Genomic DNA, 72,089 nt, shown 5'->3' with positions numbered 1-72,089 from the left:
CAAAAGACCTGAACAGACACTTCTCCAAGGTGAACATACAGAGGGCTGAGAGACATGAAAAGGGCCTCAGCACCACTAGCCATTAGAAAGATGCAAATTAAAACCAAAATGACATACCACAGTAACACCAGTAAGAATGGCCATCATAAAAAAAATCAATAAATAGTAAGTGCTGGCAAGGTTGTGGAGAAATGGTAACCCTAACACCCTGTTGGTGGGAATGCAGACTGATGCAGTCAATGTAAAAAATAGTATGGAATTTTCTCAGAAGAATAAAAATGGAACTGCATTTTGACCCAGAACTGCTGGGATTATATCCTAAGAATCCTGAAACACCAATCCAAAAGAACCTATGCACCCCAATGTTCATAGCAGCACAATTCACAATAGCCAAGTACTGGAAGAAACCTAGGTGCCCATCTGTAAATGAATGGATCAAAAAACTATGGTATATTTACACAATGGAATATTACATAGCAGAAAGAAAAAAGGAGCTTCTACTCTTTGTGACAACATGGATGGATCTGGAGAGCATTATGCTAATTGAAATAAGCCAGGCAGTGAAAGAAAAATACCATATGATATCACCTTTAAGTGGAACCAAACCAAAAAAAACAAAAAAAACAAATAAGCAAGCAAAATATAACTAGAGACATTGAAATTAAGAACAAGAGGTTTTCTTTTCAAATAACAGAAATGTCAATATTGTTACAAAATACAACCAAAGATTATTTTAACATTAATTAATCAGAATATTCAATAGTTGGCTTTGCAAATCATTTGTAACAGTCATCAAAAACAATATTGTTATGTTCAAGGCATACTTTTCAAAACACTTGCAAATATATTTTAATGAGCAACTTGTTTTGGGTGCATAGCACCTAACACATCTTTTTTTTCCAGTTTGTGGGGGAGATATATCTATGCCATCATTAGAATTTCATTCAGTTTGTCTTTGAAGTTGATGAAATTGCAGGTGTAAAGACTTAGGCACACCTGTGAAGATTTGTGAACACCTTTTAATTTGTTCTGACACTAACTGCATTACAAAATTTCTAATAAATATTCTGTGACTTATTTTCACCTTAATGTTCAGCATATATATAGTCTGAGGATTTATTCCTGCAATATTAAAAACTGGGTAAAAAAGAATGATAGTCCATCTTCTGGTGTTCCTGGTCACACTGTTTACACTTGTCATTTTTTCCATAATGTCAACCCCAGATTTCATTTGATTGTAATATACTACTATTCAGACTTAGTAAATCCAAATTTATGGTGTTATTGAAATGCATTATTGAAACTAGAATTACTTTTTTCCCATTTTTGGTATACAAGATACATGTGTTGTGATCTGCACCAAAAACAAATATGTTAGATTTTGGGAGTCTGTTTTTAGAAGTCACAATTTCAGGGAGTAGTTTTGGTTTATTTTTATGAATAGTACCTACATATGAAAGTTGCTTAATTTTCAAGTAAGAGATAAGATTTATATCAGTTAAATGAGAGGACAGAAAGATGGCAGAGGAGTGAAAGATGGCAATGGAATGAAGTAGAAGCTCCTTCTTTCTTTCTGCTATGTAATATTCCATTGTGTAAATATACCATAGTTTTTTGATCCATTCATTTACAGATGGGCACTTAGGTTTCTTCCAGTACTTGGCTATTGTGAATTGTGCTGCTATGAACATTGGGGTGCATAGGTTCTTTTGGATTGGTGTTTCAGGATTCTTAAGATATAATCCCAGCAGTGGAACTGCTGGGTCAAAATGCAGTTCCATTTTTATTCTTCTGAGAAAATTCCATACTATTTTTTACATTGACTGCATCAGTCTGCATTCCCACCAACAGGGTGTTAGGGTTACCATTTCTCCACAACCTTGCCAGCACTTACTGTTTATTGATTTTTTTTATGATGGCCATTCTTACTGGTGTTACTGTGGTATGCCATTTTGGTTTTAACATCTTCCCAATTTAACATCTTCCCATGGACTCACAACTAAATTGGGGAGAAATCACCCAGATCAAACACCCGAACAACATTGAGAGAGAGGACTTATAAACTTGGACAGACAGAAGAATAAACTCCAGCACAAAGTGACCAGTAAGGAGTGTGGTGAAGACTCAAGAAGGCTGGCTAGAGCCCACAGGCAGCACTGGAAGGATCATTAAGCAACTGGTGGGATCCCCTGGAGAACTGTAGGATCTAAATCCTAAGCTGGGATCCATGACCTAAAGCACCAGAGCCCCCAAAATACACAGATAACAACCAGCGACACAAAGCAACAGGACTGTTCTCTGTCGGAGACTGACTGCTGGAGACTCAAAAGAACATATAAAGGGCTAATGCACAAATTTTTATTTGTAGCCACCCACCCTAGGCTCCTGCAAAAGTGGGGCTGAGTGGGCCAGAGTACACTAAGGAGAGAATGGGGATGGAAGTTTTGGGGAGAGAGCTGAGAGAGTAGTCCCTGTGATCCCTGGGAGAGAATAGAGTGCTGAGTCATATCCATATGGCAGCAGGTACGTGCTCAGGCAGAACACTCCCCTGTCCTAGGACAGCAGCAGCCTGAAGGGAAATGATAGCCCTAATCCTGGGAGGGATTCTTTCCTATCTGATGGTGCTTTATTCTGACTGCTGAGTGTAGAGTGACTAGATTAAGAACTAGAATGGGCCACCAATGAATGACCCAACAACAATCAAAACCTAATTACGTCCAGAGAGCAAACATAAATAGAATAAAGTGTATCCCAAGAGCATCAAACTCAAGAGATCAAGGAGACAGCACCACTGAATCTCACAGGTCTCCTACCATAGAAATTTACACCACAAACTCAGAGAGTACAAAACAATCAATTTAAGAAGAAGAGACAAACAAAAAGACTCTCATAAATAATGAGAAGACAAAGATATAACCTCCAAAGGAAAAGAAAAGAGGAATCCTTAGAAAGAATACTAAATGAAATAAAGGCAAGTCAACTATTGATACTGAGTTCAAAATAATGTTTATGAGGAAGATCAATGAGGTCATTGACAATTACTAAAAACTACACAGAAGGTATAAGGATTTTACTGTGAAGTACAACAGCATTGAAAAAGGACATAGAAACAATTAACAAGAGCCAAAAGGAAATGAAGCATACAATTTCTGAATCAAAGAACACATTATAAGGAGTAAAAAGTAAGCTAGAGAATTGAATCAGCAAGCTGGGTGATAAGGTAGAAAAAAACTCCCAGGAAGATCAAGAAAGGGAAAAACAGTCAGAAAAAAATGAAGAGGAATCTAGGGAACTGCAGAACAGTGTAAAACATAATAATGCCCATATAATGGGTATGCCAGAAAGAGAAAAAGAAACAAGGGAAAGAAAACCTGTTTCAAACAGTAATGATGAAAAATTTCCCTAATTTGGTGGGAGAAGAAGTCACACAAGTCCAGGAAGCACGGAGGAGTCTAATGAAGAAGAGCCAATGAGGCCCTCTCCAAGCTACATCATAATTAAAATGGCAAGATCTCAAGACAAAAAGAGAATCTTAAAGACAGCAAGTGAAAAAATAGGAAGTAACATACAGGGGAGCTCCAATAAGAGTAGCAGCTGACTTCTTAACAGAAACACTACAAGACAGAAGAGAATGGAAATAAATATTCCAAGTAATAAAAAGCAAAGCCTGCAACCAAGAGTCCTCTATACAACAAGGGTTCTCTATTAAAATGGAAGGCAAAATAAGGAATGTCCCAGTCAAAGGAATGCTGAAAGAATACACCTCCACCAAACCAGCTCTGCAAGGTATTCTAAAGGGAGTGCTTTAAGAAAAGGAAGGACAAGAATGAGAAAGAGAAGAACACAGGTATGAAGGGTGTAAAATGACAATGAATAAGTACCTATCAATAATAACATTAAATGTATGTGGATTGAAATCTCCAGTCAAAAAATATAGGGTAGCTGAATGGATAAGAAAATACGACCAGCACCTGTGTTGCCCACAAGAGACCCATCTTTGAACAAAAGAGCTACACAGGCTGAAAGTAAAGTGTTGAAGAAAATATTTTCAAGCAAATGGACAGGGAAAAAATCTAGGATAGCAATATTTATGTAAGACAAAATAGACTTCAAAACAAAGGCCAAAAAAGAGGCACAGAAGGACACTTCATAATACCCAAGGGAAGAATCCATCAAAAATACATAAACACATATGCAGTCATCACAGAAAACTGCACACACTAAAGAAAGAAATTAAAGAAGACACAAACAAAAAAAAGTATATACCATGTTCATGGATTGGAAGAATTAACATCATCAAAATGCCTATACTACCCAAAACAATTTACAGATTCAACACAATTTCCATCAAAATACCAGTGACATATTTCACAGATATAGAACAAATGTTTCAAAAACTTATATGGAACCATAAATGACCCCAAGTAGCCATTCAAATTTGAGAAAGAAGAACAAATTAGAACAGATCATAATATCTGATATCAAACTATTTTACAAGACCATTGTAATCAAAACAGTCTGGTATTGGCATAAGAGCAGACACATAGATCAGTGGAACACAACACAGGGCACAGATATAAACCCAAGTCTCTATGGTCAATTCACATTTGACAAAGGGAGCAGAAGCATAAAATGGAGCAAAAATAGCATCTTTTCCCAATGGTGTTGGGTAATCTGAACAGTTACATCTGATTACAAAAAAAAAAAAAAAAAGAAAGAAACTTGGCCACCAACTTATACCATACACCAAAATAAACTCGAGATGAATAAAATACTTAAATATAAGTTGTGACACCACAACATTCTTATAGGAGAACATAGACAGTAAAATATGAGATTTCCCTGCAGTAATATATTCACTGATATGTTGTTCCTTAGGACAAGGTGCATAAAAAAAAAGAATAGGTAAAAGGAACATCAACAAAATAAAAAGCTTCTGAATGGCTAAAGAAAACATCAGCAACATGAATAGGGAATCAACTGTATGGAAAAATATACTTGCATATGTTACCTCTGACAAGGGTTTGATCTCCAAAATATGTAAAGAACTCACATGACTCTACTCTAGGAAGATAAGCAACCCAATTAAAAAATTGGCAAAGGATGTGAACAGATACTTCCCTAAGGAGCACACACAGAGGTTCCAGAAACATTAGAAATGATGTTCAGCATCACTAGCCATCAAAGTTATGCAAATTAAAAACACAAATTTACCACTTCACAACTGTCAGAGTTGCCATCATAAACAAATCGACAAGCAACAAGTGCTGGCTAAGTTGCGGAGAAAAGGGAACCCTAGTACCCTGTTGGTAATGCAGACTGGTTTAGCCACTGTAGAAAACAGTATTGAATTTCCTCAAAAAAAAAACGAAACTGCCTTTTGACTCAGCAAATCCACTACTGTGATTATACCCTAAGAATCCTGAATTACCCACTCATAAGAATTTATTCACCCCAATGTTCATAGCACTACATTTTACAATAGCCAAGTGCTAGAAGCAACCTAAGTGCCTGTCAGTAAATGAGTGGATCAAAAAACTTTTGTTCATTTACACGATGAAGTACTATGCAACAGAAAGAAAGTGGGAGCTCCTACCCTTCATGACAGCATGGATGGAACTGGAAAGTATTATCTTAGTGAAGTAAGCCATCCAGTGAAAGAAATACCATATGATCTCATATTTACATGTAACCTATTCAACAAAACAAACAAACAACCAAAATATAACCAGAGACATTGAAATAAAGAACAAAATGACAATAACCAGAGGGGAGGTGTGAGGGGATAATGGTGGGAAGAAGGATGATCAAAGAACATGTATAAAGGACACATGGACAAAGCCAAAGAGGGTTATTTTGAGGGTGGGAGGCAGGAATTGGTGGGATGGGGGATTGTTGGAGAAAAATGAAGACAACTGTACTTGAAGAACAATAATGAAAAAGGAAACAAAAGAAAAAATGATTATATCAGTCAACCAGTATCTGTTGTAATATTATGCTCTGAAGAATAAGTGGGTTCTGCAAATCCCTTGATTATGTCTACTTTTTATTAGTACCCAGGTAAGGAACTTTGGCCTGCTTAATGGTATATATGTTAAGATTTTCCATGTAAAATGCCTTTTAATCAACCACAGCAAACCTTTTATAGCATATTTACTGGGCTTAAACCCACACTTGCCTCTAGGTAACATTTTTCTATTCTTACATTCTATCCCATAGAATAACAGAATTTACAATTGTCTAAAAATATGTCTCTCACAGCCAGTAATCTGTCCACTTTAAGGTGTTCTATGTAAGTTTGTCATCAAACCTTATATAATTATGAGTAAGTCTAAGTCCTCATAAAACATTGTAAGTCTAAAAATTTCAATCCTATTACCATCTGTAGCCCATATATTCTGTAAATTACTGCAATTACTCTGATGTGAACTAAAAGGCTTAAAAATGGTTTCAATTCAGTTTTGTCTATTCTTTTATTATCCCTTTCTTCTGAAAAAGTAGCTCAAGCTAGAATTGATATATTTATTATATAATATATTTATTTGTTAAAATAAGACTAGATCTAAAATATTTATTTATTTATTTTTATTGTTGTTTAATAACAGTTGTCCCAAATTTCCCCCCATTACTTTACTTGGCCCTAAACACTCCCACCTCCCATATCCAATTCTTGTCCCACCCCTTGTCTTTGTCCTTGGGTCCTTCATACATGCTCCTTGAACTGACCGTTCCCTTTCTTACTCCCATTATCCCCATCCTCCTTTCCCTCTGGTTACTGTCATTTTGTGTTTTTATTTTTATGTTTTTGTTTCCCTTTCGCTTGGTATATATAAAGAATTAACAAAGCTCCACTTTAGGAAAGCAAACAATCCAATTAAAAAATGGGCAAAAGACCTGAACAGATGCTTCTTTAAGTAAGACATACAGAAGGCACAGAGATATGTAAAATGATGCTCAGAATCACTATCCACCAGAGAGATGCAAATCAGATCTAAAATATTTCTGATGAAACAACTCCAAGTTCTGTCTTGGCGTGTGTGTGTGTGTGTGTGTGTGTGTGTGTGTGTGTGTGTGTGTGTTTGGCTAAACTAGTGGAAGTTGACACAAAATATTTTGTAACTGTTTTCTAATTTGCTTCTTATTAAATTTTTCCTCTACTTTGATTCTTTATCCTTTAAAAAACCCTCCCCATTCATGTCTAATTCATTTTCACTAGAAATATCTTGCTCAGTATCTGAATCTTCTTTTTTATTACATGTATTTTTATTTTTATTTTTTATTTTTTAAATTTTAATTATTGTTAAAGTACAGTTTTCTGTCTTTTACTCGCATTCCAGACCACACGCTTCATGCTCCCCACCTCCCTCCCACCCCCACCTTAGTTTTTGTCCGTGTGTCCTTTATATTTCTTCCTGTGAATCCTTCCCCTTTTCCCATGAAATTCTCTCCCCACTGCCCTCTGGTCCTTGTTAGCCTGTTCCCTACTTCAGTGTCTTTGGTTATACTTTGCTTGCTTGTTTGTTTTGTTGTTTATGTTCCTGTTAAAGATGAGATCGGATGGTATTTGTCTTCTACCATCAGTCTGATTTCACTCAGCATAATGCTTTCCAGTTCCATCCATGCTGTTGCAAAGGGTAGTAGCTCCTTTCTTTCTGCTGCGTAGAGTTCCATTGTGTAAATGTACCATAGTTTTTTGTCCATTAATTTATGGATGGGCACCTAGGTTGCTTCCAACTCTTGGCTATTGTAAATTGTGCTGCTATGAACATTGGGGTGCATAGGTTCTTTTGGATTGGTGTTTCAGGGTTCTTAGGATATACTTCTAACAGTGGAATTGCTGGGTCAAAAGGCATATTCACTTTTAGTTTTCTGAGAAAATTCCATAATGTTTTCCGTAGTGGTTGTACTAGTCTACAATCCCACCAACAGTGAACTAGGGCCAGCCTTTCCCCACAACCTCTCCAACATTTGTTGTTTGTTGCTTTGTTTATGATGGTCATTCTGACCTGTGTAAAGTGGTATCTCATTGTGGTTTTAATTTGAATCTCTCTAATAGCTAGCAATATTGAGCATCTTTTCATGTGTCTCTGGATCCTCTGTATGTCCTCCTTGGAGAAGTGTCTGTTCAAGTCCTTTTGCCCATTTTTTAATTGGGTTGCTTGTCTTATAGTGAAGTAATGTGAGTTCTTTGCATATTTTGGAGATTAAACCTTTGTCTGAGGTATCATTGGCAAATATGTTTTCCCATACAGTTGGTTGTCTTTTTAATTTAATACTGTTTTCTTTAGCCATGCAGAAGCTTTTTATTTTGATGAGATCCCATTTGTTTATTCTTTCCTTTATATTCCTTGATCTAGGGGACATATCAGTAAAATGTTGCTGCGTGAAATATCTGAGATTTTCCTGCCAGTGTTCTCCTCTAGGACTTTAATGGTGTCCTGGCTTATATTTAAGTCTTTTATCCACCTTGAATTTACTTTGGTGTATGGTTTAAGTCTGTGCTCAAGTTTAATTTTTTTTTTTTTGCACATAAGTGTTCAGTTCTCCCAACACCACTTGTTGAAGAGGCTATCTTTACTCCATTTTATGTTACTGCCCTCTTCGTCGAATATTAATTGACTGTAGAGAGTTGGGTTGATTTCTGGGCTCTCTGTTCTGTTCCATTGGTCTATGTGCCTGTTTTTATGCCAGTACCAGGGTGTTTTGATGACAATGGCCTTGTAATACAGTTTGGTGTCAGGTATTGTGATCCCTCCTACTTTGTTCTTCTTTCTCAGAAGTGCAGCTGTTATTCAGGGTTGTTTATGGCTCCATATAAATTTTTAAAGTGTTTGTTCTATGTCTGTGAAATATGCCATTGGTACTTTAATAGGTACTGCATTGAATTTGTAAATTGCTTAGGGTAGTACGGACATTTTTATTATATTAATTCTTCTAGTCTATGAACACAGTATATGTTTCTATTTGTTAGTGTCTTCCTTGATTTATTTCTTCAGTGTTGTGTAGATTTCTGCATACAGGTCTTCTACCTCCTTGGTTAGGTTTATTCCCAGATATTTTATTTTTCTTTTTGCTGTATCTAATGGGATTTTTTTCTTCATTTCTGCTTCTGATGTTTCATTGTTGGTGCAAAAAAGTGCCTTTGAAGCCCTGGCTGGCTGGTGTAGCTCAGTGGATTGAGCGTGGGCCTGCGAACAGCCAATCGCGGTTCGATTCCCAGTCAGGGCACATGCCTGTATTGGAGGCCGGTTCCCTGCAGGTCAATTCCCAGCAGGGGATGCACGAAAGGCAACCATACATTGATGTTTCTCTCACTCTCTCCTTCCCTTCCCCTCTAAAGATAAATAAATAAAATCTTTTTAAAAAAAGTGCCTTTGATTTCGGGATATTGACTTTGTATCCTGCTGTTTTACCAAATTCATTAATTAGTTCCAGCAGTTTGGGGGTAGAGTCTATAGATTTTTCCATGTACACTATCATGTCATCTACAAACAATGACAGTTTTGTTTCCTCCTTTCTGATTTGGATGCCTTTTATTTTCTTTTCTTGTCTGATGCCTGTGGCCCAAACTTCCAATACTATATTGAATAGAAGTGGAAAAATAGACAACCTTGTCTTGTTCCTGATGTTAGTGGAAAGGCTTTTAATTTTTCCCATTGAGTATGATGTTGGCTGTAGGTCTCTCATATATGGCCTTTATTATACTAAGGAAAGCTCCCTTTATTCCCACTTTCCTGAGTGTTTTTATCATAAATGGGTGTTGTACCTTATCAAAAGATTTTTCCTCATCTATTGATATGATCATGTGGTTTTTGTCTTTGTTTTTGTTTGTGTGATGTATTACGTTTACTGATATCTGAATATCGAAACATCCTTACATCCCTGGGATAAATCCCACTTGGTAATGGTGTATGATCTTTTTAATGTATTTTTGGATGTGATTTGCCAATATTTTGTTGAGGATTTTAGCGTGTATGGTCATCAGTGATATTGGCTTGAAGTGTTCTTTCTTTGTTGTGTCTCTATCTGGTTTTGGAATTAGGATGATGCTTGCTTCATAAAAAGAGTTTCGGAGTCTTCCATCATTTTGGATTTTTTGGAATAGTCTGTGAAGAATAGGGATTAACTCTTCCTTAAATGCTTTGTAGAATTCTCCTGTGAAACCATCTGATACAGAGCTTTTGTGTGACAGGAATTTTTTGATTACTGCTTCAATTTCATCTGCTGTTATTGGTCTGTTCAGGATTTCTGCTTCTTCTTAATTGTATTGTGGAGGATTATATTTTTCTAGAAATTTGTTTATTTCGCCTAGGTTTTCAAATTTTTTGAGATACAGTTTTTCAAAGTAATTTCTTAGTATTCCTTCTATTTCTGCGGTGTTAATTTTAATCTCTCCTCTTTCATTTCTGATTGTGTTTATTTGGGTTCTCTCTCTTCTTTTCTTAATGAGCCTACTTAATGGCTTGTTGATTTTATTTATCTTTTCAAAAAACACCTCCTAGATTCAGTGACCTTTACAATTGTGCTTTTAGTCTCTATGTCATTTAATTTTGCTCTGATCTTGGTTATTTCCTTTGTTCTACTTGCTCTGGGCTGTCTTTGTTGTTATTCATTGAATTCTTGTATGCGTAGGGTTAGGTTGTTTGAAATATTTCTATCGTCTTTAGCTAGCCCTGTATTGCTATGAACTTCCCTCTCAGGACTGACTTCCTTGTGTCCTATAAGTTTTGGGGTTTTGTGAGTTTATTTTCATTTGTTTCCAGAAACTTTTTTATTTCTTTCCTAATTTTATTCTTGACCCATTCATTGTTTAACAGCTTGTGGTTCAGTATCCATGATTTTGGATGTTTTAATTTTTTTCCTTTGGGGTTGGTTTCCACTTTTAGTCACTTGTGGTTGAACAAAATGCTTGGTATGATTTCAATTTTCTTGAATTTGTTGAAGCTCTTTTTGAGTCTTATCACGTGGTCTACCTTTGCAAATGTTCCATGTGCATTTGAAAACAATGTGTATTTAGCTTGCTTGGGATGAAGAGCTTTTTATATATCAGTTAAGTCCATTTCATCTAGGGTGCTGTTCAATGTCACAATATCTTTTTGATATTTTGTTTGGAAGATCTGTCCATTTTTGACAGTGGGGTGTGAAAATCCCCTACTATAATTGTGTTGCTGTCAATATCTTTCTTGAAGTCCTCTAAGATTTTCTTGATATATTTGGGTGCTCCTATGTTGGGTGCATATATGTTTACGATGTTAATGCTTTCTTGGTGGATTCTTTTCTTGAGGATTATGAAGTGACCTTCTGGGTCTCTCTTTATGGCCCTTTTTTTGAAGTCTATTTTGTCCGATATGAGAATTGCTACCATGGCTTTTTGTTGTTGTTCATTTTCTTGAACAATTTGTTTCTAGCTGTTCACTTTTAGTCTGTGATGGTCTTTTGTCCTGAGGTGGGTCTCTTTTAGGCAGTATATGTGTGGGTCATGGTTTCTTATCCATTCAGCTCTTCTATGTCTTTTGATTAGAGCATTTAATCCATTTACATTTAAGGTTATTATTGATAGGTACTTATTCATTGCCATTTTTGTACCTGTATTCCACTCTGTCTCTCTGTTTTACTTCCTTTCCTTAAAGCAGTCCTTTTACACATCTCTTACAGAGCTGGTTTGGTGGAGGCATATTCTTTTAGACTTCTTTTGTCTTGGAAGCTTTTTATTTGGCCTTCTATCTTGATTGAGAGCCTTGCTGGGTAAAGTAGCCTTGGTAGCAGGCCTCTGGTTCTCATTACTTGAAATATGTCTTGCCATTCTCTTCTTGATTGGAGTGTTTCCATTGAGAAATCAGTAGCTAACCTTATTGGGGCTCCCTTGTATGTTACTTCTTTTTTCTCCCTTGCTGCCTTTAAGATTCTCTTTATCTTGGAATTTTGCCATTTTAATGCTGATGTATCTTGAAATGGGCCTCTTTGAGTTCCTCTTGATTGGGACTCTCTGTGTTTCCTGGATTTGTGTGACTTTTTGTCTCATCAATTTATGTAAGTTTTCCATCATTACATTTTCAAATAGGTTTTCTATCCCTTGTTCTCCTTCTCATTCAAGTATCCGTATTATTGAGATATTAATATATTTCATATAATTTTGAATTTCTCTTAATCCCTCTTCATTCTTCCTGGGCCTCTTGCTGTTTCTTTTTTTTTTTTTTTTTATCTTGTCCTCCAGCTAACTCATTTTATCTTGTGCTTCATCAGGCCTGCTTTTGATTCCTTCTACTGTGTACAATTCAGAAATTGTATTTTTCATTTTCTCTTGGCCCTTGTTGATAGTTTCTATTTCGTTTTTCATGTTGATATAGTTTGCATTGAGTTTATTGTAGCTGCCCTGTAGTTTCTGTTAGCTCATTGTGAGCTCTTTGAACTTCCTGATAACCAGTGCTTTGAATTCAATGTCTGGTAGTTAACTTGCCTATATTTCATCTAACATTCTTTCTGAGGTTTCCTCCTTTTTTTTTATTTGGGGATTGTTTCTTTGCCTTCCCAGTGTTTGTGAGACTCTTCTTGATAGCCTCAGCTTTTTAAAATTGATCTGTTCTGACTCCCTGGTTTTATAGTGTGAACTTCTGTGGTAGAATACCTGTGAAATTCAATGATGCAGTCTCCTTCAGGTATTCTGGTGACCTCTGATTTAACCTACTCCTGTGTGTGTGTGTTTGTGTGTGTGTGTGTGTGTGTGTGTGTGTGTGTGTGATCAGTCGGAGGGGGAGGCAAAATGGTTTATGTCAGCAGAAGAGTATTTTATGACATTTACAGTCACAGCTAGTAGAGAAGAGATAGAAGATCTTTAGGCTATATATAGTATTAATCATAATCTTCAACCCAACTTGACACTTTTAAGAAAGGATGGACAAAAGGTAAATCTCTCGTGGAGGAAGGAAGGCTTGTGAGTTTGATCTAGAAAGCAGTGAGGTTTTGGGCAGTCAGATTTTGAGGTAAGGTGAGAATAAAGAATAGTAAATAGGTGTAGCATGTGAGCAAATAGAGTTAATCACTACAGTAATAGAATTCAAGAGCCTGTAAAGTGGGCTAAGATCCGGGAGATGTGTTGTGAAGTATTTACAGTTGTATAGAACAGCTATTATTTACAATAATATTAGAGCAACAACCGTATGACACACTCTATGTGATTTAGATAACATGAATACATGGTATAGAACTTAGGGTATTGTGCTAAATGAAAGCAAGTGGTGTGAAGTATAGAAAAATAACAATACTCTTTGGAGAAGAGAAGAGGGGAACCTTTCAAATGATACAATATAACCAGCCAAAGCTAAGGAGCCTATACAGAAACAGGAGGAATACAAAGATACTATTAAAATATAAAAGAAGTGAGAATAATGAAAATAATAATAATACAAATATGCAGCAACTTGTGGCCTCTCTGTAATAGCAAAATGAAATTTGTGTCTCTTTCTCTACTGTTGGGATGCTTCCTCTTTGGGTCCAACTCTGGTCTGGCTGCAGTTCTAAGTTGTTTGTGTCCCTTGTGGGTAAAAGAAAACAAAGAAAGAAATTTTAAAAAAGGCAGAAGTGACTAAAAAGCAATAATTTTGGAAAGAAAGGAATAGGGAATAAAACAGGAAGAAAGGAGAGGAAAAATTATTGAAAGATAAGACAATAATAAAATAAAATAAATACAAGATTACTAAAGAAAATACTAAACACACACACACACACACACACACACACACACACACACACACACCCCTCTTGTTGGTTTCAAACTGGCCAAACTAGTTTTTCTGGCTGCAACAGAATGAAGATGAATTGGTGTGGTGTTTCTGGGAGTGCTCTCCCAAAAGCTAGCCCCACGCCTCTCCCCAGTGCCCTACTAAGGTGATCTAGGTTCTTTTCAGAGTGCTTTCCTTGGGGTTCCCTCTGTGGGCTGAGGTGTGGGCATGTAGGCACCAGCCAGGCTGCCTGGATCCCATAGGATCCTGCAGGGTCCTTCCCAGTTCTATGGCAGAATTCAAGGGCTTCTACCCATGCTCTGGATCGGCGCCAGGCTGCGAGCGAAGCAGGCCAAGCTGTTGATGCTGGAGAATCCTTCAGTTTACTTTCCAAAAAAATTTCTCCAGAAAGGCTGCCTCTCAGCCCAGCCTAATCCCCTAGCAAGACCGGTGACTATCAGAGTTCAAACCGGACAATGAGCCTCTCGCTTCTCCCAGGGTGGAGACCACAGAGTCGGTGGTTGAACATGGCCCTTTGTCCTTGTTACCCTCTCTGCAAACTCAAGCACACAGGTCTCTGCCCAGTGTTGCCCAGACTTGCTTAGATGGGGAGGGAAGGGGCTGAAGACCCAGCTCTCTCCCAAGGACCCTGCAGCAGGCCCTAGGCTCCCAAAGAGTCTGCTGCACACCCGACAGTTGGCGGGGCTCCTGAAGAGTCCCTGGCAGACACCCCCAGCGCTGGTCGCCTACAGAGGCTGCTGGGTGCTAGGGCTCTTTTGGCAGATGCACCAGGCGCTCATTGCCGGTCAAGGCCTCTGGCCGCCAGCCAATGCCATAGCTGCTTTTGTCTTTGTTCAGGTCCCTGAGACCCCACTGACCTGCAGCTGTCTCTTTACTGTCTGGTCCTTTAGTGTCTGTCACAATCTCTGGCCTCTTATTTTCATAAATGTTGGGGAACTATTGGCTATTTGCTCTGTTCCCCCATAGATCTGCCAGGATTTTCTTCCGTGTGTACGGGAACTGTAATTCGCTCCATCCTACTCCATCGCCATCTTCCTTCCTCTGAATGATTATTCATATTTTTATCTTATTTAGTTTGTTGGCACATAATTATTCATAGTAGTCTCTTATGATCCTTTTTTATGTCAGGGTATCTGCTGTAATATCTTCTCCTTCATTTATGATGAAACTACTCTCACACATCTAACCACATTTTCTGGGTCCTTTAAATTTATCTCCTTCTGTCTGTATGGAAAAGTTATTCTCACTTTTAATTAGGTACTTTTTTACATATTTTTGCAAGTTTAACCTCCACTTTTATACACTATATTTTTAAGTGTATTGTCCATTTTCAAATTAGATGGTTCATTTCTCATCATATTTAGATATTATTTATACATCTGAATGTAAATATTTTTAAGCCTTTTCAGTTATTCTGTACATGCATTGACTTTTACTAAATTTTGTCCTTGGATAAACAGACATTCTTAAATTTGACATAAGAATATAGTTTCTACTCCCAGCCAAGATGGAGGCATGGGTGGAAACATTGTACCTACTCCCACAACCAAATTTAAGAACAACAAAGATTTAGAAACAAAAACACAACAAAAACAGAAAATTGAACTGTATAGAAGTCTGACAACAATGAACCATTCATCCAAACTGGTAAGAGGGGCAGAGTCAGTGGCCAGCGAAGAATGGAAGAGGGGCTGAGGCAGGCAAAAGCAGTGGCTGCCAGATCAACCCAGGCATGCAGATGGTGGTTGGCAGATCCCAGGCATGGGGTGGCAATGGGCAGATCTATTGAGGGTACAAGGTGGCTGGCTAACTGTGGTCACACATTTATACGCAGATAAACCAGGTGAAAAAATGGACAGTGAGACAGATCATGTAACTCAGGACCCCAGCACCAGGAAATAAAGCCTAAAGCACCAATTAAAAAATTAGGGGGTTTGAGATGCTGGGAGAGGCTCCCAGGCTCATGGGAGAGTTCGTTGGAGAGACCAACAGGTTCCTAGAATGTACACAAGCCCAACCACCCAGAAACCAGCATCAAAAGGGCACAATTTGCTTGTGGGAAGCAGTAGAGGGGACCGCAATCTGAGAGAGAGCAGAACAAACACCATTTCTCTTTCTCTGACCCTGGCCCCAGTCACAATCCAATGACTGAATTGACCTGTCCTGGTGAACAGCTAAGCTTCCGCCCCTTATATGTAACAGGTGCAAACACCAAAACATTATGGCTTAAGCAGAACAACTCAAAGCCCAAGAGCCAATACTTCTAGGTGGCAAAGAGATAGCCAACCTATCAGATGCACAGTTCAAAACATTGGTGATCAGGATGCTCACAGAACTGGTTGATTTTAGTCACAAATTAGAGGAACATATGAAGGCTACACTAAGTGAAATGAAGCAAAATGCACAGGGAACCAATAGTGATGGAAAGAAAACTGGGATTCAATTGAAGAAAATGGACCAGAAGGAAGAAACATCCAACCAGAAAAGAATGAAGAAATAAGATATCAAAAAAATGAGGAGACACTTAGGAACATCCAGGACATCTTTAAAAGTTCCAACATTAGAATTATAGGGGTACCAGGAGGGGAAGAGGAACAGTCACGAGTGGAAAACTTATTTGAACAAATAATAAAGGAGAAATTCCCCAATCTGCCAAAGGAAATAGACTGCCAGGAAATCCAGGAAGCTCACAGAGTCCCAAAGAAGTTGGACCCAAGAAGAAACACACCAAGGCACATCATAATTACATTAGCCAAGATTAAAATGAAGGAGAGAATCCTAGAAGCAGCAAGAGATAAGGGGACTGTCACCTACAAAGGAGTTCCCATCAGACTGTCAGTGGATTTCTCAAAAGAGACCTTACAGGCAAGAAGGGGCTGGAAAGAAATATTGCATGTCATGGACCTACATCCGAAGACCTACAACTAAGATTGATCTATCCAGCAAAGCTTTTATTTAGAATGGAAGGGCAGATAAAGTGCTTTTCAGATAAGGTCAAGTTCAAGGAGTTCATCATCACCAACCCTATATTATATAAAATGTTAAAGGGACTTACCTAAGAAAAAGCAGATAAAAAAGATGAACAGTGAAAGGACAGCAAATTCACAGTTATTAACAACCACACCTAAAACAAAAGCAAACTAAGTGAACAGCTAGATCAGGAGCAGAAACCATAAAAATGGAGATCACATGGAGTTTTAGCAACAGGGGAGTGGGAAGAGGGGGTGAAGAAAGTACAGAGAATAAGTAGCATAGATGGTAAATAGAAATTAGACAGGGGGAGGACAAGAATAGTATGGGAAATACAGAATCTAAAGAACTTGTGACACATGGACATGAACTAAAGGGGGGAATGGGGGAGTGGGTGTTCAGGTTGGAGGGGGATTAAGGGAGAAATGGGACAACTGTAATGGCATAATCAATAAAACATATTTAAAAAAAGAAAAAGTGAAAGGAGAGACAGTGTTTGGGAAATTCTCTTGCAGCAGCTACTCCATCCTCCTCCACACCAAACTAGGCAGTGCTCCAGCTCCCAAGGTAGCCTGGAAGACCCTGCATGCACTCCTGTAACCCTAAGTAGTGTGTGCATCTGAAACAGAGAGACCAATTGCTGCCTGGCCAAGTGCCCATGCCCACAGTCTGGGAAGAGTGCACTCTGCAGAAGGCCCAGAACCCTCACCTGTAACCCTAGGGAGAGTGCTCTCTGAGGAAGGCCTGGATCCCACACCCAAAACCCCAAGGAGAGAGGCCAGGCTAGCTCTGGGGAGAGTGTGTCAAAGGCTGACTGAGTGTAAATCAGGAAGGAAGAAAAGTGAATCCAATAGCCCCTCAGCCTGCTGCAGCCAGCAAGACCAGCAAAACTGACTTGGTCAGTTTGAAGTTTTTAAAAAAGCCTTTTCTTAGAAGTAATTCTTTACTTTATAGTTTTAGTTATTTTTTATCTCTCAATTCCTTTTTCCTCTCTTTCATTATTTCTTGTTTTATTTCTTCTTCCTTTCTTTCCAATTTTATTTCTTTTTCCTTCCTTCTTCTTCTCCTTTTTAAAAAAAATACCCACAAGTGATAAAAAAAAATCCTGGAACTGTGAAAAGAATGGCAATGGACCAAGAGAGGGGTCACCCCAAGAGTTGACACAGTGAGACAATTTTCACTTTGCTATTACAGAGAACCTAATAGTTATTGCATTTTTGTATTTTTCAGTATCCATACATATTTTATTTTAATAGTATTTTTGTATTCCTTTTCTTTCTGTTTATTCTTCTCTGCTTGGCTGGTTAATTTGTATCATTTGACAGGTTTCCTGTTCTCTCTTTCATAGTATATTGCTAATTTACTTTCCTTCACTTCATTTGCATTCCATTAGCACACTACTCAAGGTCGTATACTCCCTATTCTTGTTATCCAGTTCACGTAGATTTTGTCATATGATTGTTGCTCTAATATTCTTGTAAGTAATAGCTGTTCCATACAATTGTAAATACCCACACAACACCACTCCCAGATCTTGGCCCACTTCACAGTTTCCTGAACTCTATTACTGTAGTGGTTAACTCTATTCTCTCACATGCTATACCTATTTACTATTCTTTACTCTCACCTTACCTCAGAAACTGACCTCCCACCACCTCACTGCTTTTGAGATCCAACTCACAATTGTTCCCTCAAAACAAGAGTCTTATCTTCTTTTCATCCTTTCTACAGAGTGGCTAGTTAGGTGGAATATACAAGTAAACACTATAAATAGCCAAAGGATCTCCTATATCTTCTTTAATGTCTGCTACCATATAAATATCATAGAATACTCCCTTGTTGTCTTAAACCATTTTGCCTTCCCCTCCAAATGATCACAAAACAGAGTAGGTGGAAGCAGTGAACCCCAGGATACCCACTAAAAGAGAAAAGACAACAACAAAGAAACCACCAACAGAGAACAACAGAAAAAGGTGAAGGAGGGAGTGCAAGCAACACTAACCTCAATCCAGGGCTAATTTGGAAATACAATGAAATAGTGGAGAAATTACCCACAACATACAACTGAACAAGAGGAAGAGAGAATCCTCAAAACCTTGTACACATGGGAGAACCAGCTTCAAAAAAACTTGCTCACACCAGCACAACAAAATACAAGAGGTGGTGGACAGAGTGACTCTCAGTTAACCAGCTGGTGGGAAGGAACCACCAAAGAACGACCCAACAACAATCAAACCCAAAGACATACACAGAACCAACTGAAAAGACAGCTGAATAACAGTGAGCTAGGCATATCAAGGAGACAGCACCACTGAATCTGACAGGTATTCTATCACAGCAGTTCACACCATAAACCCAGGGAGTCAGAACAGATCAATTTAAGAAGCTGAGGCTAATAAAAAGAGTCTCACAAACAATGGGAAGACAAAGAAACAATCCCCAAATGAAAGAAAAAGAAGAATACTCAGAAAGAATGCTAAGTGATATAGAGGAAAGTGAACTATCAGGTACTGAGTTCAAAGCAATGGTTATCAGGCAGCTCAAAGAGCTCGCAGTGAATTACAAGAAACTACAGGGAAAGTAAGATGAACTCACTGCAAACTATATCAATATGAAAAAGGAAATAGAAACTATCAGCAAGGGCCAAGAGGAAATGAAGAATACAATTTCTGAGCTGAAGAACGCAGTACAAGGAATCAAAAGCAGGATCAATGAAGCAGAAGATCAGATCAGTGAGTTGGATGACAAAGTAGAAAAACACCCAGAAAGAGCAAGAAAATGAAAAGAGGCTCAGAAAAAAATGAATAGATATTAAAAGAAATGCAGAACAATATAAAACACAATAATATCCATATAATAGGCGTACTGGAAGGAAAAAAATAAGAGCAAGGGATAGAGAACTTGTTTGAAAAAGTAATAATGGAAAACTTCCCCAATTTGATGTGAAAAAAAGTGACAAAAATCCAGAAAACAGAGAGAGGCCCAATCAAGAGGAATTGAAAGAGGTCACTTCAAGACACATCATAATTAAAATGGCAAAATCCCAAGACAAATAGATCATCTTAAAGGCAACAAGGCAGAAACAGGAAGTAAAGTACAAAGGAGACTCTGTATGATTAGCAGCTGACTTCTCAATGGAAACACTAAAAGCCAGAGGAGATTGGCAAGAAATATTCCAAGTATAAGAATCAGAGGCCTGCAATAAAGACTACTTTAACCAGCGAGACTCTCAATCAAGATAGAAGGCCGAATAAGGAGCTTCTCTGAAGAAAAATAAATAAATCTAAAAGAATACACCTCCACCAGACCAGCTCTGCAAGACATGCTAAAGAGATTATTTTAAAAAGAGGAAGGAAAAGAGAGAGAGAGAGAGGAACACAGGTATGAAAATGGCAATGAATAAATGCCTATCAATAATTATGTTAAACATAAATGAATTAAATGCTCCAATCAAAAGACATAGAATAGCTGAATGAATAAGAAAGCATGACCCACACATATGCTGCCTACAAGAGACCCACTTCAGGACTAAAGACCTACACAGACTGAAGGTGAAGGGCTAGAAAAAAATTTTCAAAGCAAACAAACAGGAAAAAAAAAGCTGAGGTAGCAATACTCATATCAGACATCATAAACTTCATAAAAAGGGCCATAAAGAGAGACCCAGATGTCACTTCATAATAGTCAAAGGAAGAATCCACCAAGGAGATATATACATTTAAAACATATATGCACCAGGACTTCCGCCAAGATGGAGGCATAGGTGGATGTGCCGTGCCTTCTCACACAACCAAGTTTAGAGACAACTAAATATCAGCAACAGAAAACACAGCCAGAACACGGAAAATGGAACTTTTCGGAAGTCCATTAACAACAAATTCTTCAGCCTGACCGGTAAGGGGTGAAACCAGAGGCTGGTGAGGGGTTGCACAGGAGGACTTGGTCAGCCGGACTCAGGCTCACGGAATCCAGATGCGCGGAATCTAGGCGCAGGGTTGGACTTAGTGAGCGACCGAGCAAGCCACCAGGCGAGAGACCGCGAAGGAGACAGCGGGGAAGCGGTGCTGCGTGTTGACTGTGGTCACCCATTTGTGCGCAAGCGGACAGGCGAGGGAGTGGGCGGTTGGACCAGGCCCAGCGGGTCCCCGCGGCAAGCGGCAGTGGAGGGCACTGCCATTTCCCCACTCTGACCACGCCCCCACATACAGCATCACAACCCAGTGACCTGGGAGTCCAAGGCACCACTTCTCACACTTAAAGGGCCAGAACAGACCAAAAATGTCGCAAGATCTCAAAGCCCCAGAGCCCATAGATCTAAGCGATGAAGAAATAGCAAAACTCTCAGATGCACAGTTTAAAACACTGGTCATCAGGATCCTCACAGAACTGGTTGATTATAGCCACAAATTAGACAAATATATGAAGGCGAAACTAATTGAAATGAATGGAATTGCACAGGAAACCAATAGCGATGAAAAGGAAACTGGGACTCAAATCAATGGAGTGGACCAGAAGAAAGCAAATAATGGCCAAACAGAAAAGAATCAAGAAGCAAGAATTCAAAGAAATGAGGAGAGTCTTAGGAACCTCCAGGACATCTTTAAACACTCCAACATCCGAATTATAGGGGTACCAGAAGGGGGACAGGCACAGCCACCAGTGGAAAACTTATTTGAACAAATAATAAAGGAGAATTTCCCCAATCTGGCAAAGGAAATAGACTGCCAGGAAATCCAGGAAGCTCAGAGAGTCCCAAAGAAGTTGGACCCAAGAAGGAACACCCCAAGGCACATCATCATTACATTAGCCAAAATTAAAATGAAGGAGAGAATCCTAGAAGCAGCAAGAGATAAGGGGACAGTCACCTACAAAGGAGTCCCCATCAGACTGTCAGCGGATTTCTCAAACTACACCTTACAGGCAAGAAGGGGCTGGAAAGAAGTATTCCAGGTCATGAAATCCAAAGACCTACAACCAAGATTGCTCTATCCAGCAAAACTTTCATTTAGAATGGAAGGACAGATAAGGTGCTTCTCAGATAAGATCAAATTCAAGGAGTTCATCATCACCAAGCCCTTATTATATGAAATGCTAAAGGGACTTATCTAAGAAAAAGAAGTTAAAGAAACATGAACAGTGAAAGGACAACAAACTCACAGTTATTAACAACCACACCTAAAACGAAAGCAAACTAAAAGGACAGCTAGATCAGGAGTGGAAACATAGAAATGAAGTTCTCAAGGAGGGTTAGCAACAGGGGAGTGAGAGCAGGAGATGGGGGGAGAAGGTACAGAAAGTAAGTAGCATAGACAGTAGATAGAAAATAGATGGGGGGGGCAAGAATAGCATGGGAAATATAGAATGTAAAGAACTTGAGACACATGGTCATAAGCTAAAGGGCGGGGTAATGGTGGGGATGGGGGGATAGGATGGAGGGGAATGAAGGGGGGAATAGAACAACTGTAACAGCATAATCAATAAAAAAATTAAAAAAACATATATGCACCAAACATAGGAGCACCCAAATGCACCCAAATGTATAAAGAAAATCTTACAGGACTTCAAGAAAGGTATTTACAGCAACACAATTATAGTAGGGAATTTGAACACCCCACTGTCAAAAATAGACAGATCTTCCAAACAAAGTACCAACAAAGATATTGTGATATTGAACAATGATCTAGATGAATTGGACTTAACTGATATGTATTGAGCCTTTCATACTAAAGAAGCTAAATACACATTCTTTTCAAATGCACATGGAACATTTTCAAAGATAGACCACATGTTAGGACTCAAAATAAGCCTCAAAAATTTTAAGAAAATGGAAATCATATCAAGTATTTTCTCCAAACACAAGGGACTGAAAGTAAAAACCAACTTCAAGAAAGAAAAAACACTTAAAATCATGGAGATTGTATAGAACGCTATTAAACAATGAATGGGTCAAGGGCGAGATTAGAGAAATAAAAAAAATTCTGGAAACAAATGAAAATCAACTTACAACAATCCAAAATTTATGGGACACAGTGAGGGCATTCCTAAGAAGGAAGTTCACAGTCATACAGGCCTAGCTAAAAAAGACAGAAACATTTCACTCAGCAAATGCTTTCCAGTTCCATCCATGCTGTTGCAAAGGGTAGTAGCTCCTTCTTTCTTTCTGCTGCATAGAATTTTATTGTGTATATGTACCATAATTTTTTGATCCATTCATTTCCTGGCGGGCACCTAGGTTGCTCCCAACTCTTGGCTATTGTAAATTGTTCTTCTATGAACACTGGGGTGCATAGATTCTTTTAAATGGGTGTCTCAGGGTTCTTAGAATATACTTCTAACAGTAGAATTGCTGGGTCAAAGGCATATTCATTTTTAGTTTTCTTAGAAAATTTCATACTGTTTTCCATAATGGTTGTACCACTCTGCAATCCAACCAACAGTGAACTAGGGTCCCCTTTTCAGAACAACCTCTCCAACATTTGTTGTTTGTTGCTTTGCTTATGATGGGCATTCTGACCAGTGTAAAGTGGAATCTCATTGTGATTTTAATTTTAACAAAAGAAAAAAAATCAAGCAAAATAAAACTAAAGACACTGAAATACAGAACAGGCAGACAGGGACCAGAGGGGAGAGGGGAGGGAATTTCAGGGGAAAAGGGGAAGGATTCACAGGAACAAGTATAAAGGACACATGAACAAAAACTAACAGGGGTGGAAATGGGAGGGAGGTGAGGAGCACTGGGGGTACAGGCGGGGATGGGAGTAAAAGACAGAAAAGTTTACTTGAACAAGAATTAAATTTAAAAAAACTCAAAAAAAGAAACATTTTAAATAAACAACCTAACCCTATGCCTACAAGAATTTGAGGAACAAGAAAGACAGCCGAGAGCAAGTAGAAGAAAGGAAATAACCCAGATCAGAGCAGAATTAAATGACATAGAGACAAAAAAATCACAATTCTATTGATCAATGAATCCAAGAGCTAGTCTTTTGAAAAGATAAAGAAAATCAACAAGCCTTTAAACAGTGTCAAGATAAAAAGGGAGAGGACCCAAATAAACACAATCAGAAATTAAAAAGGAGAGATTACAACTGACACCACAGAAATATGAAGGATTGTAAGAATTTGCTATAAAGAAGAGTATGGCAAGAATATTGAAAACCTAGGTAAAAAAATTTGAAACATTTCTAGAAAAATATGAAATTCCACTCAATGAAGAAAAATCAGAAAGCCTGAACAGACAAATAACAGCAGACAAAATTGAAGCTGAAATAAAAAACCTCCTGAAACACAAAACCCTGGACCAGATGGTTGCACAGGAAATTATACAAAGCATTTAAGGAAGAACTAACCCTTATCCTTCACAGACTATTCCAAAAAATCCAAAAGGAGGGAAGACTCCCAATCTCCTTTTATGATGCCAGCATCATCCTAATACCAAAATGAGATAAAAACAAAACAAAGAAAGAAAACTTCAGGGCAATATTGCTGATGAACGCAGAAGCTAAAATCCTCAACAAAATATTGGTAAATCTCATCCAGCAATATATTAAAAAGATCAATACAATGACCAAGTGGGATTTATCCCAGGGATGCAAGGATGATACAATATATGCAAATCAATAAAAGTTATACACCAAAAAAAGAATAGCAAGAACAAAAACACATGATCATATCAATAGATGCGAAAAAGCATTTGATAAGGTACAGCACACATTTATAATAAAAACACTCAGCAAAGTGAGAATGGAGACAGCATTCCTCAACATAATCAAGACTATATATGAGAGACCTACAGCCAACATCACACCCAATGTGCAAAAACTAAAACTTCCCTGCTAAGATCAGGAACAAGGGAAAGTTGTCCACTTTTATCATTACTATTCAACATAGTATTGGAAGTCCTCGCCACAGCAATCAGTCAAGAAAAGGAAGTAAAAGGCATTCAAATTGGAAAAGAGGCAACAAAAATTGTCATTGTTTGAAGATGACATGATAGTGTACATAGAAAATCCTATGGGCTCTGTCAAAAACTGCTCCACCTAATAAATGAATTAGGCAAAATAGAGGGATACAAAGTCAATATACAGAAATAAGATGAATTGTTGTATATTAACAATGAAATATCAGAAGGAGAAATCAGGATAAAAGTCCCATTTGATATAAAAACAAGAAAAATAAAATACCTAGGAAGAAACCTAACCAAGGAGGTAAAAAACCTGTATGAAGAAAACTACACAACACTGAACAAAGAAATCAAGGAAGACACAAACAAATGGAAACATATAGTGTGTTCATGGATTAGAAGAATTAACATTATCAAAATGTTCATACTACTCAAAGCAATGTACAGATTCAATGGTAAAGTACCAACCGGCATACCACTGGCATATTTCACAGACATAGAACAAACACTTCAAAAATTTATATGGAACCATATATGACCCCTAAAATAGCTCCTGCAATTTTGAGAAAGAAAAGTAGGAGGGATCACAATACCAGTTACCAAACTGTATGACAAGGCCATTGTAGTCCAAATACCCTGGTACTGGAATGAAAACTGATAGATAGACCAATGCAATAGAACAGAGAGCTCAAAAATAAACCCAAGTTTCTATGGTCAATTAATTTTTGACAAACCGGCAGCAACATAAAATGGAGTAAAAATAGCCTCTTCAACAAATGGTGTTGGGAGATCTAGACAGCTACATCATTAAAGTCCTAAAGGAGAACATAGGCAGAGAAATCTGTTATTTCACACAGCAGTATTTTCACTGATATATTTTCTAGAACAAGAAACATAAAGAAAAGAATAAACAAATGGGATCTCATTAAAAAAAAAAGCTTCTTCACGGCTAAAGAAAACAGTATGAAAATAAAAGGAGAACCAACCATATGGGGAAACATATTTGCCAATGATACCTCAGACAAAGGTTTGTTCTCCAAAGTATATAAAGAACTCACACAACTCCATTCTAAGAAGACAAGTAACTCAATTTAAAAATGGGCAAAGGACTTGAACGGACACTTCTCCAAGAATGACATACACAGGGTCCAGAGACACATGAAAAGATACTCACTATCGCTAGCTATCAGAGAGATGCAAATTAAAACCACGATGAGATATCACCTCACACCATTGACAAAGGTCATCATAAGCAAGGAGATAAAGAACACGTGTTGGAGAGGTTGTGGAGAAAAGGGAACCTCGGTGCACTTTCAGTGGGAAGGCAGGCTAGTGCAGCCACACTGGAAAACAGTATGTAATTTCTTCAGAAAACTAAAAATTGATCTGCCTTTTGATCTAGCAATTCCACTGCTGGGATTATATCCCTGAAGAACCCTGAAACACCAATCCAAAAGAATCTATGCACCCCAATGTTCATAGCAGCACAATTTACAATAGCCAAATGCTGGAAGAAACCTAAGTGCCTATCCGTAAATGAATGGATCAAAAACTATGGTCCATTTAGCCATTGGAATACTATGCAGCAGAAATAAAGTCAGAGTACCTACCCTTTCTGACAGCATGGATGGATCTGGAGAGCATTATTGGAAGACAAATAGGCCATGCTGTGAAAAACAAATACCATATGGTCTTGCCTAGAAGTGGAACCTATTCAATAAAACAAACAAACCAACCAAATAAAACCAGAGACAGAGAAGTTAAGAACAAACTATTGGTAACCTGAGGGGAGGTGGGTGGGGATAAAGGGAGAAAAGTGGGAGGGCTTTTTAGGAACATGTATAAAGGTCACATGGACAACACCAAAGGAGTGTAGGACCTTGGGTAGGATGTGAGGTTGGCGAAGTAAAGTTGAGTGGTGGGAGAAAAATGGATACAATTGCATTTGAATAACAATAAAAATGTAAAAAATAAATAAGTAAATAAATTAAATTACAAAAAGTAAATTCTAGTGCACAGAGGAATTAAAATATGTGATGTAGCAGAGGGCTATAGAATGGACAGGAGTTGTGTGTGTGTGTGTGTGTGTGTGTGTGTGAACATGAGTCCATGTGTGAAGCATAGGGAATTAATAAAGGGAAAAAGCCAGTTTGTAATGTCACTTCAAAGTTGGAACAATATTCTTTCCCAAATAGTGAGTGTCGGAAGATGTTTAGCCAAGACAAATGCAAAGACACACCGTCAATTTTTTGGCAAATAATTTATGTATGTACAAAACACTTCTCAACTTCTGCCAAGATGGAGGCGTAGGTGGAAACACCTTGCTTGCATGTACAACCAAATCTAAAACCAACAAAGTTTTAACAACAATAAATGCAACCAAACCACATAGAAAATCGACAATACGGAGTCCCAAAACAATGAAATGCTCAGCTAAACCGCTAAGAGGGGCGAAGCCAGCAGCGAGCGGGTTGGCCAAAAAGATCCTTGACTGGGTGGTGAGCAAGCAGCCAAAGGTGTGGATCCCAGGTGTGGGCTAGCTACGGACGGACACAGGGAAGAGGCGCAGCTCCTGTCTGCCTTGGTTGAGCATATACGTACAGATAAACCAGTGAGGAGGTAAGCATTGAGACCTCACGGCAGGGTGGCAACTCTCACGGATAATCAGGCCCGGGCGAGCAGTGGGAGGGACTGGGCAAGCAGTGAGGACCTCCATTGCTCCATCTCTGACCCCGCCCCCACAAAATAGCATCACAAACCTGCGACCTGGGTGGCCCTACCCTGTTAAATAACTGAGGTTCTGCTATGTACAACCATACTTAACGGGTGCAAACAGACCAAAAATGGCTCAAGAACAACTCAGAGCCCCAGAGCTGATAAATCTAAGTGATGAAGAAATAGCCAAACTTTCAGATGCACAGCTCAAAACACTGGTGATCAGGAGGCTCACAGAATTGGTTCATTTTAGTCACAAATTAGAGGAACATATGAAAGCTAAACTAAATTAAATGAATGGTAATGCACAGAAAACCAACAGTAATTGAAAGGAGATTGGGACTCAAATCAAGAAAGTAGACCAGAAGGAAGAAAAAAAATGACCAAACAGAAAAGAATGAAGAAACAAGAATTCAAAAAAAAAAAAAAAAAAAAAACGAGGAGCGGCTTAGGAACCTCCAGGACATCTTTAAACGTTCCAAAATTAGAATTATAGGGGTACCAGGAGGGGAAGAGGAACAGTCACGAGTGGAAAACTTATTTCAACAAATAATAAAGGAGAACTTCCCCAATCTGCCAAAGGAAATAGACTGCCAGGAAATACAGGAAGCTCACAGAGTCCCAAAGAAGTTGGACCCAACAAGGAACACACCAAGGCACATCATCATTATATTAGCCAAGATTAAAATGAAGGAGAGAATCCTAGAAGCAGCAAGAGATAAGGGGACTGTCACCTACAAAGGAGTTCCCATCAGACTGTCAGCTGAATTCTCAAAAGAGACCTTACAGGCAAGAAGGGGATGGAAAGAGGTATTCCAAGTCATGAAAACCAAAGACCTACAACCAAGATTGTTCTATCCAGCAAAGTTTTCATTTAGAATGGAAGGACAGATAAAGTGCTTCTCAGATAAGACCAAATTCAAGGAGTTCATCATCACCAAGCCCTTATTATATGAAATGTTAAAGGGACTTAAGAAAAAGAAGATAAAAAAGATGAACATTGAAAGGACAGCAAACTCACAGTTATCAACAACCACACCTAAAACAAAAGCAAATTAAGAGGACAGCTAGATCAGGAGTGAACCATAGAAATGAAGATCACGTGGAAGATTAGCAACAGGGGAGTGGGAGAAGGAGAAGGGGGGAGAAGGTACAGAAAAGAAGTAGCATAGACAGTACATAGAAAATAGATAGGGGGAGGTTAAGAATAGTAGGGGAAATATAGAATCTAAAGAACTTGAGACACATGTTCATGAACTAAAGGGGGGAATGGTGGGGGATGGGTGTGCAGGGTGGAGGGAAACAGAGGGGGGAAATAGAATAAATGTAATTGCATAATCAATAAAAATGTTTAAAAAAATAAAGAGGTACCAGATAAGAAAAGGGGTCAAGCTCCATTAGCCAGAGTCCGCACCAAATCTAGGGTAGGAATCCCGAGGTACTCAGCCAAACAGAAGCAATGACATCACAGATTTCATCAGACCCAGAGTCCAAGTTTATAATTGAACAATGGAAAGAAGGAGAGAAGGCTAGAAACATGCACCATCTATTTGTTTTTAAAATTCTTTAATATTTGTCTTTAAACTGCAGGACCAGAAAATGAGAAAACACTTTAATTCAGATTTTTAGGTGAGAAGAACACTTTTTATGTTGTTGATTTTAGAGACAGAGGAAGGGAGAGAGAAAAAAATTAACTTGTTATTCTGCCCATTCATGCTTCATTGGTTGACTCTTGTATGTACCTTGACTGGGGATCAAACCTGCAACCTTAGCATATAGGGATGACACTTCATCCAACTGAGCTTCCCACTCAGGGCTTAGAAGAATTCTATTTTAATTATCTGCTAAAAATCAATACTTAAGCATTGTTCAGGGAAGTCTTTTGTTAGAATGCAGTTGTTCTCAGTCAGAAGTAAGTTTGCCCCCCACCAGGGTCATTTACCAAAATCTGGAGACATTTTTTCAATTGTTGCAACTGGGGAGTGCTATTGACATCTAGTGGGTAGGGACCAGCAATGCTGCTAAATATCCTACAATGCAAAGGATCACACCTCACAATAAAAACATTTTCTTACAACAGTTTTTGGTGTCAGGTGCTTGATTTATCAGGATGGTCACTTCAGAAATTATTAATATATAAATGTCTAATCACTATGTTGTACATCTGAAACTAATACAATATTGTACGTCGACTCTAATTTTAAAATAAAAATCATTTTAAAAAGTAAAAAAAAAACCCACTTCTCAAATGCTGAACTGTGCCAAGTCCATAATAATTTTATTGTTCCTTTTCTTTCATTATTTTGAGCTAAGCACAAAAATTTTAACACTCTTTTAGTTTTCTTTTACTTTAATAAAACACCTTTTTCTCTCCTTCCCCTTATGTGCCTCAGAATTGGGTTTGTCATTCTCTCTACCTGAAATAACCTAAGACTCTTTTCTTATTTGAGGAGGAAGCCTTTAATGATGATTAAACAATTACAAACCCAAGAACCTGCTTTGTTTCAAATTAGCTTTGTGACTTTCATCTTAGTTTCCAAATCTGTATGATGATGACAAATAATGTTCACCCTAAAGTATTATGAAATTAAATGAGATAAGTAGTGTTAAACACCTATACCCATCTTAGTGCCTGGCAAAGAGTAGTAATCTCCATTATTCATTTGTTAAACTCCATATCCCAAATATTTCTGTGATCTCCCCAACCTATACACTTGCCCCTCTCTGAACATACAGAACATATTCCAACTCCATCACAAATTTAATTATAAAGTAGATTTTGAGAATTTGTTTGACCTTCCCTGTATATAGTTCTTAATTTCCAATAGAGCTTATTTTATTTGTATTCATAAAGCCCTGCATACTTTCTCTTTGCAGGGTCACTCACACCTACCTTATCTCTATACACAAATAAATATGTAAGTACAAAGATCAAAAGTAGCATAATGGATAGATTATAGGAAAATAATACATGTTTATTTTACTTAAATATATGTATAATGGTCACTTTATGTAAAACACTGTTAAACAAATAATACATATAAATGTGCCTATTCGGTTTTTTTAGTATTTTTAAAATATATATTTTATTGATTATGCCATTACAGTTGTTCTATTTCCCCCTTCATTCCCCTCCACCCTGCACACCCCTCCCTCACTATTCCCCCCATTTAGTTTATGATCATGTGTCTCAAGTTCTTTAGATTCTATATTTCCCCTATTATTCTTGCCCTCCCCCTATCTATTTTCTACCTACCATCTGTGCTACTCATTTTCTGTACCTTCTCCACCCTTCTCCTCCTCCCACTCCCCTGTTGCTAACCCTCCATGTAATCTTCATTTCTATGGTTCCTCTCCTGATCTAGCTGTCCTCTTAGTTTGCTTTCATTTTAGGTGTGATTGTTAATAACTGTGAGTTTGCTGTACTTTCACTGTTTATCTTTTTTATCTTCTTTTTCTTAGATAAGTCCCTTTAACATTTCATATAATAAGGGCTTGCTTGGTGATGATGAATTCCTTGAATTTGATCTTATCTGAGAAGCACTTTATCTGTCCGTCCATTCTAAATGAAAGCTTTGCTGGATAGATCAATCTTGGATGTAGGTCTTTTGATTTCCTGACTTGGAATACTTCTTTCCATCCCCTTCTTGCCTGTAAGGTCTCTTTTGAGAAATCCACTGACAGTCTGATGGGAACTCCTTTGTAGGTGTCTGTCTCCTTATCTCTTGCTGCTTCTAGGATTCTCTCCTTCATTTTAATCTTGGGTAATGTAATTATGATGTGCCTTTGTGTGTTCCTCCTTGGGTCCAACTTTTTTGGGACTCTGTGAGCTTCCTGTATTTCCTGGCAGTCTATTTCTTTTGGCAGATTGGGGAAGTTCTCCTTTATTATTTGTTCAAATAAGTTTTCCATTCATGGCTGTTCCTCTTCCCCTTCTGGTACCCCTATAATTCTAATTTTGGAACGTTTAAAGATGTCCTGGAGGTTCCTAAGCCGCTCCTCGTTTTTTTGAATTCTTGTTTCTTCATTCTTTTCTGTTTGGACATTTTTTTCTTCCTTCTGGTCTATTCTCTTGATTTGAGTCCCAATCTCCTTTCAATTACTGTTGGTTTTCTGTGCATTACCATTCATTTAATTTAGTTTAGCTTTCATATGTTCTTCTAATTTGTGACTAAAATGAACCAATTCTGTGAGCCTCCTGATCACCAGCGTTTTGAGCTGTGCATCTGAAAGTTTGTCTATTTCTTGGTCACTTGGAGTTATTGGCTCTGGGACTCTGAGTTGTTCTCGAGCCATGTTTTGGTCTGTTCTCAACTGTTACATATGAGGGGAGGGCCATAGGTGTTCACCAGGGCGGGGCCACCCAGGTATCTGGTTTGTGATGCTGAATGTAGGGGCAATGTTTATTAATAGCCTTCCATTACCTATGAGCTTAGATAGATATTGACTGTTTCATCATATGGGATAGTGGCAGCCAATGTTTAACACTAAAATTAAATTTGCTTTCTAATAATGATATGTCTAAACTTTGTGAACACATGCTGAGCACTAAGAAAATAGGTATATTCTGTGTAATTCTCATAATATTCAAAAGTAAATATCATAATCTTGTGCAGATTAGTGAAATCATGAATTAAAGGAGAAAAAGTTCAACTCTACTTTCACGACTCTGTACTTCCATTTTTCCCTTGAGAACGGTGAGGCCTGAGCCAGCTGAGTCTGATTGCAAAGCAGAGGCTCATGTCTCTGCATTGCTGGACAGAACCCTGAAGAGGAACACATGATGGAGGATTCTGGGCTATAACAGTTGCTTTACAGTATTTGTTGAGAGCACAAGGAGACAGAGTCCTATGTGCTCTCTATTATGAGATCCCATTAAACATCCTGGGATTTCTTGGTATTGGGAACCAAGAACATTCATTTGGTTCAAGTGGTTCACCTGTAATATCTTTTGTTTACTTAGTTTCAGATTATTATTAGAAGAAGGCAGAGACACTGTTGAAGTAAGGCAAATGCTTCTGAGTGTAAATTAATATATGGGCAGGTAGAGGAGTAAAATATTAATAGTCTAAATCTAAGATCATGGAAACTTCAGAAGCTGAAAAAAGAAACACAGTTTGGAATTATTATTGAATAAGAGTCCCTGCCAAACCTATTCTGTCCTAACCCATGAGTATATTTGTTGAACTTATACATAAGACAAGGCAAAGTGCAACCTCTGGGTTTAAGTGTATGTGTATGTTTGTGGGAGACTAGGGTCATGGGAGGGAGTTGAAACAACCAAACAAGAAAAAAAAAATCATATAACCTTAACTAATCTGAACTCAGAAAAACTGAGAGATTTAAATTCTAATCCTCCTGCTTTCTTTTTCTTTTTTTTTTACTTTGAGCTTTTTTTTCTAAATTGATACTATTTGTCACTTGGGAATGACTAATGACAGATACTCGCAGAGTTATGAGTATTTAATGGCATGAAATATGAAAAATGCTTTGCACAGAGTAGGGCATACCACACATTTATTAAAATGTATGAAAATCTGTCCTTGTTCCTTCATCCCAGTATTCTTTGTATCTGCCACATAGGTATCAGCCTGATAACAAATGACTTAGAACTGCTCACCTGACATCTAAGCTGGACCATTTATGGGTGTCAGTAGATGGAGGCATTCTAAATTAAATTTGGTGGTGATGACATGATGAAGATTGTGCAATAATGTCTCAGAGCTGGACAGAAAAATCTTGGCTTCCACGGAATTTTTAACCCATGTGCTTCTGGTTCATTTGAAGAGAGGGAGTTGGGTGGGTGGAAGGGAGGCTTTCTAAGTTCACTTGTTAAAATGGACTATTAATGATAGCACAGACTGTTCTCATGCCTTAGGTACACAACAGAAATAGAAATAAAATAAAGTGCATTCTTGAGCTCTTGTCACAAAATCAGTGAAAGTACTAGAGCTATTTCAATTTGAAAAAATAATGTAGGAGACTTTCAAGATGGCAATGGAGTAAGATGGAGCACATACCAGTTCCTAGTACAAAAGGGAGAGAAACCTGTCTGATAGGAGGAGGAGAAGCCAGCAAGCCAGCAGTTGCCAAGCATATATGAAAATAAGGGACCAGAAACCTCTACGGTCATGGAGAAACCAGATGGTAGGGAGACAGTAGCAGTACGGTGGTCTCGGGGATGGAGCAAAGAGGAACAGCAGGGATCTCCACCCAGTGCATGGCTGGTGGACCAGCGCCCGGCAAGTGCACAGTGGCTCCTGGGCCAACGTTCAGCACCCTGATGGCTCCCTCCCTGGAATTTTTTGGCCAGGGCTGGCCAAGTGGCCCAGGCAAAGAGGAGCAGAACGGATTTCAGCCTGTGCACAGTTCGAGGGACTAAGTTCCCCATGCGCAGTGTATCTGGGCAAGTGCCTGATGGCACCTGGGCCAAAGTTCAGTGCCTGGACGGCTCCCTCCTTAGGATTTTTCAGCGGGGACCTGCCAAGTGGTCCAACAGGAGAGGAGCAAAGGGGATTTCAGCCTGTGCACAGTTCGGGGGTCTAGTACCTGGTACACAGTGTGTCTGGGCGAGTGTCTGACGGAGCCTGGGACAGCGTTCAGCGCCCAGACGTGTTCCCCCGAGTGGCTCCCTCCCTAGGGTTTGTCTGGGTCCCAGAGAGGCCAGGGGACCCAGACAAACACAGGAGCAGAAGGGAAATCAGCCCGCACAAAGTTCGGGGGATCGGTACACACCACGCAGAGTGCCAAGATGCGCGTACAGATTTTCTAGGTCAGTGCCCAGTCCTCAGATTGACTCCCAGCTTCCAGTCCATCCCCCTCGGACTATCTGGAAGCCCCAGCACTGAGGGGTCCTGGGAAGAGAGCTGAGACCCTCAACCCCCTCCCTTTCTGGCCAAGCAAGATGGGGTGCCAGGAGATACTGGTTTGATAGAGTTTGAGGAGAGGGTGCTGAGGACAAAGGGCCCCAACGGAGGACTCTGTGGTTGCCAGCCCAGGAGAACTGATAGGTACAGCATGGGGCTCTGAATCCAATAAACACAAATGCCTGGTCTGCTCCACACCCAGCTTGGCAGGGAACTCGAGATTGGGCAGAGGGCCTAGAGCTTCACCACAGAATTGGGGCAGGTCTGTGCTCAATCCCGAGGGAACCAGGCAACTAGGCCTGCGCAGGCACATGCAAGGACCGCAAACCAGCCCAGGGCGGTAACCCTTGGGAGGGGAGCACTGTGAGAAAGTCCTAGTTACCCATTGTAGGGAGCTGGGGGGAGGCGCCAAGTGACTGGCTCCTCAGTGAGGACTGGCAGAACAATCACAAAAATCGACCCTCAGAAAACTGCAGCAAGAAAAACTGGTTCCGCTAGTTTGAAACCAACAAGTGACATTTCCTTTTTTGTTGTTGTTTTTGGTTTTTTCTATTTATTTTACTTTGTTTTACTTGTATTCTCTTTTTTACTTTTCTTTCTTTTCCCATCCCTTTTCTTTATCTTTTAGCTTTTTTAAAGTAATCTGTTATTCCTTTTAAATTTTATTACTTTCATCTTTCGATACTTTTGTCCTCTTTTCTCAGATTTTCTGTTTTATTCCTTCTTCTTTTCTTTCTAAACTAATTGCTCTTTCTTCCATTCCCCTACCCTTTTTTCTTCCTTTTATTTATTTCCTTGTCCTTTCTTTCTTTTACTCACAAGAGTCAAAATCAACTTGAAATTATGAAAAGACCAGAGCTGGACCCATAGAAGAGGCCTCCCAATAGAAGAGTCAGAGAGACAAAGTGCACTTTGCTGTAAAAGAGAAGCCAAAGGCTGCTGCATACTTGAGTAGGTGGAAGCAGAGAACAACAGGATAACCAAAAGAGGCTGCACCATTGAAATTCACAGGCATTCCACCACAAAAGTTCATACCATAAACCCAGGGTGTGAAAACAGATTAATCTAAGAAGCGGAGGCTAACAGGAAGAGTATCACAAACAATGGGAAGACAAAGAAACAATTCCCAAATGAAAGGAAAAGAGGAACCATCAGGAAGAATGTTAGATGAAATAGAGGCAAGTCAACTATCAGATATTGAATTCAAAGCACTGGTTATCAGGAAGTTCAAAGAGCTCACAATGAGCTACCAGAAACTATAGGGGAGCTATAATGATCTCACTGCGAACTATATCAACATGAAAAAGGAAATGGAAACTATTACCAAGGGCCAAGAGAAAATGAAGAATGAAATTTCCGAATTGAAAAACACAGTAGAAAGTATTAAAAATAGAGTTGATGAGACAGAAGATCAGATTAGTGAGTTGGAGGACAAAGTAGAAAGCATCTCACAGAAAGAAAAGTAAAGAAAAAAGAGGCTCAGAAAGAAAGGAGAGGGATTAAGAGAAATGCAAGACAATATGAAACGTAATAATATCTGAATAATAGGAATACCAGAAGAAGAAGAAGAAGAAAAAGGGATAGAAAATGTATTCAAAAGAGTAATGAGAGAAAATTTCCCAAATTTGATGAAAGAAAAAGTCACACAAATCCAGGAATCACAGAGAGTCCCAATCAAGAGGAACCCAAGAAGGCCAACTATAAAACACATCATCATCAAAATAGCAAATTTCAAGACAAAGAGAGAATCTTAAAGGCAGCAAGGGAGAAAAAACAAATGACATAAAAGGGAGCCCCAATAAGGTTAGCTACTGACTTCTCAAGGGAAACATTCCAAGCAAAAAGAGGATGGCAAGAAATATTCCAAGTAATGAGAACCAGAGGCCTACAACCAAGGCTAGTTTACTCAGCAAGGCTCTCAATCAAGATAGAAGGCCAAATAAAGAGCTTCCAAGACAAAAGAAGTCTAAAAGTCTATGCTTCCAAAAAAACAAAACGAGCCCAACGAGAAATACTAAAAGGATTGCTTTAAGGGAAGGAAGGAAAAGAGGGAGACAAACAGAAACACAGGTACAAAACTGGCAATGAATAGGTACCTATCAATAATAACCTTAAATGTAAATGGATTAAATGCTCCAATCAAAAGACACAGAATAGCTGAATGGATAAGAAAGCATGATCCACACATATGCTGCCTACAAGAGACCCATCTCAGGACAAAAAACCATCACAGAATAAAAGTCAAAGGCTGGAAACATTTTTTTTTTCAAGCAAACAGACAAGAAAAAAAAAGCTGGAGTAGCAATTCTCATATCAGACAAAATATACCTCAAAAAAGGGGCCACAAAGAGAGACCCAGGAGGTCACTTCATTATACTCAAGGGAGGAATCCACCAAGAAGACATTAACATAATAAATATATATGCACCCAACATAGGAGCGCCCAAATATATCAAGAAAATCTTAGGGGACTTCAAGAAAGATATTGACAGCAACACAATTATAGTAGGGGATTTTAACACCCCAGTAACAATAATGGACAGATATTCCAAACAAAATATCAACAAAGCTATTGTGGCATTAAACAACACCCTAGATGAAATGGACTTAACTGATATATATAAAGCCCTTCATCTCAAAGAAGCTAAATACACATTGTTTTCAAATGCACATGGAACATTCTCAAAGATAGAATACATGATGGGACACAAAACGAGCCTCAACAAATTCAACAGTATTAAAATCATACCGAGTATCTTCTCTGACCACAAGTGATTAAAATTGGAAACCAACCCCTAAAGAAAAAACCCAAAGCACCCAAAATCATGGAGACTGAGTGGTATGCTATTAAACAATGAATGGGCAAGAATGAAATTAGGGAAGAAATCAAAATGTTTCTGGAAACAAATAAAAATGATCTCACAACAACCCAAAACTTATGGGACACACCCAAGGCAGTCCTGAGAGGGAAGTGTATAGCAATACAGGCCTACCTAAAGAAGATAGAAACATTTAGAACAAACAACCTAACCCTATGCCTGCCAGAACTCGAAGAACAACAACAAAGACAGCCCAGAGCAACCAGAAGGAAGGAAATAACCCAGATCAGAGCAGAATTAAATGGCATAGAGACTAAATGGACAATTCTAAGGATCAATGAATCCATGAGTTGGTTCTTTGAGAAGATAAACAAAACAGACAAGCCTTTAAGTAGGCTCATCAAGAAAAGAAGAGAGAGGACGGAAATAAACACAATCAGAAATGAAAGAGGAGATATTACAACTGATACCACAGAAATAGAAGGAATTATAATAAATTACTATGAAGAACTATATGCCAAAAAAATTGAGAAACTAGGGAAAGTGCTTACATTTCTAGAAAAATACAATCTTCCAAAATTCAACAAAAAAGAAGCAGAAAATCTAAACACACCAATAATAGCAAAAGAAATTGAAGCAGTAATCAAAAACCTCCCATCACACAAAAGCCCTGGACCAGATGGTTTCACAGGAGAATTCTACAAAGCATTTAAGGAAGAGCTAACCCATATTCTCCACAGACTATTCCAAAAAGTCCAGAAGGATGGAAAGCTCCCAAATTCTTTTTATGAAGCCAGCATCATCCTAATTACAAAACCAGATAGAAACACAACAAAGAAAGAAAACTTCAGGCCAATATCACTGATGAACATAGCCGCTAAAATCCTAAACAAAATATTGGCAAATCACATCCAACAATATATCAAAAAGATCATACACCAAGACCAAGTGTGATTCATCCCAGGTGTGCAAGGATGGTTCAACATTTGCAAATCAATAAATGTAATACATCACATAAACAAAAGCAAAGACAAAAACCACATGATCATATCAATAGATGTGGAAAAAGCTTTCGATGAGGTACACCACCCATTTATGATAAAAACACTCAGCAAAGTGGGAATACAGGGAGCATTCCTCAATATAATAAAGTCCATATATGAGAGACCTTCAGCCAACATCATACTCAATGGGCAAAATCTAAAAGCTTTTTCACTAAGATCAGGAACAAGACAAGGATATGCACTCTCACCAGTTCTATTCAATATAGTATTGGAAGTTTTATCCACAGCAATCAGGCAAGAAAAGGAAATAAAAGGCATACAAATAGGAAAGGAGGAAACAAAATTGTAACTGTTTGCAGATAACATGATAGTGTACATGGAAAATCCTATAGACTCTACCCAAAAACTGCTTGAACTAATTAATGAATTTGGCAAAACAGCGGGTTACAAAGTCAGTATCCAAAAATCAAAGGCATTTTTGTATACAAACAATGAATCAGCAGAAGCAGAAATCAAGGAAAAATCCCATTTGATGTAACAAAAACAAAAACAAAATATCTGGGAATAAACCTAACCAAGGAGGTGAAAGACCTGTATGCAGAAAACTACACAGCACTAAAGAAACAAATCAAGGAAGACACAAACAAATCGAAGCATCTACCTTGTTCATGGATTGGAAGAATTAACATCATCAAAATGTCCATAATACCCAAAGCAATATACACATTCAATGCAATACCTATTAAAATACCAATGGCATATTTCACAGACATAGAACAAACACTTGAAAAATTTATATGGAACCATAACCAACCTAGAATAGCAGCTGCTATTTTGAGAAAGAAGAACAAAGTAGGAGGGATCACAATACCTGATATCAAACTGTATTACAAGTCCACTGTAATCAAAACAGCCTGGTAGTGGCATAAAAACAGGTAAATGGACCAATGGAACAAAACGGAAAACCCAGAAATCAACCCAACTGTCTACAGTCAATTAATATTCGACAAAGGGAGCAATAACATAAAATGGAGTAATTATAGCCTTTTCAACAAGTGGTGTTGGGAGAACTGAACACCTACGTGCAAAAAAAAATAAAACTTGAGCACAGACTTACACCATACACCAAAATAAATTCAAGGTGGTTAAAGACTTAAATATAAGCCATGACACCATTAAAGTTCTAGAAGAGAACATTGGCAAGAAAATCTCAGATATTTCATGCAGCAACTTTTTACTGATATGTCCCCTAGATCAAGGAACATAAAGGAAAGAATAAACAAATGGAATCTCATCAAAATAAAAAGCTTCTGCATGGCTAAGGAAAACAGTATTAAAATAAAAAGACAACCAACTGTATGAGAAAACATATTTGCCAATGATACCTCAGACAAAGTTTTAATCTACAAAATATACAAAGTACTTATAAGACTCCACTCTAAGAAAACATTCAACCCAATTAAAAAATGGAAAAAGGACTTGAACAGGCACTTCTCCAAGGAGGACATACAGAAGATCCAGAGACACATGAAGAAATGCTCAATATTGCTAGCTATCAGAGAGATGCAAATTAAAACCACAACGAGATACCACTTTACACCAGTCAGGATGGCTATCTTAAACAAAGCAACAAACAACAAATGTTGGAGAGGGTGTGGGTTAAATGGGTCCTTAGTTCACTGTTGGTGGGATTGCAGACTGGTACAACCATTATGGAAAACAGTATGGAATTTTCTCAGAAAAATAAAAATCGACCTGCCTTTTGACCCAGCAATTCCACTGCTAGGATTATATCCTAAGAACCCTGAAACATCAATTTCAAAGAACCTATGCACCACAATGTTCATAGCAACACAATTTACAATAGCCAAGAGTTGGAAGCAACCTAGGTACCCATCAGTAAATTAATGGATCAAAAAATTGTGGTACATATACACAATGGAATTCTATGAAGCAGAGAGAAAGAAGGAGCTCCTACCTTTTGCAACAACATGGATGGAACTGGAAAGCATTATGCTGAGTGAAATAGGCCAGGTTTTGAAAGACAAATACCATATGATCTCACCTTTAACAGGAAGCTAAACAACAAAACAAACAAGCAAGCAGAATAAAAACAAAGACACTGAAATAGAGAACAAGGGGATAGTGAAAATAGGGTATAGGGAATGGAATTTAAGGGGAAAAAATGGGGAGAGATTTGGAGGAAGAAATAGGAAGGACACAGGGATGAGAACTAAGGGGGTTGAAGATGGAGTGAGGTGGGGAGCACAGGGTGGGGGGGTGCCGCGATGGGAGAAATAGACAAAAAACTGTACTTGAAAAATAACTAAATAAAATCAAACAAACAAACAAACAAACAAACAAATGAAGAAAACTTAGGAATACAACTTGGAGGAAGAACACTAAGAGAAACCAGTGATGAGCTGCTCTTAAAAATATTGTATACAATTAAATTGTGTCAGTTCAGTTGTAGCAATGTTTAATCTTAGGGTGATCCCTGAGATCACTATTGTGTTTTACCATTCATCCTTAAAAATCTTGAAATCTATAAATCCCAGTAAGTCATTAAAAAAATAAAGGAATAGGACTCTTCAAGAAATCAATATATAATGGTAGCTATAACATAGACTATCAGAAGTCATATGGCACAAAATAAATCAATAAAAATGTAATCAGGTATATAAAAAAAGAACATTTGACAAAGGATAGATGTGTTAAAATATAAATGGTTTAGTTCAGACTATTTAACAGAAAACTTTTGGATATTATCTATGAAAAAGTGTATTTGAAGTTTGCTGTCTTTGACCTAAATTTTTGTTATTTTTACATTTTTAAAAGGTGCATGCAGAATAGAATACCTGCTCTCAAATGTTGGATATGACCTAAACATATTTAATATTAAATCCATTTGACTTCTAAAAAATAATAATAATAAAATACCCCCTCCCCAAACCCTGGTTGGTGTAGCTCAGTGGATTTAGCAAGGGCCTGCGAACCAAAAGATCGCGGTTCGATTTCCAGTCAGGGCACATGCCTGGGTTGCAGGCCAGTTCCCTGCAGGCCAGTTTCCAGCAAGGGATTCATGAAAGGCAACCATGCATTGATGTTTCTCCTCCTCTTTTTTTCCCTTCGCCTCTAAAGATAAATAAAAATCTTCAAAAAAAACTTTAAAAATTACCCCCCCAAAAATAATCTATGCTGACTTTATTGATCTAAAATGGGGCATATGACCATTCTTGGGGAGTTTCAACTGCCTAGAAGATGGAATTGTTGATACATTGGATCAATCAGGGATAAAACTGCTGACTGGAAAAAAATCTGCTTCCCCAACATCTACTTGAGAGAAGAGACATTGGCAAGTAGAGTTGCTAGATTTAAAAGTACGTACTACTCCCTACAAGTCCACATTTTTTCTTTTCTACTATTGATGAATAATACAAAGTATTAATTTTATGACATAAACTTTCATAGAGAAATCTATTGATTTAAATCATAGAAGCATATGACTGAGTGGGCACATATGTGGGGAATGGTGAACAATCACACTTTCTCCTCTGGTGACAATGAAAAAAAGATTTTTAGTCATAACATTTTGCATGTAGGTTTGGCTCTGCTATTAAATCTTACCCATGGCATGTAACACACTTTAGATATGCTGCTGTAGTCTGGGATTTTTATAGAAGAACTGTGTTGTCTCTACTACCTTTTGTATTAATCTTCCATATGGATATGGAAACTCTGAAGCACTTAAAAATTTCAAAGCCATAAAATGGAGGCAAACTGGTTCTTTCAATAACTGTGTGGTGATAAGCCACCCCAACTAAAATGCCAGCAATGGGCTATTACATAAGAAAGAAATAAACATAAAAATTGGTGGTTCCATTGTTAAGTAACTGATCAATTAATTAGAGTAACTTGTCTAATTAATACAAAATTAAGTGAAGATCAATAATTTCTATACCAAATATTTCTACATATCACTGTTTATCCTATTATTAACATTTGCTGGAAGAATGAACAAGTACATAGAACTAATTTATTTTTACAATATTTTAAACTAATTCCTTGGAGGATAAAAATATAACTTTTATTTTACCATGCATTCCATTATAAATAAAAATTATTATTTAAAATAATTATCTAGGGAGATGGCAGTGAGATAGGTGGGAGTAGAGTCCACTTCCCCTTGCTCACAGGTGAAACACTTAGCCAATCTTCTGAGGAACAGAATGAACAGCCAGCAGTATCCCAACATATGTGAAGATTGGAGACCAAAACTTGTAGAGGACATTGAAAAATTAGAAAATAAGGAGATTGCTTCAGGACAATAAGGTCCCTGAGACCAGCATGGGGACCAGGGTGACTGCAGCCCCAAGTTCTGTGCCAGCCAGGTCTGCCACAGGATTCTTGGGATAGAGCCAGGTCAATGGCTTCCTCCCTTGCCAAACAATGTTTGAGCATCACCAGGAGGGATCTGGATGCTTGAAGTTGCAGAGGGGGAGGAAGGATGAGGTGGCAAACACACAGGAGCAGTGTGTACCCACTGAGACTGTGGACACCAGCTGGGGAGAGTTGGGCAGTGATGAACCCTAACCTGGTCAGTCTCCAGTCTGGTTGGAGACTTGGGATGTGTGAGAGGCCTGGTGCTTGTTTGGAGTGGCAGGATTGAATAGGAGGAATTTTCTAAAAAGAAAGAGAGTAGGTACTCAGAAGCTGTTTGGGAAATTCTTTGCAGTAGCCGGCCCAGCCTCCTGCTGGGCCAGGAGCTCATTCCCAAAGACCTGGGATAGAGCATACCTGACCACATGGTCCGGTGGCTGCCAGTCCTGTCCCAGTGCTCAGGCCCAGCCTGCAGCCCCAGGAAGGAGTGTGCCTGGCCCCACTACCCAGAGGAACCTCCCACTACCCAGAGGACTCCCTGAGTCCAGGGCTCTGCAGGGCCTACTGGCTCTCTAAGAGGAAGGCCGAGACACCCCTGCAGAGAAGAACTGCAGGGCTCAGGGAGTCAGCAATCACCAGAAAGACAACTCACTGAGGGAGCTGAACTACCCTGAAGAGGTTCTGAGAGTCCCTAGCATCTAGGACAGCAAACAGCAAGAAGGTGGTATGTGAGTTGCCCCTAATTGGTTCACCTCAAGGACAGCACAACTGGTGGACTGACAGTGTAGGCTGGGCACAGAAGGGCACTGGGTGCCCCACAGCAAACTGAGGAACTGGGCTGGAAGCTGGGCAACTGTGAGCAGTGCAGCTCAAAAAGGGAGAAAAGCAAAATGAATCCCTCCTCATCCTGCTACAACTAGGAAGACCCGCAGAACTGCCTTGGCTGGTTTAAAGCCAACAGAAGGCTTTTATTTATTTATTTTTAATAATTCCTTCTTTCTTTCTTTCATTCTCTATTTTTTTATTCCTTGTTCTTTCTTTTTTTTTTTATTCCCACAAGTGAGGCAACAAAACCTGGAGCTATGAAAAGACCAGAGTTAGATCCAAAGAGGGGTCATCCAAAAAACTGAGAGAGTGAAACAAATTTTACTCTGCTGTTCCAGAGAAATTGAAAGTTATTGTACATTTGTATCATTATTATTTTTCATTATTCTTACATCTTTTATTTTTTAGTACTTTTCTACCTCTCTTCTTTCTGTTTAGTCTTCCTCACTTGGTTTGTTAAATCGCATTGTTTGACTCGTTTCCCTTGTTCTCTGCTTCATAGTGTATTTTTATTTTTCCATCTTGCACTTCACTTGTATTCCAATAGCACACTACTCGAGTTCCTATATTTCCTATTCTTGTTATGTAGATCACATAGATTCTGTCGTATGATTGTTGCTCCATTACTATTGTAAATAATTGATGTTCCACACAATACTGCACAGCACTTCTCCCAAATCTTAGCTCACTTTACTGTTTCCTGAATTTTATTACAGTGGTGGTTAACTAAATTCTCTCCCACACTACACCTATTTTTTGTCCTTTACTCTCACTTTACTTCATAATCTGACCTCCCACAAGCTCATTGCTTTCTAGATCCAACTCACAGTCTTTCCCTGCATCTAACAAGAGTCATATTTTTTTCCACCATTTCAAGAAAGTTAATAGTTGGGTGAGATTTTACAGTTAACACTATACATATCCAAAGGATCTCCTATCTTTTCTCAATGGGTTGGTACTTTAAATACTATAGATACACTCACTCCCCCTGTCTTAAACCATTTTGCTTTCCCCCTCCAACTGATCACAAAAATGAGTAGGTGAAAGCTGTGAACACTAGTGTACCTGCTATAAGAGGAAACCCACCAACAAAGGAACCACTAACACTGAAATAGATAACAGGCTGACAGTGACCAGAGGAGACAGGGGCAGGGAAGTGTAGGGGAAAAGGGTAAAGGGTTTGCAGGAACAATTATAAAGGACACATGAACAATAACAAAGGGGGATAGAAACAAGGGAGACAGGTGGGGAGGGCTAAGGTGGTGGGGAGAGGGGAGGGGAAAAGACAGAAAACTGTACCTGAACAGCAATTAAAAATGCTTTAAAAATAAAATAATTATCCAGGTGTTCTAGATAATAAGCAGCTCAAAATCTTTTTATCTCACCTAAACGAAATTCCAGACAGATGACAATGACCTAAAATGAATAGGATATAGACATGTGCAAAGAATAGTGAATAGTTTTGATACAGGATGTGTTGAGCCTAGGCTATGAAAGGAGAATCGTAACCAGTGAAGCTGAAAAGTTGACAGGGATCAGATCAGGAATGACATTGAAAGTCAGCTGAAGGGGTTTAGACACACCCTGAGAGAGCAAGGTCACCAAATTTTTGTAAACAAAGCAATCAAGATTTTGTTTCATAAGGGTCAATTTAATCTTCAAGTACGAGTTAGCTAAATTAGTCCTTTTCTCTCTGAATTCAGATGAAAACAAAAAGAATGAGAAATAGAAATGTTATCTATCAATAAGGTGAAGGTATTAGTCAAAGAACATATGTGAAGGACCCATGGACATGGAAAACAGTTGGGGGATTGATTATAGAAGTGGGACATAAGTTGGGTGGAGGGAGCTGGAGGAGAATAGGGTGGGACAGATGTAACTGCATAAAAATAAAATATTAAAAAAAGAAAATATGATCTGTATGAACTCTGAAAAACTATCAGTTTTAAACTGTAATCTGTAGAGTTTTGTCAACTTTAGTGAAAATTGGTCAAGTAAAGAAGCTGACAACCAATTTCAGCCACAGAGGCAACAAAGAACTTCAAAGATTATTTGCTTATTAGGGATCTATTGTTAAGATCAACAGAATATTGGTGAATGAAAAAAATTCCAGAGCATTCCACAGCTCTCACAGCTCACTCTCTCTCTCTCTCTCAATACTGCAAAGTAGCAGGAAAGATGCAGCTGGATTAAAAAGCAATAGCTAAGTACTATTTTTTTCTAAGCAAAAAGTTGCCAGATGAAGGGTAAAAAATATGCCTTAAGTTAAATATCTCATTTTGCTAGTGAGAAATAAATTTAAAGTGGTTTCATAAAGGACTTGTGATATATAAAGCATTATTTCAGCCCAACTACTTTCCCACTGGTCCAGAGAAGAGAGGAAATCTCAGGATTTAGGCTCAATGACAAAAATTCAGGGAGAATAGAAGAAAATCCACAGTCCTGGGTCAGGTCATTCCTTTAGTCTCCCTCATCCACTGACTGTTATTAAATGAATAAGGCACAAAAGGCTCCGAAGAGGTATAATAAACAGATGTGTATCAGCATCCATTAATATAAAGATGCTGAAGAAAAGGGAAATTGAACAAAAATACCACAGGAAATAACCAAGATAAATTACATAGAAAGTCAAGGTATAATACACGCAACATTGCTTTATATAACCCTGGCCATAATTAAAACAATATTTTGAGAGAGGTCATAATAAAGGCAGAAAGTCTAATATGGAACAGTATAAATAATCTGGAACCATCTTCGATTTGGATGATGACAGGAAAAATCTATTAAACAATTCAGGCCATGTTTGAAGGCCTTTGTTTTCCAGGTATTTGCCATACACTCAGACTCAGTTTTCAGAAAGGTACAATAAATATAAGAAAGCTCAGCCCTTTGCCTGGGCAGCTTGAGCAAGCTTTGATATTTAGGCAGTTAAAAAAACGTGAACCTGAGAGACATTAGGGCCTTTATAAGTACAGAAATTTATTTAATATGATTGTCAAGCCAATAAGGTCTGGAATTTGGACAGGAAGAATTACAAGATCTCCCTGGATCACCCTTTTCTGGATGCTCCTACTACATAATGAGGGCTGTATTGTTTTAAATAAAAACATCCCACTCCAAAAATACTCCACAGATTTCTCAGGACCAACTCCTCTTTCAGTACTTATTTAATATTCCATAATATTTGGTGCATAATTTTCTGAAAAATATTTGACAGATCTTATTTGATAGTATTAAATGCTGATTACTTTGTCTCCCTCCAACTACACAGCTTCTTGGGCAACCCAGATATATACTTCTTATATCCAATACTTGTGGGTCAGGTCATTTCAGAATTCAGTATTTTTAGTAGGTTAGCATTGCATCATTTATATTCTGACAAGCCAATAAGGTCTGGAATACATCTTATATTAGAACTTGTTAATATTTCTTTGGTAAAACAAACATACACTCTATGTGGGATAAATAAGAACTATAAGTAGCTTGCATTATTTTGGGTGATGTTTTATCATAAAATGAGTTTGCAAAAAGTTTTTTTTATTTTTAAAAATAATATTTTCATTTTGTATTCCAAATAGGGAAGCTATTGTAGATCTGTGTTTCTATAAACTTAATGTGACCATGGCAGTCCCTTGTTTCTACTACTTAAGTTGCTGCTCTTATACTAGAAAATAAGTATCAAAACTCCTAAAATGGTCCAAAAGATTACCTGTGCTGTGATTCTATATTAATGAGACAGAATTATATTTGGCCAGTTCTTGTCTTAATGTTATTTTCTAGCAATAAGAAACTCTGTTATATGAGCTACTCCTTATATTTCTAAGGGCATACCATAGTTTTAATCACTTCATTTAATTTATTTAGACTGCCAGTCCTGCCCTTTGTTTTATATTTGCCCACTTCACTTCAGTACCGATTTTAACGCTCCTTAAGATATCAATACCTCCCATAAGGCTGCCCTGACAAATAACCTTGTCATTCAACCATTCACTCCACTGCTGCCCAGCCACACATGTACACATACATGCACACAAACAGAAACCCAGTTGAGTTCATTGTGCTGTTCTTATTCTATGAGCCTTTATTACCTGATTTGTAATCTCTGTCAGTGCATTTACCACAATGCACCATATACGGTTTTTGTTTTTATCACTTTCTTGTCCATATTGAGTCTTTAGAAAAAATCATTACACCTTTCTCATTTTTGAATCTCTAAGTTTATTAAAATAGGTAGCAGTCTTGAAAAATGTTTATTTTTAAGGGGAAACATGAAAGCAAAAGAATGAATAAATTAGTGAGTGAGAGACTGAGTAAGTAAATGAGTTTGCTATAAGGAAAACACTTTGATTCTGTCCTTAGTTGTAAGGAAATGAGGAGAGAAGCAACATGTTTGCTCCTGTTGGGCAAATGTTTCAGGTCTGTAGGATTCTCAGTCATATGCACAACATTAAGTGCTAAACTTTACAGTGGGCCCATCACATGGTGCCTGCTCTGAGTGCCCGATCTATATGTCAGAAAGTCCATGAGTCATTGATGTGTTTATATTTTAAAAGTAGTTTACATTAGTGATAGCCATATTATAGAAAATATTTTAAAGGGTGGTCAGCTGGTGTTAATAGGATGCTGCTACTTAGACCATTGTCATGACCCAGGAGGTCACTTCTGTCCCCAAATATTGTCTAGAACAAGTCATTGTTTCAATACAGTATATTTTACACAATTGAGTTCTAATTTCAATGGAGTTCACTGAAAAAGAGATTACTACCCCTACACAGAGCAGAAACAATAGGAATTTGTTGTAAGCACTTCAGATGTCAGGTTTCATGGATCTACTGTCAGCAAAAATAGCTATATTTTAGTGAATAGAATGTTTGGATATGGTGTACATTCAAGGTTTAAAACACTGCAGTTTGTTTTCTTTGCTTAGGAATGATACTTAGTTCTACTTGACTAGCTTTCACTAAAGATGTGGCAACAAAACCTATGTTTAGAAGGCTACAGTTGTTACAAAGAGTAAAAGTTTGTTCTCACAACCCAGTAGTATTCCATTGTGTAAATGTGCCTTTTGTGACAGCCTGCATGGACATGGGAACATAATTCCAAGTGAAATAAGCCAGTCAGAGTAAGAAAATACCATATGATTTCCTTCCTATGTGGAATATAATGAACAAAATGAACTAATAAGCAAAATAGAGAGATTAATGGATAGAGAGCAGCCTGACAACTCTTGGGGGTAGGTGGGTGGAAGAGTTGAGGAAAAAAAGAAAATGACTCATGGAAATGGACAACAGTTTGGTAACTGCAGGGAGGAGGAGGTGGGGTAAGGTGGAAGAGGGTATAAATGGGATAAATGGTAATGGAAAATACAATAAAATAATCTATTAAAAAAGAGAAAGCTATAATTAAAATGTGAGTGCTCTGGATGATCTATCCTTACTATGCTTCCTTATTAGCCTACGGCTCTGAGAAAGTTAATGTCTCATTCTTCTTCCTCTTTCTGTTAACAAGGAATGTGGAGTTAGGCCTTAGTTCTTGAGTTCAGCAAAAGTACACTAAAAAGAAAGAATTGAGGGAGTAGTTAGGTGGCTCAAAGAGCTGCCATGGGGTGTTGCCCAGCACCTATTTTACCTGGAAGTAGCTAACTACTTTCTTCTTTAACAGGACCTGTTAAGGCCTGTTTCATCATCTCCTGTCTTCGTAAGGGAATCATATGAGGCTTTTCTCTGATGCCCTCTCCCTCCTCTAAGGGGGTCTAAATAGCATGATTAGTGACATGCTAGGGGAGAAAATGTTGCTGTGGGGTCAATGTCTAGCTTGTTTTCCTAGTTTTGGCAAATGCTAGGCACCTGGAACTTTCCACCTTTGTTACATTCTATGCCTGGCCTATTGTGCCTGGTATGTTCATGCCTGTCTGACTGTCTACTCTATATGCATTATATATATATATATATATATATATATATATATATATATAAAACTTCTCATCCCAAAGAAGCAAAATACACTTTCTTTTCAAATCCACATGGAACATTTTCAAAGATGGACTACGTAATAAGACACAAAACAAGCCTCGACAAAGTCAAGAAAATTGAAATCATATCAAGAATTTTCTCAGACCACAAGGGCCTGAAACTAGAAACCAACCCTGTGGAAAAAACTCAAAAATATTGAAACTCATGGAGACTAAATAGCATGCTAAGTATCATAATAATAATTTAAAGAAGTATTATCAATGGATGCTTATGTTTTGTTGTGAAAATTTGAGGAGTGAAAACATAGTTGCATAGTCTAATAGTGAAGTCTTACAAATTACTTATTAATTACAAAAAGATAAATGGAAACTTTAGAGAAGTTGCACCTGGCAAAAACCCAGTGACCAAAGCTAACATATTCAGAATTAAGTCAAGTCAACATTATGTGGCTCCTCATGTGATGCAATGAAAAAAACAAGCCAACAGGAAGTCTTTAATATTACTATGAAAATTCTTCCACAGAATCTAATACCAAGAAATTATCAGGAGAATCCAACTGGGTTTTTAAAAATTAAAATGACACGCTCATCAATAATTAATGTCAACATAGCCAAAAATAGATGAAAGACTCTCCAGATTAAAAAAGACTTAAAAAGCATGACAAATCAGCCCTGGCTGGTATAGCTTAGAGGATTGAATGCAGGCCTGGGAACCAAAGGATGGCGGTTCAATTCCCAGTCAGGGCACATGCCTGGGTTGCAGGCCAGTTCCCAACAGAGGACCCACAAGAGGCAACCATACATTGACATTTCTCTCCCTCTCTCCTTATCTTCCTCTCTAAAGATAAATAAGTAAAATCTTTAAAAAAGAAGCATGACAAATCAGTGCAATACAGGACATGATTATGATTTTCTTTGGATATACCACCAAATTTGAACAATCAATAAAATTAGAATAAGATCTGGAATAAGTTTAAATAATATTCTATGTTAATTTCTGGATTTTGATAACTACTAGTTTTATATAAGAAAAAAGAATATCTTAGTTCAGGAAAATCACTCTGAACTATTAAAAAGTAAAGCAACATAATATTTACAACTTAGGTGGTCTACAAGCACTTTCTTTGGTTTTGGACTGGGGTAGACTTCTTATTGACCCCTTTCTGGAACTTCAGGAGCTGTGAGGGGATTGTGGGAACATTAAAAAAGAAAGCATTTTATTAATGGTGCAGCAAAACCTCTATATTTTTAGTAGTTTATCCCCATATTTTTGTTTGCTGTTAGAATAAGCTTTTAATTCTTCTAAACTCTTCCCCTATAAGATTGTCCTCACTTTCCTATTTAATCCCTCTTTTTAATACTCAAGGGAAAACAATGAAGGAGAAAATATTATGTTTTGATTTCTGGAGGAAAAAGTGTGTGTTTAACTTTGCGGAAGGGTCAAATTTTACCTACAAGCCCAATGAGAAGGTCTCACAATACATGTTTTATGAAAATGTATTTCCTTGTGGGGGGTTATTTTCTTGTTGATATATGTAATCAACTCTTCTCAAAATATAGAACATTTTAAAGGCTTTTAAACTTATTGGAAGAACTCAAAATGGTTAAAAGTGCTTGAAAAGTGGCATTTTGATAAATGTGAAATAACCCAAACTACTTACCGACATATGTTTTAAATTATTTTATTGTTGTTTAAGTAGTTGTCTGCATATACTCCCCACCACTCCCTCCCCACCCAAGCCATTCCAACATCCCTACCCTATTTCCACTGCCCAACCCTGGTTTTGTCCATGTGTCCTTTTTAATTGTCCCTGAAAACCATTCCTCTTTTCCTCCCTTTCCCCACATTACCACCTCTCACATCCCCTCTGGTTGCTGTAAGATTGTTCTTAATTTCAATGTCTCTAGTTATATTTTGCTTACAGATTGTTCTTAATTTCAATGTCTCTAGTTATATTTTGCTTACTTGTTTGTTTTGTAGATTAGGTTCCAGTTAAAGGTGAGATCATATGGTACTTGTCCCTGAATGCCTGACTTATTTCACTCAGAATAATGCTCTCCAGTTATATCCATGCTGTTGCAAAGGGTAACTTTTGCAACTCTCCTTCTTTCTCTCTGCTGTGTAGTATGCCATTATGTAAATGTACTATAGTTTTTCACCCATTCATTTACTGATAGGCACTTAGGTTTCTTCAAGCACTTGGCTATTGTAAACTATGCTGGTATGAAGATTGTGGTGCATAGGTTCTTTTGGATTTGGTGCCAGGATTCTTAGGATATAATCCCAGTTGTGGAACTGCTAGATCAAAAAGCAGTTCTATTTTTTTTTTTGAGGAAATTTTGTAGTGTTTTCCACAGTGGATGCACCAGTCTGCATTGCCACCAACAGTGCACTAGGGTTCCCTTTTTGCCACATCCTCTCCAACACTTGTTTGTTTATTTCTCTATGATGGCTATTTAGAGTGGTAGGAAGTTGTGTCTCATTGTGGTTTTAATTTGCATCTCTCTGATGGCTAGTGAAGCTGAACATCTTTTCATATGTCTTTGGACCTTATGTATGTCCTCCTTGCAAAAGTGTTTGTCCAAGTCTTTTGCCCATTTTTAATTGTTTTTTTTTTTGTCTTCCTAGTGTGGAGTCCTGTGAGTTCTTCATATATTTTGGAGATTAAACCCTTGTTTGAGGTATCATTAGAAATATGTTTTCCCTGTACATGGTTTCCTTGTATGCTTCTTTATTCATTCTAATGAAAAAAGAAAACATTGGTTCTATTTTTCATTCTAATGCATTTTTTCTTCAGCTGTGCAGAAGCTTTTATTTTTATGAAATCCATTTGTTTATTCTTTTCTTTCCTTTATGCCCCTTGTTCAAGGGAACATATAAGTGAAAATATTGCTGTATGTAATATGGGAGATTTTGGACTTCCACCAAGATGGAGGCATAGGTGGATATGCCGTGCCTTCTCACACAACCAAGTTTAGAGACAACTAAATATTAGCAATAGAAAACATAGCCAGAACACGGAAAATTGAACTTTTTGGAAGTCCCTTAACAACAAATTCTTCAGCCTGACCGGTAAGGGGCGAAACCAGCGGCTAGTGAAGTGGGGTTGCCCAGGAAAATTCGGTCAGACAGATTCAGGCGCGCTGAATCCAGGCGCAGGGTTAGACATAGTGAGCGACCAGGTGAGCGACTACAGGGAGACAGCGAGGGAGCGGTGCTGCTTGTTGACTGTGGTCACGCATTTGTGCGTCGGTGGACAGGCGAGGGAGTGGGCAGTTGGACCGGGGCGGCGGGTCCCCATGGTGAAAGGCAGTGGAGGGCGCCGCCATTTCCCTGCTCTGACCCCACCTCCACATACAGCGTCGTAACCCAGCGACTCTGAGTGGCCCAGCCCAGGTGAACCACCTTAGGTGCTGCTCCTCACCCAGCTTTAAGAAACTGCAGAGGGGGTCGCCATTTCCCTGCTCGGACCACGCCCCCACATACAGCCTCACAACCCAGAGACCTGGGAGTCCAAGGCGCCGCACACTTAAAGGGCGCAAACAGACCAAAAATGTCACAAGAAGATCTCAAAGCCCCAGAGCCCATAGATCTAAGCGATGAAGAAATGGCAAAACTCTCAGACGCACAGTTTAAAACACTGGTCATCAGGATCCTCATAGAACTGGTTGATTATAGCCACAAATTAGACAAATATATGAAGGCAAAACTAATTGAAATGAATGGAATTGCACAGGACACCAATAGCAATGAAAAGGAAACTGGGACTCAAATCAATGGAATGGACCAGAAGAAAGCAAATAACTGCCAAACAGAAAAGAGTCAAGAAACAAGAATTCAAAGAAATGAGGAGAGTCTTAGGAACCTCCAGGACATCTTTAAACGCTCCAACATCCGAATTATAGGGGTACCAGAAGGGGGAAAGGCACAGCCACCAGTGGAAAACTTATTTGAACAAATAATAAAGGAGAATTTCCCCAATCTGGCAAAGGCAATAGACTTCCAGGAAATCCAGGAAGCTCAGAGAGTCCCAAAGAAGTTGGACCCAAGAAGGAACACACCAAGGCACATCATAATTACATTAGCCAAAATTAAAATGAAGGAGAGAATCCTAGAAGCAGCAAGAGCTAAGGGGACAGTCACCTACAAAGGAGTCCCCATCAGACTATCAGTGGATTTCTCAAAAGAGACCTTACAGGCAAGAAGGGGCTGGGAAGAAGTATTCCAAGTCATGAAAACCAAAGACCTACAACCAAGATTGCTCTATCCAGCAAAGCTTTCATTTAAAATGGAAGGACAGATAAGGTGCTTCTCAGATAAGATCAAATTCAAGGAGTTCATCATCACCAAGCCCTTATTATATGAAATGTTAAAGGGACTTACCTAAGAAAAAGAAGTTAAAGAAACATGAACAGTGAAAGGACAGCAAACTCACAGTTATTAACAACCACACCTAAAACGAAAGCAAACTAAAAGGACAGCTAGATCAGGAGTGGAAACAGAAATGAAGATCTCAAGGAGGGTTAACAATAGGGGAGTGGGAGGAGGAGAAGGGGGGAGAAGATACAGAAAACAAGTAGCATAGACAGTAGATAGAAAATAGATGGGGGGGCAAAAATAGTACGGGAAATATAGAATCTAAAGAACTTGAGACACATGGTCATAAACTAAAGGGGGGTTAATGGTGGGGATGGGGGGTAGGGTGGAGGGGAATGAAAGGGGGAATAGAACAACTGTAACAGCATAATCAATAAAAAAATAAAATAAAATATGGGAGATTTTTCTGCCTATGTTCTCCTGTAGAACTTTTATGGTGTCATGGCTTATATTTAAGTCCTTTTCCCACCTTAAATTTGTTTTTGTGTATGATGTAAGTTGGTGATCAAGATTCATTTTTGTGTATGTAGCTGTCCAGCTCACCCAACACCATTCGTTGAAGAGGTTAATTTTACTCAACTTTATGCTTCTTCTCCCTTTGTCCAGTATTAATTGACCACAGAAACTTGGGTTTATTTATGGGCTCACTATTCTGTTTCATTAGAGAACAGAAATATGTCTGCTCTTATACCAGTACTGGGCTTTTTTGATTACAGTGGCTTTGTAATACAGTTTGATATCAGGTATTTTGATGCCTTCTACTTCATACTTCTTTCTCAAAACTGCTGTAGCTATTTGGGGTCATTTATAGTTCCATTTAATATTTGAAAGGTTTGTTCTATGTCTGTGAAATATGTCCTTGGTACTTTAATAGGTATTGCATTGAATCTATAAATTCCTTTTGGTAGTATGGCCATTTTGATTATGTTAATTCTTCCAATCCATGAGCATAGTACACATAGTGCGTATGTACATAGCGCACATTTGTTTGTGTCTTCCTTAATTTCTTTCTTCAATATTATGTAGTGCTCTGAGTACATGTTTTTTCCTCCTTGATGAGGTTTATTCCTAGGTACTTTATCTTTCTTGTTTCTATAGTAAATGAAATTTTTTTCCTGCTTTCTGTTTCTGATGTTTCATTGTTGATGTACAAAAATGCCTTTGATTTCTGAATACTGACTTTGTATCCTGCTGTTTTGCCAAATTCTATTATTAGGTCAAGTAGTTTTTGGTGGATTCTATAGGATTTTCCGTGTAGTCTATCATGTGATCTGCAAACATTAACAGTTTTGTTTCCTCCTTTCCAATTTGGATGCCTCTTTTTTTCTTTTCTAATTTTTGTGGCTAGGATTTCCAATAATATTTGGAACAAGAGTTGCCGAGGTCCAGCCTCAGTGGGTCTAAGGGTCCCCTCGAGGTGAAGGTAGGAGCCGGCGCGGAAATCAGGCAACTACGCAGCTCAAGGCAGGAGATGCTCTGAAGACCTTTATTGAAAGTAAGGCTGAAGCTTTTGTACAATTCTAGCTGGCAAGCAATTTCAGATTCGTTGGCTTTTGCAGTTACTGTTGCTATGCTTCTTGGTCTGAACAGGAACTTGGCTGTCTGCCTTGGTTAGGCTGTCGCAGGGGGCCTATTCTTATTCTGCGTATTAGGTATGTCTAAAATTGACTTGGGGGGTAACCATGCCTTCCTGGTTGACCTGTGTACTTGTCTATGCCCTTCATTATTTTCTCTTTTGCTAGGGGTTCTAATTCTTTTATTTCTTTTAATATTTTTTCTCTCTTCTCAGGCCAGTATGTAAGGTAACATGGCCCAGAAAAATATCTTATGAGGCTTTTTCTAACTTCTAGTTTTCTTTGTGTTGTCATGCATTTTTGTGGTGTGCTATCACTTCTTGCGAGTCTCTCTAAGAAGGGTAGGCTTCTTGCCATTATATTATTACTGTTTTTAGAAACCCATTTAACTCCGTCCTCATCCCAGACTCTATAATAAGGAAGTGTAGGTTTAGGTGGCGTTGGGACAGGCTGGAGACTTCACTGTCCCTTAGGGGGATACCAAGGTCTGGCCTTAATAAATAAGCAGGTCCCCATGGAGTTTTAATAGTAGGTGGGATTTTTCTCAGTGTTTTTGTAGGTTTTGGGAGAATCCTTTGTCTCATGGGGCTATCCTGTCGTAGTAGGGGGCTTTCAAGGGTGATCTTTTATAACTTTTCTATTAATTCTCCAATACTCATATTTTGCTTCCTGATTTCTTCTGGTGTGTTACTATGGTTACTTTCTTTGTTCCAAGAACTCTCTAAATAATCTGGAGTCACATCACTCAATGTACTTTCTAAAGTATTATTACTTTTTTTAGTGAACAGGGAAAAATCTGCTTGTGCTATTTGGATCACAGCAGTGGTATTCAAAATAATCAGGGTGGAAGAGGTCAAAATCCCCAAAGCAAGAACAATCACAATGGGTATAGCAGAGCCCCCCCATGCCACGTCCACCAGGTTGGAAAATGCTTTCTTGAAGTCTTGGACCTCCCCTCCTGACTTTGTCAGGGAAGGGATCCAACTGTGGACATGGCAAAGAGTGGTGAAAGCTGACATCCTAGATTGTTCCTGATTTTAGTGGAAAACATTTAATTTTTTGCCACTTGAGTATGATGTTGGCTGCAGGTGTCTCATATATGTCCTTTGTTATATTGAGGAATTCCCCCTCTATCTCCACTTTGCTGAAGTGCTTTTATCATAAATGGATGCTGTAATGTATCAAATGCTTTTTCTGCATCTATTGCTATGATCGTGTAATTTTTGTCTTTGCTTTTGTTTATGTGATGTATTACATGTATTGATTTGTGAATATTGTACCATTCTTGTGTCTCTGGGATGAATTCTACTTGATCATGTTGCATGATATTTTACTATATTGCTGGATGCAGTTTGCCAATATTTTGTCAAGGATTTTAGTATCTATGTTCATCAGTGATATTGGCCTGAAGCTTCCTTTCTTTGTTATGTCTTTATCTGGTTTTGAAATTAAGATGATGCTGGCTTTATAAAAAGAGTTAGGGAGTCTTCCATCTTCTTGGATTTTTTGGAATAGTCTGTGACAGATAGAGGTTACCTCTTTTTTGAATGCTTTGTAAAATTCTTCTATGAAACCCTACAGTTTAGGATTTTTCTGTGTTTGGAATGTTTTGATTACTGCTTCAATTTTGTCTGATGTTATTGGTCTCTTCAAACTTTCTGCTTCTTCTTTATTGAGTTTGGTAAATTATATTTTTCTAGAAATTTTTCCATTTCACCTATGTTTTCAAATTTCTTGTGGTATAGTTCTTCACAGTGGTTTCTTAACTCCTTTTTATGTCTGTGATATCAGTTGTAATCTCTCTTTCATTTCTGATTGTGCTTATTTGGGTCCTCTTTGATTTTTTCTTGATGAGTCTGCTTAAAGGCTTGTCAATTTTGTTTATCTTTTTGAAGAAAGAGCTGCTTGACTTATTGATCATTAGAATTGTGCTTTTAGTCTCTATGTCATTTAATTCTGTTCTCCTCTTTCATTTCCTTCCTTCTGCTTGCTCTGGTCTGTTTTCATTGTTGTTCCTCCAGTTCTTATAGGTGTAAGGTTATTAGGTAGATGTGTGTAGCCATGAACTTCCCTCTCAAGACTGCCTTCACTGTGTCCCATAAGTTTCAGATTGTTGTGAGTTTGGATTGTGTGTTGTCACTTTCATTTGTTTCCAGAAACTTTTTTATTTCTTCCCTCATCCCACTCTTGACACACTCATTGTTTAATAGCATGCTATTCAATCTCCATGAGTTTGCATTTTACCTTGAGATAGGTTTCTGGTTTCAATCCTTTGTGGTTAGAGACAATGCTTGATATGATTTCATTGTTTAAAAATTTGTTGAGGCTTGTTTTGTGTCCTATCATGTGGTCTGTCTTTGAAAATGTTCCATGTACATTTGAAAAGAATATGTATTTTGTTGCTTTGGGATGAATGGCTCTATATATATCAGTTAAGTCCATTTCATCTAGGGCATTGCTCAATGACACAATATCTTTGTTGATATTTTGTTTTGAAGAACTGTCCATCTTTGACAGTGGGGTGTTAAAATCCCCTACTATAATTGTGGTGCTGTCTATATTTTTCTTGAAGTCCTCCAAGATTTTTCTTATGCATTTTGGTGCTCTTATGTTGGTGCCTATATATTTATAAAATTTATGTCTTCTTGATGTGTTCTTTTCTTGAGTATTATGAAGTGTCCTTCTGGATCTATTTGTATTGCACTTGTTTTGAAGTCTATTTTGTCTGATATGAGTATCGCTGCCCTGGCTTTTCTTTTTCATGTCCATTTACTTGATATCTTTTTTCCAACCCTTCACTTTTAGCCTTCATAGGTCTTTTGTTCTTAGGTGGGTCTCTTACAGGCTTCATATGTGTGGGTCATGATTTCTTATCCTTTCAGCTATTCTAGGTCTTTTGATTTGAGCATTTAATCCATTTATGTTTAAGGTTATTATTGATAGGTACTTATTGCCATTTTATGTAAGTCATTTTTTTAAAGATTTTATTTATTTATCTTTAGAGAAAAAGGGAAGGAGAGAGGGAGAGAAATGTTAATGTATGGTTGCCCCTCGTGGGTCCTCTGTTGGGAACTGGCCTGCAACCCAGGCATGTGCCTTGAATGGGAATCAAACTGTGATCCTTTGGTTTGGGGGCCCACACTCAAATCCACTGAGCTACACCACCCAGGGCATAAGTCGTGTTTTCTTATTCATTCAGGTATCATCTGTGTTTTGAATGGAGCATTCAATCTATTTAAATTTAAGGTTATTATTATTAGGTACTTATTCATTGCTATTTTCTCTTTATACATGTGTACCTCTCTCTATTTCTTCTTAAAGCAAACTTTTCATCATATCTTTCAATGTTATATTTGGTGGAGATGCATGCTTTTCTTTTTGTTTTTGTTTTTGTTTTGTTTTGTCTGAAAGGCTTTATTTTTGCCTTGCATTTTAAAAGAGAGCCTTGCTGGATATAGTCTTATTTGCAGGTCCTTGATTTTCATTACTTGAAATGTTACATGTCATTCCTTTCTGGCCTGTGGTGTTTCTGTTGGGCATTCAGCTGATACAGCCTTATCACAGCTCTTTCATATGCTACTACTGTTTCTCCCTTGCTGCCTTTAAGATTCTCAGTTTGTCTTTAAATGTTGACATTTGATCATAATGTGTCTTTGAGTGTGTCTCTTTGGTTTCTTTTGCTTGGGACTGTCTGTACCTTCTGGTTGTGTGTGACTTTTTTCCTTACCTAGTCAGGGAAGTTTTCTTTCATTATTTTTTCAAACAAATTATCTACCACTTGCCTTTTTTCTTCTCCTTCTGGTATTCTTGTGATGTGAATATTGTTATGTTTTATGTTGTCCTCAAACTCCCTTAAACTATCCTCATTCTTTTTGAGATTTTGCTTTATTTCCCTGACTGGGTGTTTATTTACTATCTTCTCTTTAACTCGAGGATTCAATCCTCTGCTTCACTTAGCCTTTTAATTAGCTTTAGTTTATTCTTCATTTCAGATATTGTGTTCTTCATCTACACCTGGTTCTTATTCATAGTTTATATGTCAATTTTCATGCTGATGTAATTCCCATGAAGTTCTTTGTTGCTTGCATAAATTTTCTTGTTATTTTCACTAAGTTTCTTGAGCATCTTTATAACCATTACTTTGAACTCTATAAATTGTTTACCTCAATTTCACTTAGCTTTTTTTCTGGGGATTTCTTTTTTTCTTTTGATTAGGAGTTGTTTCTTTGTCTCTCCTTTTTAGGTGATGATTGTTTGTTTCTAAGTATTAGATATATCTGCTTTGTCTCCCTGTCTTTGTGGGGTTGCCTTCTGTGGTAGGAGTCCTGTGGGACTCACTGGCACAGTGTTCTTGATCTCCTAAGTTGGATGCTGTAAGTATGTATTTTATGCAGTTTATGTGGACTGTATTGTTGTATTTGGGTTTTGATTTTTGCCTTATTGGGTGGTGGGTTCTCACCTCTGGCTGACTGTCTAAGGGTCTTAACTCTCACCACATCTTGTATACTGCTGTATGAGTGTTGGTAGAAGAAAACAAAACAGTACAGAAAACAAAACACACAACAGCAAAAGTATATCCCCAAAGCAATAGCAATATCAGTGACAATTAAGAAAAAGTAATAAAAGTAGAAAGATAAGAATATCATAAGAAAGAAAAATGAGTATAAAAAGACTAAAGGAAGGAAATTATTTTGAGAGGCTAGAGGGAGTAGAGAATAAGAGAAAGATATGTAAACAAAGTAAAAATAGAAAAAATAAAATTTAAAATGAAAATAAGAAAGGAAGGGAGAGGTAAAAAAGTATAAAAATAGAAAAGTAAAATAAGAGATTTGAATTAAAAATAGCAAATACATAGAAAAATTGAAAAAAATAAAATATTAAAAAGCTATGGGAAAGGAATAATAATGCAAATAACAACAAAGAATGGGGTGGGATTTATCTCATTAGAGTTAGTGCTTTTTGCTAGCTGTTCCTTTTTGCTATGACTCTGGTAATGTAAAGCGCTGTCCCCATCTATCTCTAGACAACCTGTCTGAGGCTGTAAGCAATCCACAGTCTGTGGCTGTCTCTTTCAGGTTTGCATACATCCAGGATGGACCTTGCTGCTCTTCACTGCTGTCATTTTATGCCCAAGAGCAAAGCCCAAAGGTGGGTCATCTGATGTCCAAAAGCATCACAGTTGCTACCTCAACCTGCCTCTATGTGTGGCCTTGCCATTAGTCTTAATCTCACTCTGGATAAGTTTTATTCTGAGAGGGCTTCTGGTGGAATCTGGAGGATGGGACCTCTGGATCTCCACTGGGAGGTGCTCCTCAGTCTTCAGGGAAGATATTGTGTTCCCCTACCTCTGCATCCCACATCTTGGTCTGTTCCAGATTTATTTTCAGTAATGTATAGTTTATGATGAGTTAGCTGTTTATTTCACATGAGGGGCAAAACCATGTGAAAAGGTGAGCTCTTTCCTGCTTGGCACAGATGGCAGCTCTGTATGAGCCAAGGCTGAACAAGGACCTGATTATCCTTTATTTCACCTGTTTATGCTCTCTCTGCATAGCTGGTTTCAGTGGAATAGATTCCAGGAAATGAGCATGGCATGTCAAGCTGAGAAAAGTTCAGAAATGTCCCCATTGGAATTTCTCTTTCTTTCCTTTTTGGAAATGTGCCCAGCAAATGGATCTTGAGCCTAAGACTTTTCTGCAGAATATCTCTGTTTGATGTATTTTTTTTTAATTCTGCAGGTGGGTATGGGCATGTCTTTTCCTTTCTAGAGGTTTGTACTCTGTGGGGGAGTGATCTACCTGGTTACAAAGAATCTCAGGTGCTCAACTGTTGCCCATATAACTGCCAATTTACAGTTTTTTTCATGAGATACACAGTCCAGACCTCTCTGTTCTGCACAAACTCCAGGTTATTTGCTAACTGAACTAAGTAAGGCCCAGAACACCTCTCATTGTGCAACTTTCTGATCTGTCTTCCCAGCTGGATTCAATGGGAAGGGACTTGGAGATCTAGCACAGCCTGATGCATTGAGGAAATTTCTGAATGGGTCAAAAATAGGTTTTCTCATTCTGCAAGGTTCCTCTTTAGAGCTGCATCAGCAGCTGCTGATTAACTCATTCTGGGGAGTGGAGGCAAGACACCTCTCACAGACAAAAAACTGGGGAAACTGGTTTCCTTCCCCAATCTGCTCAACAATACCTCTGTTCTGGCCTTCTCACATTGTTATGCCAATCTCTGATGTCTTCTCCAAGCTAATCTCAGAGGGAGAAAACTCATAGATCCAGTGTGTCTTGGCACTGGTTAAATTCAGAAGTTTGGGTCTCTGTCTGGCATTCTCCAAGTTGTTGCTACAGCTATGGAAATGCCGTTGGCTGTGTGTGTATAACCTGGGTCTTCAAGACTCCGTATATCCTCCCAAAACATTCTGATTAGAGCTGGGTAGAATTGGGAAGGACTGGGGTCCCATGGTCTGAGAGGGGAAGGAGCTCCAAAACTGCAATTTCTGTCTAGTCCTTCTGTTACAGAATTTACCTGCTTGGGAGCCCAGATACTGTTACCAAAACACCCCCTAGCCAGGGCTTTCTGTTCTAGGTTCATCTTTGCCTGCCACCGGTATGCACTGTGGATCTCAATGCCATAGCTTGGTAAAAAGGAAAGGAACTATTTATTCAAAAGTTATACAGGTTTAGAGTAATGGTGGAATGTCACTGTTAAATCTCAAGGTCCAGGTTGGTTGTTGTTTTAAAACAACAGGGGTACTGCATTCCAGGAAAAGAAATAGAAGTCTGTAGTTTGGCCAGACTCCCAGTACCTCTCAGTAGTCCCTGCTCAGTTGGCCAAGTCTCCTGTAGTTCCCAGACCCATCAGTTGTGTTTCCGTGATCTCTAGTTCTTAATCCAAAACCACATGGCACCTCCTTATGGCCTACTAACAATGGTCCTTTCACCCTTTTTCTTCCTGCATGGTGTCCCATTGTTCCCCCTTCCTTCATGGCAACCCATCTTTTAATTTAAATCCGAACCTGCAACCTCCTATGTTACCCCATTTCTGATTCCTCCCACAATAGGCCACACCTGCTCACACTCCCATATCCTCTGACTTTCTTGGCTGCCATAGTTAGTCCCAGAAGGTGTGGCCCCATAGCATGGAGTAAACCATCTCTGAGCTCTTGTCCAGGCACTGTAACTGGGGGAGCTGCCTCCTAGTTACATCATAGGTTAAAGTCATGTGTCCCTTCCAGGCTCTATGTGGGCTAGGAGGCTAGTCTGCTATTACTGATAGTCAGTATAACTCTGCTACCTTTCCCAGTCCCCCAGCTAGGCTTGTGAGGGCCCCTGGAGCCTCTCAGTCTATGCCCCATTACACTTCTGTTGCTGAAAGTGCCACACCCAGGTTATTTCCACTTCAAATTATAAAATATCCTTACTGGATGGTACAAATCATCTTCCATACTCTTCAAATCTTCAAAACTTCAAATCACCTAACATTCATTGATTATTCAGGTTAATTTTTGAAGATCAGCCAAAAATCCAAGTTGGGGGCAAAAGCAAAGTGACTCAGCTTCTAGATATTCAGCCATTTTCTTCCCCTGTAGCTTTCATTTTAAATAGGAATAACTCACCTTTATGGTCTTAAATATGCAAAGAACATAAGAAAATTTAACTTTTACTTGAATGAAGGGCATCTCATGATATAGAATTAGTCATAAATAAGCAAATGTTGATTTTCAGATTATTTCCCTTCTTAAATCACCAAACACTCAATTTTAGTAGGTGTCTACCATGATATACAAGCCCTTTGTTATCCTCCTTGATCAAAATGTATAGTAGATTTAAAAATTGCATATGTTTTGCATTATACTGAAGAATATAATTAGGATTTCATCAGTGGTCAGAAAACACAACAGGAATTCAAATAAAAATTGTGGTAGGCTCCATAAGATTAAAAAAAAATCCTTGAAGGGATAGTAGGTGTATGGAGTAAGAAAAATCAATAAATATTCTACCAATGAAAGCATTTAAAGATATTTCAACATTGTAATAAATTATAAATTTTGATAGAATACTGAAAAGACAGGAGAAAGAATACTGTAAAAGCCACCTAGCATTTTACAGTTTATCCAAAATTGAATATCACGTTTCCTTATGGTACCTATTAGGCCTCAGAAAGTTTAACAGCCATTAAATTCTCAAGTCATTCACTTTAAAACTGTGGGGGCCTCTGCTTTTTAATCTGATAACTAATAATGCCTTTTGTTGGTTCTGGATTAAAACTACTTTTTTCCCATGCATCAACCCAGATCATAAAATATGGTAGCTTTCACAAGGTCACTAGGTTTATTAAAACATATATTTAATATTTTACAAAATAGGAAAGATGTACAATGGGGTAAAGATAGTCCATTGAATAAATAATATTAGGAAATTAGACAGACACATGCAAGAAAATTAGACTACACAATCTTCTTACATCATACACAAGAATAAACTCAAAATAGCTTGGTGACTCAAATTTTAGACTTGAAACCACAAAAAATCATAGAAGACTATAGGCAGCAAAATCTTGAACATTCACCATAATAATATTTTTTTAATATAATACCCCAGGTAAGGGGAACAAATTTTCTAAAAAATAGACAAATGGGATGACATAGAACTAAAAAGTTATGCATAGAAGCTAGATCACCTCCTTACACCACACACAAAAAACAAATTCAAAGTGGATCGAAGATTTAAATGTAGACCCCAAACAATAAAAATCTTAGAAGACCTGACTGGTGTAGCTCAGTGGATTGAGCGCGGGCTTGCAAACCAGACAATCGTGGTTAGATTCCCAGTCAGGGCATATTCCTGGGTTGCAGGCTGGTTCCCTGCGGGCCAGTTCCCAGCAGGGGACACATAAAAGGCAACCATACATTGATGTTTCTCTCCCTCTATCCTTCCCTTCCCCTCTAAAGATAAACAAATAAAAACCTTTTAAAAATCTTAGAAGAAAACATAGGCAGAAAAATGTTGAGCATTGCTTGTAGTGATTTTTATCAGATATAGCTTCTCAGGCAAAGGAAACAAAAGAAAAAAAATAAACAAATGGGATTGCATCAGACTAAAAGTTTTGCACAACAGAGAAAATCATCAAGAAATTAAAATTAAAAGACAACCCACAGAATCAAAGAACATGTTCACCAATACATCTGATAAATCATGATATCCAAAATGTATAAAGTAGTTACAAAACTCAACACACAAAAAAGCAAAGAACCTAATTTAAAAATGGGCAAAAGACCCATTAGATACTAATAGATACTTCCCCAAGCAGGACATACAGATGGCCAACAGACCAACAGTTGCAAACAGTTCAACATCACTAATCATCACAGAAATGCAAATAAAGACCACAAGATATACTATCTTATACCTGTCATAATGGCTATAATCAATACATCAACAAACAAGTGCTGGCAAGGGTGTGGAGAAAGGAAAACACTTTTGCACTATTGGTTATAATGCAGATTGGTGTGGCCACTGTGGAAAGCAGTATGGAGATACATCAATAAAAGTAAAAATGGATTTGCCCTTTGACCCAGCAATTCCACTTCTGGGAATATATTGAAAGGAACCCAAAACACTAATTCAAAAGAATAGAAGTACTGCTTGTTCATTGCATCATTATTTATAATACCCAAGATACATATATGGAAGCAGCCCAAGTATCCATCAATCATAAGTGGATGAAACAACTATGAGCCATTTACAGAATGGAATACTACTTGGTCTCAAAAAAGAAGAAAATTTTACTCTTTCCAACAATATTGATGGATCTGGAGAACATTCTGTTAAGAGAGATAAGCCAATCAGAGAAAGGCAAATACCATATGATTTCACTCATATGTAGAATTCAATGAACAAATTGAACTAACAAGTAAAAGAGAGACAGACACATAGATGACAGGTAATGAGTGGGAAGAGATTAGGTGGTGGAGGAATTGAGTAAAAAAGGAAAAAGACTCATGGTCATTAACAACAGTGTGGTGATTGCTGGGGAGAGGTGGGTATAAGGGAACTAAATGGTAATGAAAAAATATAAAAAGATTGAATTAAAAAATAAATAAATGTGAAAAAGAATAGAAAAGTTATGTATAGCAATGGAAACCATCAATGAATGAAAAGACACCCCAATGAATGGGAGAACATATTTGCCAATGATTCATCTAATAAGGAGTTAATATCCAAAAATTTAAAAAACTTACAAAACTCAACATCAATAAAACAATCCAATAAAAATTGGCCAATAGAGATACAAAAAAATTCTTAATGCCACTAATCATTAGAGAGATGCAAATTAAAACCACAATGAGATATTAACTGACATCTGCCAGAATGGCTTCCACTAACAAATCACAAATCATAAGTGCTGATAAAGGTATGGAGAAAAGGAAACCCTAATGCACTGTTGGTAAAAATGCAGATTTTTGCAGCCACTGTGGGAAGCAGTATAAAGTTACCTCCAATAATTAGAAATGGAACTGCCTTTTGACCCAGTGATCCCATTTCTTAGAATATATTCAAGAATCTCAAAATAAACATTTAAAAGAATATATGTACACCTATGTTCAAAGAAGGATTATTCACATTAGCCAAGACCTGTAAACAGCTTATGTATACAGGAGATAAAATGAGTGGATTAAATAGCAGTGATACCCTGGCTGGTGTAGCTCAGTGGATTGAGTGCAGGCCTGAGAACCAAACAACTTTGGTTTGATTCCCAGTCATGGCTCATGCCTGGGTTGCAGGCCAATTCCCAGCAGGGGACACATGAGAAGCAACCATACATTGATAGTTCTCTCCCTCTCTCTCCTTCTCTTCCCCTCTCTCTAAAAATGACTAAATAAAATCTTTTTAAAAGCAGTGGTACATTTACACAATGGAATATTATGTGGTCATAAAAATGAAGGAAATCTTACCTTTTGCAATAGGGCCTGGAAATTATTATACTAGGTTAAATAAGCCAGTCAGAGAAAGACCATATAAATTTACTCATATATAGAAACTAGTGAAAAAATAAACTGACAAACAAATTAATAAGAGAGACTTGGATATATGGAACAGACTCACAGCTATCATAGGGGAGGGGGCACAAATTACCTGGATGGAAGAAAGTGAACTTATTAGCCAAAGAACATTTGTACATAATGCATAGACACAGACAACAGTATTGTGATGGACAGAGGAATGGGGTGAGTGGGAGTTGGGTAGAGGTGACCACAAAGGGGAAATCTGTAATAGTATCAACAATAAAAATAAAATAGAGAAGTAAGAAAGGTATAGATCAACATTATAGAGTTTAGACCAAAGGAAAGAATAAACCATTCAATAAAAATTTTAAAACAATTGGATCTTTATGTACAGGAAAAATAGTCAACCACAATCAAAACCAATAAAACCAATATAGCTAGATTTTTAAGATAATTATAAAAAACAAGAAATGTTATAAAAAAAGATTATAAGAAACTATCAAAGACTACTTTTATACCAAGATGACAAAGCCTAACAAAACCCTTAATCTATAATTCATGAGAAGGATGGCAGATGGTGACAAATTGTCAAGATACATCCTACTCTTTATAGCCCTTGCCCTCTTGTCTTTCTAATTGTTCGTGCTAATTAATAGAACTCTCTTGATGTTATATATCTTAATCCTTTCAGAAAAAAATTTTCTTCATATAAAAACCAGAAGAAAGCAAGGGCCTCTACACTTACATCAGATAAAATGGTCTTTGAGTAAAAAATGGTCTTGGGGATAAAATGGTCTTGTTTGTTGACAAAGAAATTCATTATATAATGATAAAAGGGGCTAGTGCATCAAAAAGATTTAACAATTATAAATATATACACATCCAACATTGAAGCATCTAAATATATTATGCAAAACCAGGGAAATCTAAAGGGAAAGATACACAACAGTGCAATAATAAAACACTTCTGTACCCAACTTTTAACAGTAAACAGATTGTGCAGATGTAAAATCAGCAAAGGCACATTGAATATAAACTACACGTTAGACCGAATGGACCTAACAGAAATATATAGACATTCCCTTCAACAGCAGTAAAATGCACCTGTTTCTCACGTGTACATGATTAATCACTCAGGGAAGATCATACAGTAGGCAACAAAACAAGCTTTAGCAAAAATCACAATAAATATCTTTCCAACCACAATAGTGTAAAACTAAAATTAACAACAAAAGAAAAGCTGGAAAATATTATGAATATGTGGATACTAAGCAACACACTACAGAAAACCAGTAGTTCAAAAACATAAATGAAAAAGGCCATTTTCTTTAAATCTTCAAACAAATAAAAATAAAAACACAGCACACCAAAATCTATGTGGTGTTGCAAAAAATTTTAAATGGATATTTATAGCTAATAAAAACAAAAGATGTCAAATAAGCAATCTAACTTTATATTTCAAGAAACTAGAAATAGAGTAAACTAAATCTAAAGTTAGCAGAAAGAAGGAGAAAAATATCAGAGCAGAAAAAAGTGAAATGGAGACCAAATAAACAATAGGAAAGTTTTAAAAAATTAAAACTTTTTAAAGGATGAGCAAAACTGACAAACTAGACTAATGAGGAGAGAAGAGAGAAGCTACAATCAGAAATAAAAAAGGAGACATTACAACTGATAACACTGAACTACACAGCATCATAAAAGATAACAAAGAACAACTAAATGTCAAAAATTGGGTAGCCTAGAATAAATTAATAAACTTCTAGAGACAATTTACCAAAACAGAACTATGAAAAGTAAAAAATATGAATAAACCCATTGAGTAAAGAAATTGAATCAGTAACATAAAATTAACCCCACCCTGCAAAAAGAAGTCCATAGCAACATAGTTTTACTGTTGACTCCTGCCAAATGTTTAAAGAAAAATTAATGCCAAACTTCTAAAAATTAAAGAGGAACAACTCTCAAACTCATTTTATAAGGTCAGCATTATCCTAATACCAAAGACAAATTATGATACTATAAGAAAACTATAGATTAATATTACTGATAAATACTAATGCAAAATTATCAGCAAAATAATAGTAAACTGAACTTAATAGCATATTACAAGAATTATACCTCATGACAGGTGCTATTTATTCCTGGGACACTAAGACTGATTAACACACACAAAGCAATAAATGTTTTATACCACATTAATGTACTTAAAGATATGGATAGAACTGGAAAATATTATGCTTAGATAAGTAAGTCAGGCGGTGAAAAACATACACCATATGATCTCACCTATCAGTGGAACCTAATTAACAAAACAAACTGGCAAACAAAATATATCCAGAGGCACTGAAATCGATAACAAACTGGGAGAAACCAGAAGGGAGGGGAAAGGGAAAAAGGGTGGGAATTAAAGGAAAAGGATGTAAATGAACATGAATAAGGGACCTATGGATGGAGCCAATGGGGGATGAGATTGAGGGTGGGAGGTGGGTATAGGTAGGGCAGAGGGAAAGTGTTGGTGGGAAAATGAAGACAAGTGTATTTGAAAATCAATAAAAATTATATGGTTAGCTCAATAGATAAAGAAAGAGCATTTAACAAAATACAACATCTCTTTATTATAAAAATTTTCAATAATTTGTTATTAAGGGATATACATCAACATAACAAATGCAATATGAAACAACTTGCTATCTGGCCTACTCAGTGGTGAATGTTTGAAATGGAAGCTTTTTCTGAAAGTTAGAAACAAGACAAGGTTGTTCATTTTCACGATATTTATTTGACACATTACTGGAAGTCCTAGCTAGAGTAATAGGGAAAAAAAACACATCACAATCTAGAAAAACAAAATAATATTTCATTTATAGACAACATGAATACATATATATATATATATATATATATATATATTCCTAAAGACTCAACCAAAAATCGTTGAAATGATCAACAAATTCAGTAGAGTTGCTGTATAAAATATCAATGTACAGATATTAGTTGTGTATCTATATTCCAAAAACATATCTTTAAAAACTCATACACAGTACCATCAAAAATAAGAAAATATAACTCCTTAAGTAATTGAAATACATATACAATAAAAAGTATAAGATTTGATAAAATAATTTTTAAAAGACATAAACAGTTGGAAAAATATTTCATGTTCATGGGTCAGGAGAAGTATTATTGTTGAAATGACCACACTACACACAAAGCCCTATGTAGATTGAGTGCACTCTTTATCGAAATTTTAATGTCATTTTTTAGTAGAAATAAAAAATACCTAAAATTTGTATGAAAACACACACACACAAAACCTGAATAACTGAAGGAATTTGAGAAAGAAGAACAAAGCTGGAGGCATCTTATTTTCTGATTTCAAACAATACTATGAAGGTATAGCCATTTAGACCAATGGAACAGAATAGCAAGCTCAGAAATAGGGAGGAGCTCTTCATAAATGGTCCACTAATGTTTGAAACATGTATCAAGAATGCTCAATGAGGAAAAAATAATTACTTCAAGAAATGATGCTGAGAAACCTGGGTAAATACATGCAGAAAAATTAAATTAGACCCCTCTTATGTCACTCATAAAAACTGACTCATAATGAATTAAATTAAAAAATATAAGACCTGAAACTATAAAAATCCTAGAAGAAACCATAGAAGAAGAGCTCCTGGACATTGGTTTTAGCAAACATTGTCTGGATAAGACACCTGAAATGCAAGCAATAAAAACAAAGATCAACAAGTGTGATTACATCAAACTGAAAAGCTTCTGCAACAGGAAAATAAACAATCAACAAAATAAAAAAAAGGCAACATATATAGAGTTAATATGCAAAATATATAAAAAGTTCATACAACCCATTAACAAAAAAACAATCCATTTAAAAATGTGCAGAGGAACTGAATAGTCATTTTTCCAAGAAGACATACAAGTGCTACAGGCACATGAAAAATGATAGACACCACTAATAATCAGGGAAATGAAAGTTGAAACTACATATCATATCAACTAATACATATTAGACTGGCCACCATCAAAATGACAAAAGATAAGGTTTGGCAAGATGTGGAGAAAAAGGAACTGCTGGTAGGACTATGTATTTTTTCAGTTCCTGTGAAAAACAGTAATGATGTTCCTCAAAATTAAAAAAAAAAACTATTATATGATCCACCAACTCTAGTTTTGGATAAATATCAAAAAGTAAAAGTGAGATATTGAAAAATATCTGCACTGTAATATTTAATGTAGCCAAGATATGGAAACAGCCCCAGTATCTGTAATTGGTTGAACAAAAGAAAAATTATGTGGTATTTTGTTGAAAGTATGTCATTAAGTCCTGAGATAAAAAGGAAACCCTACCATTTCTGACAACATAGATGGATCTTGAGGGTATTATGCTAAATTATATGTGTCTGATACAGAAAGACAAACACCATATGATATTGCTTACATGTAAAATTAAAAAAAAAAGAAGAAGTTGTGCTGTAGTGATAGAGGGTAAAATTGTGTTTACCAGGAGGTAGGAAGTGGAAAACTGGGAAGATGTTAGTAAAAGTGTGTAAATGCACAATTAGAAGATTAATAAATTTGGGGGATCTAATATACAGTATTTCAATTATTGTTAACAATACTGCATTACATACTTGAAAATTGCTAAGACCTAGACCTTAAATGTTTCACAAAAAAATAAATAATAATAATCTAAATTTATGAAGGTATTAGTTAATGCCACAGTGGTGATTATTTTGCAATATATAAGTATATTAAATTAACATTGTGTATACCATAAATGTCCACAGTGCTATATGTCAATTATATATCAATAAAGAGTGCTTTCTCAACTTTTTAATTCTTTTGAAAACATGTGCGTCATAGAATGTAGTATTTAAAAAGACAAGTTTGTATTAGTTTTATAACCGATATTAAAAAAAACATTTAAGTCTTTCAAAGTAAGCACACATTTTTAAATAATTACTATTTCTTTAAATATCACTATTCTTACCAGCCTCCTGCATCCTGTTGCCTATTCACAATTTCTACAAGCTTTTTATCCTATGTAAGATAATATAATTTCTTAGTCTTCAAAAGGGAAGTAGAATATTAATACCCCACAAGGCTTCTCCCCGTTACACATGAAGTAAATGTGTGAATTCTAAAATGAGATTAATATTCTGAATAAAAATATTAGAAATTTTAAGACTATCTTGATAATTTTAATCTTTTTAGATCAGAGAAATCACTGCTTTACTAAAGGTGACTTTAGTAATTCTAAATAGATACATAAATAAGAGAATGAGAAAAGGTGAAAGATTGTGACCAAGTAGCTGGAAGCTGAGCCCATTTGCTTATGCACCCAGCATGGATTTTATACTGATCTCCTGACAAATGACCTGAACGATCGCTGCAATCTTAGCTGATATTAATTTTTATATAATTTTTATTATATTTTCCCATTACCATGTAGTTCAATGACACCCTTCCCCCAGCAATCACCTCCCTATTGTCCAGGTCCACAAGTCCAACCTCTCCACCCCTTAATTTTTCCTCCCCGCAACTAGCTATCATCTTCTCTCCATCTATGAGTCAGTCTGTGTTTTGCTTATTAGTTCAGTTTGTTTGTTACTTATATTCGCTTAGCATAATGTTCTCCAGGTCCATCCATACTGACACAAAGGGTGAAATTTTCTTATTTTTTACCACCAACTAGGAATGCAGAAGAGGTTTTTCACTGTATGTTGAGATTTTACAAGTTAAAGGGGAAATACCTTGCATAAGGTGCCTGAATCAAAGGAGAGAGTAAAGGAAAGAAAGCACAGCTTGGTGGCTCTAGCCCCTTCAGGAGTGTGTTTGTAAGGCAGTCCCCTACAGGGAACTCTAAATCCTAACTAAGAGAGACTTGGAGGACATAGAGAATCTGGGAGA

The sequence above is a fragment of the Artibeus jamaicensis genome, unplaced genomic scaffold, assembly GCF_021234435.1.
Source record: "Artibeus jamaicensis isolate MK-2021 breed Jamaican fruit bat unplaced genomic scaffold, CSHL_Jam_final contig_61, whole genome shotgun sequence".
NCBI lineage: Eukaryota > Metazoa > Chordata > Mammalia > Chiroptera > Phyllostomidae > Artibeus > Artibeus jamaicensis.
The sequence above is the reverse complement of the archived record's forward strand: the minus strand, read 5'-3'. Positions refer to the sequence as shown.